General features: G+C 46.3%; 5 protein-coding genes and 1 long non-coding RNA gene across 8 annotated transcripts in view; 2 read left to right on the forward strand and 4 right to left on the reverse strand.

Moving 5' to 3' along the window:
* Window positions 1-1,554: 1,554 nt before the first annotated feature.
* Window positions 1,555-25,528, reverse strand: RPA1 (replication protein A1). Its single transcript, XM_062592342.1, has 17 exons — window positions 25,430-25,528; window positions 24,957-25,004; window positions 24,585-24,663; window positions 23,951-24,059; window positions 23,072-23,160; window positions 18,236-18,322; window positions 16,853-16,985; window positions 15,930-16,032; window positions 14,777-14,845; window positions 14,441-14,633; window positions 13,212-13,351; window positions 11,182-11,330; window positions 9,047-9,179; window positions 7,826-8,002; window positions 6,402-6,509; window positions 2,942-3,028; window positions 1,555-2,566 (listed from the first exon to the last, which is right to left on the reverse strand). The coding sequence occupies exons 1-17, from the start codon at window positions 25,460-25,462 to the stop codon at window positions 2,459-2,461; spliced, it is 1,845 nt and encodes a 614-aa protein (XP_062448326.1). The 5' UTR covers window positions 25,463-25,528; the 3' UTR covers window positions 1,555-2,458.
* Window positions 25,529-25,690: 162 nt separating this feature from the next.
* On the forward strand, window positions 25,691-32,475 carry SMYD4 (SET and MYND domain containing 4). Its single transcript, XM_062592471.1, is given in 10 exon segments — window positions 25,691-25,827; window positions 25,890-26,034; window positions 26,825-26,914; window positions 27,423-28,590; window positions 28,915-29,097; window positions 29,409-29,575; window positions 30,269-30,401; window positions 30,849-30,965; window positions 31,333-31,456; window positions 32,158-32,475. Coding segments are annotated over 10 exon segments (2,415 nt in total). The 3' UTR covers window positions 32,309-32,475.
* Window positions 32,476-33,004: 529 nt separating this feature from the next.
* SERPINF1 (serpin family F member 1) lies at window positions 33,005-40,077 on the reverse strand. Its single transcript, XM_062592470.1, has 8 exons — window positions 39,974-40,077; window positions 37,376-37,461; window positions 36,759-36,960; window positions 36,524-36,679; window positions 35,528-35,731; window positions 34,570-34,712; window positions 33,753-33,963; window positions 33,005-33,409 (listed from the first exon to the last, which is right to left on the reverse strand). The coding sequence occupies exons 1-8, from the start codon at window positions 40,050-40,052 to the stop codon at window positions 33,150-33,152; spliced, it is 1,341 nt and encodes a 446-aa protein (XP_062448454.1). The 5' UTR covers window positions 40,053-40,077; the 3' UTR covers window positions 33,005-33,149.
* Window positions 40,078-43,658: 3,581 nt separating this feature from the next.
* SERPINF2 (serpin family F member 2) lies at window positions 43,659-52,947 on the reverse strand. 3 transcript variants are annotated; one of them, XM_062592328.1, is made up of 9 exons: window positions 52,852-52,947; window positions 50,611-50,748; window positions 50,066-50,128; window positions 48,185-48,581; window positions 47,731-47,874; window positions 47,355-47,558; window positions 46,353-46,495; window positions 45,589-45,793; window positions 43,659-44,705 (listed from the first exon to the last, which is right to left on the reverse strand). In XM_062592328.1, the coding sequence occupies exons 2-9, from the start codon at window positions 50,668-50,670 to the stop codon at window positions 44,380-44,382; spliced, it is 1,542 nt and encodes a 513-aa protein (XP_062448312.1). In that variant the 5' UTR covers window positions 50,671-50,748; window positions 52,852-52,947; the 3' UTR covers window positions 43,659-44,379. The 3 variants fall into 3 exon arrangements, with proteins under 3 accessions (XP_062448312.1, XP_062448311.1, XP_062448310.1); XM_062592327.1 differs by lacking the exon at window positions 52,852-52,947 and adding an exon at window positions 51,784-52,182 and having other exon boundaries at window positions 50,611-50,674; XM_062592326.1 differs by lacking the exons at window positions 47,355-47,558; window positions 52,852-52,947 and having other exon boundaries at window positions 50,611-51,491.
* Window positions 52,948-53,040: 93 nt separating this feature from the next.
* On the reverse strand, window positions 53,041-65,499 carry WDR81 (WD repeat domain 81). The gene is made up of 11 exons (XM_062592250.1): window positions 65,451-65,499; window positions 61,332-64,924; window positions 60,862-60,969; window positions 60,516-60,706; window positions 58,372-58,562; window positions 57,907-58,072; window positions 57,567-57,732; window positions 56,534-57,232; window positions 56,215-56,360; window positions 55,834-56,013; window positions 53,041-54,858 (listed from the first exon to the last, which is right to left on the reverse strand). Exons 2-11 carry the CDS (start codon window positions 64,900-64,902, stop codon window positions 54,532-54,534), a joined length of 5,745 nt encoding a protein of 1,914 aa, XP_062448234.1. The 5' UTR covers window positions 64,903-64,924; window positions 65,451-65,499; the 3' UTR covers window positions 53,041-54,531.
* Window positions 65,500-68,737: 3,238 nt separating this feature from the next.
* Window positions 68,738-69,002, forward strand: part of LOC134149503 (uncharacterized) — a 2,593-nt gene continuing 2,328 nt past the window's right edge. The window contains exon 1 of the long non-coding RNA XR_009960451.1: window positions 68,738-68,824. This is a non-coding gene — a long non-coding RNA (uncharacterized LOC134149503). The remainder of the gene's footprint in view (window positions 68,825-69,002) is intronic.

Genomic DNA, 69,002 nt, shown 5'->3' on the forward strand with positions numbered 1-69,002 from the left:
TTCAATCTCCTACTCAGCTTTGAGTCCTCCTCTCTACTTACCCCAGCTGAGATTTTTTGCCTCTATATGGAGCAGACCAGAATTGTACATAGCATTCAAGATGAGATCTCACCAGTCTTATATAATGCTATCATACTTGTATAGCTATACTAGAAATACCTTGCCTTACATAGCTTGATGTCTTATCACATACTGACTGATTAAAGCATGCTTAAAACCCCTCTATTTTTCAATCAGTAATAAGCATCCACTTTACAGCAGTCTTTCTTTTTTTCTTTTTTTTTTTTTTTTTAGTTCTCAAGTAAAGGACTTTTTGCATCAACCGTTTCATTTAAGTTAATTTTTTTTTCGGTTTTGCTCTAGTCCTCAAGGTCATTCAGTTCTTCCTGTAGAATACCTTAATCCTCTCGAGTATTGATACCTTCCATCTCTAGTGCTCTGGATGATGGCAGAGCAAACCCAGCAATACGCATGCACAGCGATTCCCTCTGGGAGAATGAACCGCCTCGGTAGAGCGCCAGGTGTGCTACTTAGCCTCATAAAGCTGCAATGCCAGCAAATACACGCTAGCAGAAATGCCCATAAAACTTTCTAGCACGGACACGGCCTGAGCCTTACGAAAAAGCCTCCAGGAACATGTTGCATTACCACTTGCTATCAGTCCCCTCAAACTGGGAAGGAGGGACAGAAGGGAGGAGCAGAGCTAAAAAACTGGTTAGCTGAGTGGAAAGATAGATTATCACTGCTAACCTACCATTTGTCAATCCAGAACCATGCTGAAGACTGTAATTTTCTAGTCAATGCTTTATAAGCAAGGTCAGAGGGAACAAATACTTCAATAAAAAATTCAAGGTATCAGCAGAAGAACCCAGTCATGATCCTCAGAATCCAAAAAGAGGAAGGGGTTGTTTGTGCAGCTAATGGGCCTAGGATAATGTCTTTCATGTCCATCAAGGGAAATGGCATTTACAGTTCTTCAGCATAAAGCCTTAAGATGACATACACAAAACCACAGGAAAAAGGGCAGCAACGAATACACGAAGAAACACAGCTCTACAGCGCAAAATAAGCAAACAAACAAACTTCAGTTTTGCTACCAGAGACCAACTGCAGTACTGCCTGGATGCTTGGAGCTGTGCAGCAAATGCCAAGCTGTGAGCTGCAGCCAGGGAACACATAATTAATGTGATTAGGAGCACACAGAGCTAGCATGCTCTGCTGACTGAAAAGCCCAGTAGCATAATTACTGTTTTCTGTACTAGCTCTATGTCTGAACAAATCTCAAAGCCTGGTTAGTATTAGACTGCTGTGTAAACGTCAATAAAAATCCCAGAAGTGCCAGCTCATCAGCATTCTCAGGCACAGAAATGGTGAAAATATCACTGCATTTCCATGCTGTTAACATGAGGCAAAGAAGTCTCCGTTCTTCAGTCTAACCTTAGAGTTTGTAATAAGGTAACGTCTTCCCCAAGTGAATGCTTATTATGAAAGCTAATTAATTGCTTTCCAGTAATGAGAAGTCTTTGGTGTTCAAAGAAAGCAAAATTCAGTATATAGGAGTTAAACACTGTTTATTGAAACAAAGCTCCCCCCACTTAAAGAACTGTTTCTGATTAACATCACTACAAATAAAACCAAAGAAATTGAACATACAAACATACAAAGTATGTATAGGCAGGAAATATGTGCTAAAATCAGTCAAAAACATAGTATTAATTGAAGTGAAAACTAAAGCAATGCTTTGTAGTTGCCTAGATTTCCCTGGGGGATGGAGAGTCAATGCTTATCTGCCTTTCTCAGAAGAGACAATTTTGATTAATATCAGACCCATCTGACTCAGTCTATTAAAGCCTGAAGGAAGGATATTCTTCAGATATAAGAGATATGTCTTTGATTAATAATTCTACCATATTGCCATTCCAAGCATTAACAACTGCATGGCACCTATGGAAAGAGAAAGCCTTTGAATTCTAGAGAAGAGAACTAACTTGCACTAATAGATCTGTTCTCTTTAGTCCGTATCAGAAAGCTGTATGACAGTCGTCTTCCTACCCTTTGCTGAACAAGTCAAAGTGCCAAGATTGTCACTACTTTCTTGCAATGGTTATAGAATTTAGCTTTACCTATACCAAGAAAGCAATGTTACTTCAGACATTCTGAATGCTTTGTCTAAAGATACTGGCAATCTGTCTAGAAGAGTTCTCTTTAGCACTATCATAGTTTAATAGACCACAATAGTCTACAATATCATGGCCATTTGAGTGCAATCTTACCTACCAGTAGCATATGTTCAGAGAAATGCATTAAATCACTCAGTCCACTACACTGGACTACCATGCACGGTGTAACTAATGCCAAATCGTCTCACATGGGGTGGAGAGAAATCAATTTAACATTATCTCTTGAGTTTTTCCTGGAAGTGGAAGCTTTGGCTTCAGATCAATCAGCACCAGCCCTCTCATCCAAGCTGAGCATTTTTCCTGATGCTTGTGATCAACCTCTTGCTGTATTCTCTGTAGTTCACAGGTTTGACATCCAGTGCTGTAGCCTTAATGCGAGATTCATCCTTTGAAAGAGAAAAATGGCATGTAAAAGAAGAAAGCCTGTGCTCCAGGCATTTGGTTCTAACCTTCTTTTGCCTCAGTATCTCATTGCTCTTGATATCAGGGTTATTGGGCAGTGCAAGTTTTGACTCCTAGAGCAGCTACATTGTTTTCATTTGAAACACACCAGGTTTAATGAACCTGAGAGGCAGCAGCGTTATGGAAGGACAGTGGATCCCTCCTTCAGTGCTCCAGCGCTGAAGATGGAAAGCACTTGCTGTGAGCACATATCTTCGGAAACTTCTCTCCGCGCACTAGAGAAAGAAGCTATTTCTTATGGAAACAAGTTTAACCATGCAAGCCACAGACTGTGCCATTTGCTTTTTGGGGATACTTACATTGTAAGTCTCCAGTTTGACTCGGATCCTGAACTCATAAGTGTTGAAGTTTGCATTTTGGAACACTTCCTCAAATGCCTGTTCATTCTGTGAAAAGGACAAAGACAGACGTGAGCCACTGACACTTCGAGCTTCTCGTAACACCACAAACTTTCAGAAAAATTAGTCTTTTACAGATGTTGACAAAACATTGTGACTAACTGAATCACATTGGCAGAACTGAACCTTCCATCAAGTTTTAGATGGAACTACATCTACTGTAACTTACAGTTGAAAAGAAAGTTTAGTTCAAGTTTAGAAAAAAAGGGAAGACTGACTGTTTTAGTTGGCCAAAAGAAATGGCCCACAGTTGTACTGACTCTGCAACCAAATAAACAGAATGAAAATAGTACAAGTCTGCATGAGATTCTCTCATACTGCTTAACTGGTTATTTCTGATGTTGTGACCACAAACACCAACAGAGTTAACCTTTTCCCTATTAATACTCTGTCAGACATTCAGCCTCTGTGCCTGTCCATCAAGACTGTATGCATCCTTCACATCCCAATACAGACCTATTTATGAGGATGCTTTGTAAGAAAGTGGCTGTATGTTTTGAACATGCTTTTATATCCATTAGAAGAGACCATATTAAATTGATATGGTAAATTATTTCTAATTAGCATATGAATACTAAACATTACCCTATATTTACTATTTGCATCGCTTTACCACAAGCCATTTCTCAAGAACAGTATTAAAAAGAAAAAAGAAAAGAAAAAAAATTAGAAAAGTTGTGGAGATCAGGAAAAAGTAGCCTATTTCTGCATAAATTAGTTGTAAAATCATTTTCTGACATTCCACAAAAATTCCACAGCCTCACGATGATATAAACAAATAAGTATTAATGCATATATCTACCAAATGCACTTGACTTTGGATCAGTCAGTCCAGAAGCAGATAGAGTATCTGATCCGGAGCTGAACCCATCTCAAATTCCCTTATATTCCAAGTGTTACACCTGCCATTTTTAATGTATGCAGCACTATTTTACACTATATAGTGATTCTTCTAAGACCTAGAAAGGCATGACATATGAAGATGAACAGGAGTTGCTCGTTCTCAGACTGCAAAATTTAGGCATATCCTTTCTGAATATTAAAAACCCTTTCTTCTGATCATTGCATGGATTAGAGGATAAGAAACTTACTTTGCAAAGTATTTGGCTTCTCTTCTCAGCTCTGTTACAAACTATGCTAACCTTTACTGAGCGGAAAATGTTGTTAAGTATACCAGCCACTGCTACCCTACATTTCCTACAAGTCTGGGTAATAGGTACGATAGAGAAGTAGATGAAAAACCTTGCATATGCATTTACATTTAGTAAGGTCATTAACTGTACATGGATCCAATACACACATAAGTAGTGGAAAGATTTCTGCCAGCTTCACAGGACACAGCATCAGGTCTTTAGAGAAAAGACACTAAAGACAAGTTTACTAAAAATGCATCAAGTATTATTTTTAAAAGCTCATAAAAGTATCAAAGCAAAACCAATTTCTTCTGGAGTACAAAGCATTCCTGCTCAAGGGCTCATTCCATGTTGCGTTTCGTTTACTACACCTAGCCACTTCCACTACTCAGCTCTTCAAAAGACACTGCAAGTTTGTATTCTTATATAGGAACTGCTGTCTCTCCTTCCCCACCCAGTTCCCTTCAGCTTTAAAAATGACTAAGAAATTTTGCTTGAACTCTAGCAGAGACTAAGCATGTCTGAAAAAAGAAAATATTGACAAATTAAGAATGTCTGAAAATGGAAATTTAATTTAAAAGCGCAAGTACATCTAATTAGACTGCCCTAGCAATACATCTTCCAACAGAGCAGAGGTATCCAGCCTTCGTGACATCACACAAACTTTTAGCAGCCAAGAACCACAAGCTTTATATCATTTACTTCAGAGAGCCAAAGTAGAGGAAATTTCCAAAGTCACTCTTGCCTGCAAATTATAGAAAAACTAACCCTGCTTTGCAGGAGTGGATGAGATCTACAACCATGCCTCAAGGCAGCCAGGATTACAGACTCAGCAATCCCTCCTGGATCATTTCCTCCCACAGCCAAGGAACAGGATTACCAACAACTGGTATATCCACAGAGCCCTGGTATCAGCCATACTACAGCCTTGGCCTGGAAACACAGCAAGTGCTCTAGACCAACGTTCATACACCATTCAAGAACTTACGCCTTCCATATAATTAAAAAACATATACTTTATGTAGCTGACAAGTAGAAAGGGGAAAAAGATTATTTTGGTGGGAGGAAAGGAAAATGCAGTAGACAAGTCTACAGACACAGAACAAAATACTGTCGGTTACTGTTTAATGGCTTACAACTACCTTAAAAACCCTTCTAATCTGTCAGAAGAAAAGATTATTTAAGAAACTCCACAAATGACCTATTTTAAAAGTCATAATTTTTGGCCACAAAGTTTCTGACGATATTTAGTGAAATAAAAAAAGGGGGGGGGGAGTCTAAGAAGTGGGCTAAAGCACATTAGTTCAAAAAGCTTCCTGCCTACTTAAAAAGATATATACAAAGTGTTCTGGAATTTTTTGGTTTTGTAAACAAGTTTTTGGAACGTATTAGAAATAATATTGTTAGCATTCATGAGTAAAACATTTTTTGTAGATTTGATCGGTCTAGGTAAAATGATTAAACAGCCTATCCTTTCTATTGTACTCAACATGTATTAAAGTCGTCAGCCCTCTTAAGGGCTGTAGCACTAGCCACAAGTAATCACCTGTCTCTCAAGGTCCAGGTGATAAGGACAGGCTGATCTTCAGCTTTTAACAGGCAAAAGAGCTCAGAGGTAAACAGACTGACTGTGGGAGCAAACTACGGGGGAAATCTCTCTGTTCTCCAGGCAGATGGCCTGTGGAAAATAATCCTGAGGAGAGTAAACAAGTCCCTGCCAAGAACTTCAGAGTAGGGAAAAGCAATGATCTGTGCTCTTGTAAGAGATACTGAAGTCCAACATCTGGAGGAAAATCTTTAACTGAAAGGCCTGAATTCACCCATTAGCTCAGAGCACAGGCAAGATCAAATTCTTGCCAAATGCAACAGAACATCCCTTTCACGTGCCCTTTTTGTATTGTTTTAACAAGGCGGTTAACTTCCACTACAACTAGATGGACATAATCCAATGCCTTTGCCACCTTTGTTGACTTAAGGGAGCTACACATGCACACAGGGATGAGATCGTGCTCCCTGCAGCATCAGCACTAATGTACTACACACCTCCTATCTTTCTCCAAGTTGCCCTCCAAATTAACTCTACAAGAACACCTTCTTAATAGTGGGATCAGAAAAAAAAGCAAAAAAAATGAGAGCAGCCATACAACAAAATGGGTGAAGTACAGTTCAAATTCCAAACATTTGCTTAAAAAAAAAAAAAAAAAAAAAGCGATAAGCTGATGGACTACCTTTTCCTTCAGCTCTCCAAGGAAAGCAGCACTTTGCCCAAGAATGAATTCTGCTGATTCTTGGAAGCAAGTCACCCACTGATACTCCTGACAGTCTGCAATGGTCACCTGAAAGAAAAACAAATAAACAAACAAACAAATAAATAGTGATTTCATCCAGCTGTGTATTATTCAAAGAAGGTAGCGCAAAAGACAAACACATTTTACAGCTGAACAGAGTTTTACATTTCAAGTAACTCTCATAGCCCAAATGCTCCATAGGTACTTTCTTCACCAAGGCTGGAAGGCAACAGCTCTTTTTATAGCTGCATAGAATGTCATAGTAATTTAAAGCAAGTTAATATTGACAGTACATTATAAATTGAGTCACAGAGAAAGGCCAACAAGATGATATTGGTACACACTGTGATGGAGGTTTAGCTCTGTTCTGCTGTCACCGATGAGCTGTGAGCAAGAAAAAGCAAGCCAGAATGGCAATAACCAAGGGTAACACCAGCAAAACTGTACTCTGCGTTTACTTAGTACGTACATGGGAACTTGAACATAATACTACACGCTTTCTATGATATGAGGAGACTATCAAAACATTCAAGGGCACGAAAGAGCAGTTAAAAGATGAAGTACTGGCCTCATGCATTCCCTGGCTGCTTTGACAATTAGGAACAGGAAAATAGGAGCAAAGCTGTTCCAACAATTGTACCCTCAGTATCCCTTTATATTCCATGAGACTGATTCTGTTATGTAAAGTAGTTCATGTATTCCTCGAAGTTATATGTTAGAAATTATTCAGAAGCATTGTGTGTTCTAGTGAGACTGCAGGGATAGCTCCCTTCTCTCTGCATGCCCACCTGGCACAGCATTTCTGAGAAGCAGATACAACTTTAATTTATAATGTAAAACAGATAAAGGTTCAATGCTCATGGTGTAAGCAAGCATCACAATAACAATCTTCAGACAGTTTTCTGAAGCAGCTCCATTAATGCATGAGACAGAACAATACCTACAAAAGAATGTACTAAATATAGGTAGCAGCTGTAAAAGTGCAATTACTGCTCTCCAGAAATGCCATTTTACTTCAGTTTATCTTCACTACTGAAGAGGCGTAGGCCATCTGTACTCTGCACTGCATAGTACACTTGGAAACTAGAATCAACTGAGCTAGCATCAACTTTTTGGCAAAGAGAAAAGCTTTTAATTGGAGCACTAGGAAAACAAACTCCTAATCAGCTCAATGAAACATTCCTCACTCAGGTACAGCATACAAGCCACTTAAATATCCTCTAATCCACAGGCACCATAGATGGATGAAAAGCACTAACACCCCACTCTCTCAAAAGGGTTTTTTTTTTCTTTTTCTTTTTTTTTGAACTGTACAAGGAAAGCGGTCAGCGAGAAACATTCTCTCTTCTAATCCATTTACTTACCAGAAGCATCATGCGGTACTTGAAGTTGGGGAATTCACGATCACACTTTTCACAACGGTACAGTCCATTTTGTTGGTCTATCACTTTCTTATTGCAATCCTGAGAGGGACATGCCTGGTACATGCAGTTCTCTTTGCGCAGATGTACCACTGTGCCCACACAGCTAAAATAATCCGCCTAGGAGGGTGAGTGTGCAACATTAGCCTCAAAATACTCAATGTTTTCTAATTCTGAATTAACTACAAAGCATGGTATCCATATTTGGATGTTTAGGATTAAAAGGCTTAACAGATATGGATTATTGGGAAACTGTAAATCAACCCTTCTGTTGCAATCATTTCCAGGCTTCTATTATGTTAAATAAAGCCCTTATAGCAAGGTTATTTTGTGTTTCCATTGAGGGAAATTCCAATTGCCAGGTTTTCTACAGATAAAGTATATTTGCTTCTCCATTGTGTCTGTTCAAATCTCCACTTTTTTTTTCCCCTTACAGGATTAAGATTCTGCACTTTCTTATATGTTTTTTTTTTTTGTACTGATTCCCAAAAGAAGAAAAGAAAACTACTGTGTAGTATTAGAGATAAGCATTTGGTTAAACTATACCCACAGAACAAAATACCCATTCACCATACAAAAAGTAATCATCCTAATGGTTTAAGACCACAATCAAGTCTTTCAACAGATAAACAGAGGTTGCTTAAGCAGCATATGCAAGAAACATCATGTAAAATAGCTGAATTACAGGTGAGGTTTCTTCTTTAAATAGAAGTTCTTAAGTACCCTGAATGGCTTAGCACTTAAATTTGAAATAAATAAATAAATCAAGAAGCAGTATAAGCCTAGACAGGACACTGGACTGGAATGCCAGAGATCTGTGTCTTATTCCTAGCTTTTCTATTGACCAGCTGTGGACCCCTGAAAACCACTTCCTCTTAATGCACCTCTTTCTCCTATAATACTTTGTGCTATTTATATAAACAGCTTTGGGATGGACTTTATTTACACAAGGTTCAGAATTCTCCTGTAAACTTTAGTATCACCTTGCAATATCTGCAATGAACAGGAATTTATTTCTTTAATTGCATAAATTCTGAAAGAATAAGCACGTATTGCTCAACAACTGGACTACTCTAATGAGCAGAACACATGCACAAAATCTAGCTTCCCCCTATGCCCCCAACTATACAGAACATGGACTCATATTCAGTTGCCCTGCTTTACCTTATCGCCTTGTCCCAAGTTCTCAGATTTGGCTTCAAAGAGAGTTTTCCAGTTGGTATTTCCCCCAGTTGCAGGTCCACCCCTCACATCAGAGATTGAGGCACATTCCAAAAGCTGCCCCTCAGAGTCAAACCTGGAAGCATAAAGATGTACTTCTGTTTTTGGATAGCAGACCACAAGGAGCTAAATGTAAGATTTTGATAAGTCTATGTACTTAATACAAGAGGGATTTTTTTTTTAAATCAATGATTTGAAATGAAATAGTTACAGTACAAACAAAAATAGCATTTCAGAATAAGTTAATACTCTGGCTTAATTAGCATAGTATATTATAAACTCACAAAAGGAGGACAGCTTTGTTCTATATAACTGCAATTTGTTTGCCAGCTAGTGGTCAAACCATGCACTGCATGCTTCTTAAAGGCAGTCAGATAACAAGATTTAAGGGCATCAAGATATTTCCGTAATTAAAATTAAATTACATGGTATCATTATCTTTGTAGCAGCTTTGAAAGAAAACCAAATAGCATTGAATAGATTATGTTTCCCATGCTAAAATAAGAAAGCACTGCTTTTCAGCAAAGGTTGTACTAGCATCCCATTCAGGTGCATTTGTGTTTTTTAGAAAACAGGGCTTTTTATCCAAACTTTACAGACACAACTGCCTTTAAAAGAATTGTTTCCATCCGGGTATAGCAACACGACTAGCAGTTGAACCACATCTTGTCCATTTTTGAGCAGAAGCTCTGTAGAAAGACTGTTAGTTTTAACCTGCACCGTATTATTACATATTTTGCATATAGCATTACATTGTTTTCCAGTAAGACACTGTTTCAGCCTTCATGGCTCAAATATACATCTTCTCGTGTCAGTCCTACCTCTCACAAAGATCTCTAGGAGTATTAAAAGAAAGCAGAAGAACCAGAGGCTGAATTATCATGCTCTTTATCCTGCTTACAAGTCAGATTATGTTAGGAGAAGGATGATGAAAAACTCGGTTCACTGACATGTCAAGACTGCTGAACAAGTGGCACCGATAGGCTTCAGAAGTGGCTATGCTCAGCCATCTTCTGGTGGAGAATTATCAGGTATTTGTTCAGATTTGATGCCCTTTCAGAACAGAGCCAGAAAGCCAGAATCTTACATTACAGATATTTTCCCTGCAGTCTTACAGAAAACCACAGGGCACTTGAACTCCTTTTTCTTTTTCCTTTCTTCTCTTTTGCTTCTCATCAAGTAGTTTTTCAGTTCTTTGGGAGGACATACCATTTTGTATGGGCACTGCAACATGTGCCCATATTGCTAACCCACAGACTGTGGGCACCAACAGGACTCAAAACCTGAACTTAATGAAAATGTCACGGTACTATCTGAGACCCACAGTCAATTTCATCTCCAACAACCCTCTTCAGCATGGAAGAACCAATTAGCTGACAAATGGAGAATGCTAACTCAGGTATTTTAGCCATGTTTGGGGGATTTAGGCAGAACCTAAACACAGGATTCATGAAACTTAATGCTTTAGGCACTGCATCCTATTACTACATATCACATGCCACCATATCCATACTCAGAGCAGACAGTTCAGCAACTTTCTACACTAGAAGCAACAACAAACCACTATGAAGTTACTTTGCTCTGCTGACATAGATAAAAGTGTTATTCGCTATCTGAAGAATATCAGATAAGGAACAGCAACTAAGACGTCAACGTAGTCCTCCTATACCAACAGAATACATATCAGATTCTCAGATTCCACATAACAGAAAAAGTCTATGAAAAAACATGATACTCTCAGCTAACACCTCAGAAAATAGAGTTAGTCAAAAACCTGATTTTACACTGCCTTCCAAGGTCTGGGTCAGCATACACTAGTCCTACTCCAACACTTTAAGATCTGTCATGGAATTACAAGTTTGTGAATTGAACAGCTTAAAAAAAGACGGCCTTTCAGTCCCTAGTGATTTTGAGAAAGAAAAATTTCTATAACCCTAGTACCCATATCCTCTGCTCCCTTTTTTCAGTACTCTACAGACTGCTCAAGTACAGAAAAATAGAGTACAGAGTAGAGAATAGTAGAGAAGCAAAGAGAGATTCCACAGCAGGCTGAAATGAATTGACACAAACAGTCATACCATCCTCGGAGCTTAAAAGCCTCTGGGCTATCAGGATTGATGACAACTGTGCTCGAGGACAGGACAGACAGGCTTCTACCACCGAAATCAGAGACTCTGGCTCCTTTGATGGCTATCACAGGTTGTCTAGAACCATCAAATTTTTCAGCCTGCATGTGTGAAAAGACAGAAAATATTAGTGACACACCACAGTAAAAGGTATTGAACTTGTGGTCATGATTCACAGAACATGACAAGCGAACAAATCTAAACCAAACTATTTTACTTCACTTTATTTAGGAGGTATGGTTTTAAACTATATCATTAGGAGTTTAAGAGGAGATCATGGGGGGAAAAAAAAGCAAAATAAAATCAGAATCCTTAAATCACAGAATGGTTGAGGTTGGAAGGGACCTCTGGACATCATTGAGTCCAACCCCCCTGCTCAAGCAGGGTCGCCCAGAGCATGTTAGACAGGGTTGCACCCAGGCAGGCTTTGAATATCTCCAGAGAAGGATTCCACAACCTCTCTGGGCAAACAGTTCCAGTGCTAAATAAATCTTGATATAGAGAATAATAAATCTTGCTAATAAATCTTGATACAGAGAAGCTGCAGACCACTGGTTTGGAAAGAAAGGATTGGTCCCATCCATCAGGGGTTTTACACTAGTATTTTAGAAAGAAGGTGGGGTCTAGACAGTGGAGATTTCTCCAAATAGGAGAAATTTAGATAGAAAAGACTTTTCAGAAGATGAAATCACTCACTCACTTGGCTTGACTGAGCCAAGCATGTCTCTTGTACTGCTGTTTACAGAGTAAGAAGTCTAGACATGCTGACAAAAAGTTTTGTTGTCATTTCATTTCCTATTTCTAATCTCATAAAGCCACTTCAAAGCTGTTCAGTTGCCATCAGTTTATTACCTGAGTAAAGTCACACAGAATCTGCCAAACAAAGAACCTCTTGGTACTAGAAAGGTTTCAAACGGTATAGTTTTCCTGGATCCCACACCACTTAAGAAGCAAGGAGAGGATCATGCACAAATGAATGGGGGTTAGCAATACTGTTTGCTGCATGCACGAGATGTAAAGAACTCACGACTTATCTGGGCAGTTAAGGCAATGACTTCAATTGAGGAGATATGGATTCTAACCTCAGCTGTGCCAGTTGCAAGTAACATGGCCCTAAATGGATCACTTTCCCTCAATGTTTGTAATTACCTCTATTCTACAAGTAAGGAAATAGATTTAACTCTGTAAAATGCAAATCCCTGATCTCTCCTTGGAGGATTACACCAGAAATCACTACCCAGTAACCTCTCCTATAGCAAGGTGAATCAGCCTCAAAACTTTGTAATACTAAAGTTTAGTTCACCCCATTTATATCAGCAGAGAGTTAACAGTGTTTAGCTGCCTCCAATATCTGTGTACTTGATGTCTCACTTAGCCACAAAGCATCACTGTCAAACTGGCAGGATCACTCCCGTTTTATAGACTGGAACATAAATACCTAAGCATCTACAATATAGATGGAAAATAAAGTAGTTTGTTAAAAGAATAAAGAAGCAGTTTACTGCAACTGTTCAACCTCTCAACTCCAAGTCTCTGATGTTTACACTTCTCTGAGTTTTGAAATATGGCCTTTCAGCCCCCCAGGTAAGCAGCAGTTTATGCATGGCAACAAATACCCCATGCTATGAATAAAATTAAGCTAAAACAAGACAGCTGTTGCCATCGGGCTTTTCCATAATCAAACTACAAGTCATATCCTCTTCTAAATCAGAATCCTGTTATCTTTGGTCTTTGGGCTTGAGACAATGCCTGCAGTTGTTCAGAACACATTCGTCAGACCTCGTCAGCAGTTTGTCAGAGAAAGGTTAAGAATATCACACCTGAATGAAACCAGACAGTCTTTCACCTTCTCCTCTCTGCCCCGATTTCTCAAACACCTAGGACTCTGTCTCAGTGCTATGCCCATCTCAGATCACACAGCACATTCAATTCTTCACCCTACACAAGGGAATTTTTGCTTAAAAACAGGTAAGAGTACATACCTCAACTCCCCATAACGTAGCTGTCACCAGCTTCCCAGATGTATCCATCAGGTGCACATTCCTCTTCGACACCTCCCTATTGTTAGATTTCACTGTAATTTTAGTGACATCTTCATAGCTCTTACAAATTCCAATTACATCTGGAAAAAATAGTTACAATTTAGTTAGAATTACTCAATGGTCACAATAGGGGAATATGAGCAGAGACCAAAGAGAAGAATTCATTTAGTGTCACATTTTTACCTTGTAAGATCCTATCTCCCTATTCATAATCAAAAATGATGTGGAAACTGAATATATTATGATAGGAATGCTTTTGGTGGAAGAAGGTTCTATTACAGAACTCTTTTTTGCTTTAATTTCATTGATGAACTCATGAAGATATTCATGAATGCAAATCTCACCATATTACAAAAATCAAGGCATTGTACTACTTTTTCCCATCCCATTCTGCCAAAGGGCTCCAGCCCTGAGCCTGCCAACATCCCCTTGCTGTTCAAGCACAAGTTTCAGGTAAGGAGTTTCAAAGTCTTAACAACACAAAGAAACAACCAACTAATGCCCTCATCAGTCCGCACATCTGGGAAACAGGAGCTAATGCAGTCCACCTTGTACTCCCTAACAATAAACCACTTTCAACAATATAGATCTACCTTTAAAATCCCTAGCTGAATGCCTCTGAATCACATGCATCTTGTGCCTGTGAAACCTGAGAACTCCCGCCCCCACTCAAGCCTCTGATTTTTCCGGAATACTCTGTCCAACAAATTACAGAAAAACAAACCCCCAATACTTCACAAAGCAAGCCAAAACAGTCATGCAACTTGGACTTGGATGTAATGAATTATGCCAAAATCACTACAGAGATAATTAGATAGTAAAAGAAAGCAAGACTGCGGAAGGTATGAAACGCACACGTGCTGAGCAAGGACATTTTTTCCTTCAGTCCTTTTCTGTGGAAAACAATGAACACAGTACAATAAGCAAGTATCATTTGCTGTCTTTAGCTTGAAGCAAAAAATTGCAGATAAGTCAGTATATATATTGTTAGCAGAAAAGGACAAAGACATCTTAAGAGTAAAATTACCCAAGGCATTTTTAATGGCAACTAGCACCGGATAACCTCATTCAAGAGACCATAAAGCATTGTACACTCACTGCCTCCCCAGTGATCATGACAAAATAGAATTTCAAGCCTTACAGCTTCTCGTTTTGGTATTTATACTGACCGACAATTGAGTCCTTGGGTGTGTTCTCCAAGTCAGAGATGGATACAAACTCAAACTGAACAGATGGAAGATGCTGGGCATCATCACAGGGCACAACTGAAGTCTCATTAGTGAATGTAATTTCATAGTCATTCTTAACAGCTGTATATTGCTTGTTAGCAGTCTTCAAATTGCCTTTGGTAAAATAATATACCTACAGGAGAAAACAAGGAAACAGAGGATATTATCAGAAGTCAGACAGAGAAAACAGATTGTGTTCACCTTTAAAAATCCTTGCTATGCTTAAGCTCTTCTTTTTAGCTCATGTCAGTCTATGAAGGTACAATGCTACCATACCTTGTTCAATTCAATGAGTGGAAAGAACTTGTCTGCTTGATCATTGAATGCAGTAGCTCTAATCTCACCCTGCAGAAAAATAAGAGAGCTGGTCAGAACTGAAATTCATCAGGCAAAAAAAAAATCTTTGCGATGTTAAAGTGGCACTCGTTCTACAGACAGAGTGGTCTGCCAGGCCAGCTCCAGGCATGTGAGGAAAAAAAAATTCCCTTTGCATTTGTAATTATTGCAAATTATTGCACATTTAATTTTCATGAATATACCTAGAGCTCCAAAATTAAAGGCAAAATTATGCATCATATATACACCTCTGAACAGATACTGTTAATGCCAGTTTGAAGTGTATTCCATTATAGGCAAAAAAAAAAAAAAAAAAGAAAAGAAATTTCAAATAGATCACTTGGCTCTACAAGTGAACACACAGATGTATTGTGATAGCTCCTGCTTACGCAAGATGTCAAGTCCTTAAGTAACAATTAATAACAATTATTAATTCACTAGATATAAATACTATTTTTTTAAAAATGTGCATACTGACAGTATGCAGAGAAAATATATGGCTGATGATAATATGTTGTATTATTAACCTCACATTTTATACTAAACATAATTTTGCAGAATCTTATTTGTTTTTGCAACTGAAGGCTGTAATTTGATAAGAGGGTTGTGTGACAAACTGCAAGTTTAGTTAGATAAACCAGATACTATTCCCCAAACAAACCACAGGTGAAATTTCCTAGTATTACAATAATTCATACTCTGATTTCCTCATAAAAAGTGAAAGCTTATATTTGGGAAGTGATGCTCCTCTTATGTCCTGTTTCATAACATGATATTGAAGCAAAGATGAGACCTCTTTCTTAACCTAAAGGGAGCTACAAACTTAATTAGGTTGTCAATTGCCATAAACAACTATATTTTGAAGCTGCAAAAATTTTTAGTCACACACTTTGACGAAAAGTAATGACATATATTTAAGACTTCTTTCTTTCTGGATAAGAGTCACTGATGCTCAAGTTCATGAATATAGAAGTACGAATTTCAGCCACAATATAATACCATTATTTACAACCCACTATTTCCTCTGTTCTGTCTTTATGAAGGGTTCGTCAGTATCTGGCATACATTATCTTTTTCTCAATGTAACACTTACACTTTCATCAACTAGCTCTATAGAGAAGAGCTTTCCTTCACCACGGGAGTTGCTCCACGTGCGGATCTGGCCCTTTTGCGTAACACGGGCACAAATGGTCCACCTGCAAATGTGCAAGAAATCACTGTTCTATGTCCTCTTTTTAGAGGAGATTAAATTTACAAACTTTTGAAACTTGAACGTTACAAATTAAAAGCCAGAATTTTTCCACTGCACCTTAGCAATGCTACCTGCCTTTTTACAGTTTTCTATTTTAATGGCCTAGACCATTAAAAATGAGAAGGTCATATAGAAAGCAGCAACAAAGCCAGCCATAAAATATCTAATAGATATAACAGCGAACAATCCCTCTGCACAGAAGCAGGCCTCAAATATTTTACTCTTCTCAGGCGCATTTCCCTATATAGCAGTTTGCCTGTTCTAAGAAGCCATATTAGAACTCAAGAGCCCAATTATAGGTTTTATATTCAACATGGGTAAGCAAATTGGCTTGCATAACTTAAAAATATTATTCACAAAAAAATTACATCCTCATGCTTTTAAATAGAACAGTAGCTGAAGTCAATAGCTTGCTTAGTTGTTTTAGCATTAAGCTGCCAAAAAAGTTTGCTTTAGGGAAAAAGAAAAAAGCCAATTGATTTTCAAGTAAAAAATTAAAACCCATCAAGTTCAACAGGATAACTTTACCAAAACAATACAAAGGCCAATCTCAGATTGTCAAAGTGTTGACAAAGAAAACCCCATCACCCTGTATAGCTGTTGTGTTTTGTTTGTTTAGCAGTTTAACTGATGAAATAATAATAATAAAACAAAACTTAATAAAGAATGATTTGCCAGAGGTTCATACACAAGAAAGTAAAAATAAGCTATTGTTCCTTTACACTTGTTACACTTCAAATATCCGTAAAAAAAAAAAAACTCACTTAGATTGGTACGGGTTCAAGCTGGCAATCGGCACTACTTTGGACTGTGATCCACCTGGTGTCTTCACTGAGCTGGGACCACTCGCTTTACCAAATTGCTTTGAGGGAGCATGGTACTTCGGAGCAGTAGGACCTTTCAAAAACGCAGCAAAGCACGCACAATTTCAGGGGGGAAGAAAAAACCCCACACATACAAAAGCCAGGTTAAAACCTAATACGAGGTCAGGCACAGTAATTCAGCTGTAGAAGTTTTCCTGCTATACTGTGGGAAGCTGCATATAAGCTAAGGTTATACTTAAATGTAGGTAGGCACTTGAAGCTCCATTCACCGTGCTATATGGGTACCACGTCAAGTTTCTGTAAACTATTTGGAGAAGCACTTCTACTCTGGGTCACAGGTTTGCAGCCTAGAAAACACTTTCGCAGAAGAGAAAATACTCAAGATTTTTGAGCTCTTACACTGGAAATGGAGACATCTCCAGGATCAATCAGTTAAGCATGATCCAAGTGGCCAACAGTTGGGTAGCTGTGAACTGATCTAAAACACTGTATGTACATTAAGCTTTGGATCTACACCTTTTGGGGAAAGGATTAAGGAATGACACCATTTCTTAATTCCTCCAAAATCAACCCATTTCCTAACATACGCTACTACTGCTAATTCTAAACATCAACCTTATTCGTGTATAAATGTGGAACTTCCATAAGCAAATTTAAGAAACGCTGGTTTCCTGTTGTAGTACATTTATATAAAAGTTTTATTTCAAAATATTTCTTAAATGGTTTGAGAAAAATACTGGCAGGTTAAAGCCTCATTGAGAGTTAGGACTGGGATAGCTTTTTTGCTTTAAAAATAAGCCTATACACTGACATTTAAATTGATGTCTTTTTCAGTATCTCACCATTGAAAAACTTTATCAAAAATTGTATTTATAGATGTACTCTCAAATTAATTTCTGTCCTGTAACACCTAAACTGTTTGGCCCCAATATCTCAACATTGATAATGCACCTTTTGGTCAGCTCCAAACTGTAGCCTACTTGGGTGTCCAAAGAGCAGTATTTCAAGAATGCAAAATTGCATCGGGCTAGATGTTCAGCTCACATAGCTTTGCAAATGAGTCTTTTTACCAAAGAGCCTTCCTATTTCCCTCCTACTTGGCGAGGGCAAAGGAACAGTTTGGGGTTTGTCTGTTTTTTTATTATTTTTATTTATTTTTAATCCTAAAATAGCCTCTTAACACAATTTACTTTTTCAAGCTATGAGCTAGTCTTTAATGTATTGTTACTCTTCCAGCACCGTTACAGAAAGGAACTATTTTAAACTGTAGGTTTTTCACTGCACAAAGCAGATTCCAAAAGTCCTGCCCAGAATTACTCTTACCTGCTACTGACAAATTACCATTCTGCTGCTGTGGTTTGCTGGGTGCAGGGTTTGCTGCTGGAGCTGAAGAACGTTGCTGCCCCTGCCCTGATAATGGAAAAAGACCATTTAGTACAGTAGAGAGCACAGTAATTAAAATTGTCCTTAAGTCTTTCTTAGGAAATACAGCTAACGTAAAAACAAAATTTTAACCCTGGGGACACGCTAGAATTCGGGTGTTACAGACACAGCAGTAGTAAGCTATCCAGCGAATAACATTAACATGGAGGAATTTCAGTCAGATCCTTCCTCAAACAATTGCTTTCTACCTTGGAAAAATTCAGGTTTGATAGCTATTTAAAAGGACAGCATTGAATAATCTTGACAATTTCTCCGTTTTTAAAGGCTTCTATTGCTCTGACAAGTAGTTTTGACTACTGCTACCATCTAAAAGCTAAGATAAAAACTGTAGCAGAAGTACATCTTAAAATTCAGAGAGGACCAAAAAAAGCATTGGATGAAGTCAAATATGAAGTTAACACAGGACAAAGTGTTTGTAATATTTTATTTCCGATATATGAAGATAGTTTATGTGGGAACGGTGGGCTCACCGCAGCATTCGCCACAGTCCCTCTCAGCACATGACAGTAAGTAGCGCAGGGAGTGAGATATCGCCACAGTAGGCACATATCTGCATATTTTTGTAGACACCAAGACTTTCGATCACCTTATATTGATGACGAGTTACGTGAGAAAGAGCTGCGTGACATCTTTAGAGAAATACTACATTGAAGGATTGATCTACAATCCAAATACTTGGATTATTTTACAGAAGTAATTATTTCCCTTTCATATTTTGCCTCCAGCTCAGAAAGCATCCAACATTTTGTCTTTCTAGACATAGTTAGCTATGAATTTGCATGAAGTCCTAGGCCTGAGCAGGCAAAGCCCCACTGATTTGGCATGAGGGAAGGAAGACAGTGAGAGGGAAGGGAAGAAAAGAACATCAAACCAAACCCCTAAACATCACCGGGAACAAAACCACCAAATCCTAGAACAGAATTGCAAGAGAGGATGGCACACAAGTACAGCAAGAAAACTTAAACAATGCAAGGTGCTTAGGCAATGCAAGGCAGTAGACTGAGGAGGTAACAGCGACCATCTAGTTATTTTTAATCCTAAACAAGGTCTTCACACAAAACCAATATGCTTCTCTAACTTGCCGCAGTAAAGTCACAACAGTGAACTGATGACAGCAGTCTCCCTGGCAACGGCGTGACGTCAAACAGTAATGTGTATTTACTGGAGAATCCACTAGATGGAGAACTCAGATTTCACCCTTGCTCATCTGCCTCAGATGTTCACAAGACCCAGCCAGTGTCACTCCTCAACACCCCTCTTTTTTTTCCCCCTTCTTAGACAAAAGAGATTGTTAAGAGAAAATGTCTGGAAAGGGAAAGAATTTAGAAGAATAAAAGAATAGGAATGTACATATGAGACAGTAATAATTTCCTCGCTCCTTTTATCCCAAATATTTTTTCCACTAGGATTTTTAAATAGGATAATACACACTTGTGTGTTATGAAACACAAGATCATGTTTTAGTGGTTGTCTACCCGAAGTCTGGCATTTTTTAACATATTAAGAATATATTAACACATCTGCGCATGTGTTTGAGTACAAAAGTAGCGGAAACTCTCTCCAATTTTCTTCCTTGGAGAGTTTAGATGCTCCTAAATTATGTTTTTTGGTGGCTGGTGGCCCACAGATCACTTATGGTCCTCAAAGTTGACTTCTCTGCCTAGTTTTTAGCTGTTAGTTATTTATTGAGCTGAAAAAGCACTTGAAATATTTAATAATATTTGTTTTGTGTGTGCTGAGTTACTCAATTCCAAGCCTTTGGCCAAAGCCAGCCACATAACACACACTAACCTAATAGCAGTATAACAGTAGTCCCGTGGTTCCAACAGTTTATTATCAACAGGTTCTGCTTCCTTGCTATGGTGACAGAAGATCTGTCCCAGCATGAGAGGAAGAAGAGGAGAGAAGATGCACTTCGAGAGAATGGACACCAAAAGGTGTCAGCAGGAAGAGTGGAAAGGAAAAGTTCAAGTTCAAGTGAAAGAATACCAAACATTTCAACATTGAAAGATTAATGACAAAAACTAAACATGAACAACAAGTAATTGTTACAGTAAGAATAAATTCTAACATCAGAGTAATGTGAATGAGATTAATAACAGTAATAACATTATCATCATATTTTCTACTAAGAACTAAACTGCTCAATCTTAATTTTCAAGATTGTTGTGAAATGCCGCCTGGAAAGTGTTTATGGTGTGTATTAAGAAGATCGCATCTCTGGCTTCCTTGTTAGGCAGATTAACCACCCACTGCTCGATTGTGAAGTGGACAAAAGCGAACTTCTCACTCCTTGGGTCTTACTGGGGTATTACAGTCTAAAAAAGAATACTCTATATTCCTGGGTTTAGCAATTTGAGATCTGAACTTAAAATAAAACTAAAAGTAGAACTAATCATTTAAATAAAACTGAAGTTCCTTCAAGAAAATGGCAAAATGATTTTACGACATTCATTCAGCATTAGCTAAGTTTTCCTCAGAATACTACCTGTCAATATATAGAAGAAGATTTTGTAACTTTAAACAACTCTTTGTCATTTATATAAAGACCTTTATGACAAATGAAGCAGCCTTGCAGAGCAGAAAGGCTAGTTTGAGAGTACCCAATCTAAACTACTACCATCTTTTACAACTGAGAACCTTACTTAATACCAGATCAAAGGCTACAAAGTCTGCAGAATAACATTAGTGTTAAAATGCAGTATACAGCACATCAAATTCAAAATCTCTTATTCATCTAATTCAATAGTGCACTCATTGTGATCATGCACCTGTAAACAATGCCATCCTCAAATAACATAAATTCAAAAACTTCAGTGCTAGGTTTTTTTTTTTTTTTTTTTTTTTTTTTTTTTTTTTGAGTCTAAATGAAGAACTCTGGTAGACAATTCTGGTTAAATATGTAAAAATTATGACCATTTAAGGCTTATATAGTTTCCTTATCATCTATTAAAGCTATATGCTGAAAAAGTAAGATCTATCCAGAGAATAAAATCAATAATTTACAAAGATATTTTATGAAAATCATGGTAATTTTTATTAAAAAGTTATATTCTTTAAGATATATTTTCAGATCAGTTTTGTAAGATCCCAGATTCTCAGTTGTTTCTAAGCAACAATATAACAACTGAAAGACACTATAGGTCACAAGAAACTTGCTATTGTATCACATAAGCAAAGGAAGTGTGAGAAAAGACACAAAATTATCTGCTCAATAGCTGAAAATCTTGGTCTCTACAGCAACTGTGAGATTAAACCATAAAGTCAGAGATGTCAACACATTTTTTAAACAGCAGTTAGCTAAGTAACTATCACAGGAACAATAGATTCTTCAGGCTTGTTTAACAAAAGCCCCTCTAATTTCCCAGGAAAAAGAAAAGTTAATGAAAGATGTCCTCATCTTTGCAATTGTGAAATTTCTACTTCAGTTAATAAAGTAGATTTCTAACCAGAATGGCAGTGCATCTATTGTCACTGTTTGTCCAAAACATCTTACAGAAAACTGTTGACACCATATGGTTCCCTTAGTAATGAAAATATATTTACTCACTTTGACCAAAACCAGCCATTCCTCCATAAAGAGCTATTTTGCTAATTAGTTTCAGCTATTACTTGTGTACCTGTCAATAATGGATCTGTTCAAATATCTAAGTGCTACTTATCCTCTTTTCTCCCCCCCTCCTTTTTTTTTTTTTTTTTAGGAGTAGAACTAGAAGAACAGAACATATTCCAAAATTTGGCTCAACTTTTGAACACATCTCTGAGGTAAAAATATATACTCATCCGGAAAATGATTGGCCTGGGAATAAGTTCAGCAAATGAAAATAAAGAACATAACTATTTATACAACATAATAAAAACAAAAGACGCATGGTAGGTTTAGTCAGCACCAATCCAGCTCAGCATCTTTTTTCAGATGGCAGAGTAGTAACAGGTGCTTAGGAAAATCTATATACTGGCCGTGTTTTCATACCAGTATCTCATCCATATCCTTTGAGCAATCTAGTTTTAGTGCTTCCTGAGCCCAACATTCACACAGAGGATGTACTGTTATGTTTAACAGCCTTTGGTGGATTTTTCCTTCATGTCTAATTGCTTTTTGAACCTGTGCCAATTTTTGGCACCCACATCATGTAGCACCAAGTTCCATAATTTAACTATGCACTGTTTGGGGGCATGGTACAGCCTTTGTTTTAAAACCACTGCCTGATAATGTAAGAACTAAAGAGCATCAAATGAACACAGAAGAGAAGGAGAGATTTATCATTCTTTACTCATCCCCTATATACCATCTTACAGTTTCACAGATCATTATTACATCCTCCTTCTGTTGTTTTCTTTCCAGAGTAAAAATCTTAGTCTCTTTGGTTACTCATTACAAAAAGACACAGACCAGCTCCTGCATACTTACTGGAAGCCTAGGTAGAGACCACTAACGCACAATAAAAAGCTCTCAAAATATCACAAAATATAGACACTTCCCAATATCACATAGAGATTGAAACTCAACCATGGTGAAGATTTTACAAAAATACGAACAAAGTCTATTTCATGCAAAACAAATAGAAAGGATGTTCAAGATCTAGACATCATTGTTGCAGGCACAAGAAAGCTGAACATGTCTGCCTGGCTGTTGTTAAATGAAAAAAATAGGCAACTGAAAGATCATTATAACAATTTCTCCAGACGAGGTATTTTTCTACAGTAATTACTTACCTTCGTTGTATGGCACTGGGTTGCCAATATTCCCACCAACCATATCAGCAGTTTTCAGAACATCCAAATCCATCAGAATAACCACTCTCCTACAAACACAAAGCAGACAGTAAGATTTTCATTTCCTCTGCACATCTAACAGACTTTGAATATCCTTTGAATATCCTTTGCATACAGGTAAGAGAAACAGCCAGTAGGGGTAGATTCTTTGGACAAGAGATTCAGATATAAAAGCTCTCCACTGTAACCCACTCACAAGGTACAGACAGGCTTAAGAACAGTATCACATTTCATTAAAGACAGCAGCTAACATGCTGAATGGGCACACAGAAATGGCTTGAAAGAATATAGCCAGATTTTACAGATAAGATATATTCCCTGACTCAAGAAAAGTTATACTCCCTCCACAGAAACATTGAATAAAAAAAGACGCAGAACCTCAGTTACCATTCTCCAAGACTTTGCAGTTTTTAAATTGTCACTTTACCCAAATCACTTGTTAGTTTTTAGTATTCTACGTCCTTCTTCTCTCAAAGTTTCATAAAAGAAAGACCAAAGACTTCCAAGTAACAGGAAAATTTCATCATTTCTTTTCTACAACAAGTGATTTTAAGTGGATTTTAACAAACCTCAGTATAACTGTGTATTGCAGCTGGTTACCTTCAACTAAACTACTGTATTAGATACATCCACATTCACTGTAATCACATTCAGTATTTTTTACTTCTGCTATTGCTTGCATTGTGTATTCTCCCTCCTGCACACTCAAGACCAATTATTCATGGACAATCCCAATCAAAAGCACTTGGCCTTTGCTTTGCTTAGTCACATAGGATGGAGTACCCGTTAGCATTACTGCAATTAAAACAACCTGGATACCTTCCATCTTTCAGACTGTTGACAATGAATCTGTTAACCTGGCAGATACAGTGAGCTGCTAAGCGCTCCTCTTCCACAAGAGAGTTCAGCTGTGTTGCCAACATGAAGGCTGCAAAAAGTAGAAGAAAAATATTGAAACAATTACCACATGCCAGCCTTAAGAGGGGCTACCATGCATGGCCACAACTTTTCCAGTCAGTCTACTGGTGTTACATTAGATCCACAGCTTGCCCCATTAATTATGGGGCAGGAAATAGTGTAACAGCTAACAATTCACCAGCACTCAGAACATAAAATAAGGATTTGTTTCCCAAACTTAGGGGACTTAATCAGGCAATGATAGCCAGAATACATTAAAGAAGTTAGATGATTAAACTACTTCAAAGCCACTGTTATGAAAACATCAGCTACAGATTTCTATGTCTTTGTTATACCCTGTAGTGAATTAATTTCTTGTAGTTCACAAAGGAGCACTGAAATGCAGTTGCGCAGTTTGGAATATGAGTGGTCCCTATTTATGTCACTCGCTCTTTCAATACTCATTTCATCACTACAAACCTAGATGTTAGATTGGAAACTATGGCAACATTAACATCTCCACACTTGCAAAAATCTCAAAGCTTGTCATACTTACAGGAAAGTGTGTTAACACCATCACTCATCAACACTCGGTAACGCGGTGGCCCATTTCCTGTAGCAATAGCCCGTGTATTCTGAAGAAAAATACCAGATTGTTAGTCCTCACTAGCTCATTCAGAAACACTTCAGAAGCGAAGACACATCTTCAGTGAATGACTCAGTCTATTTAGCTTTCTTCACAAGCACTGATACCAACAGCAGAGCTGTAGTCGTACAAAACCTACTTTTCTCAACTGCATTAGAGCTAAGTCAGCCATGCTCTGCTCCTCTGCAGAGCAAGCTCGGCTGCAGCCTGGCCCTGCTCGCGACCCTGCAAGGAAGCACACGCAGTCGCTGCTGACAGTACAAAGTAATGAGGAGTACTCACTATGACTTGGAGTACAGGCTTGGAGATGCCCTCCCCCTGCATTATGGCCTAGAGAAGAGAAAGGGAAAAAAACAAAAGACAAACAAACAAAAAAAAACACTCAGAGAGGTGCCACCTCCTCGCTCAGGAGACCCACAGCAGAGGGGGAACCGTGAGGAAACAGCCGTGGCAACGTGACCAGCCAACACTGCTGGGCCCAGCCGCGGCCCTCCTCTCAGGACCGGCCCGGGGCACCATGCCTGGCCTCCCCCTTCTCCCCAGGGTCAGGCCCGACCCTGGGCCTTGCTCCCCACCGCCACTCCCAGCCCCTTCCCAAAACCCGGTGCCCCCCCCCCCATCTCGGACTGGGCCCGTCCCTGGCCTCGTCCCCCCACAGCCCTCTCCCGAGCAGGGCCGACCCAACACCCGAGACCTTGTCCCCCCCGCCCCCGTCTCCTCCGGGCCGGGCGCGGCCCCGCGCGCGGAGGCCTCACCGCGATGGCGCCCTCGCTCAGCCGCACGCTCATGCTGCCGCACTTGCCGCCGCGCTTCGCCGCTGCCGCCAAATCCTCCCGCCGCCCCGAGCCTGGCCCCGCTCCTTCCGGCGCGCTCTCCTTGCGTCACCGCTGCGCGCGGGCCGGCCCGAAGGCAGGCGGAGCGCGCCTATTGGCTGGGCGGCGCCGTACGGCGGAAGTGCTCGGCGGCGCGCCGCGGTGGGTGCCGCCGGGCGGCGCCATTAGCGGCAGCGCGGGCCCATGGCGCTGCCGGCGGAGGAGTGGCGGGCGGTGGCCGCCCGGTGCTGGGCCGCGCTGCCGCCGGCACTGCGGGAGCGGCTGGCGGCGGCGCCGCTGCACGACGCGGTGCGCCTGGGCTGCGGCCTCCTCAGGTGAGCGCCGGGGGCGGCGCGGCGGGGCGGGCGCGGCGCGGCGCGGCGCTGACTCGCGTGTCCTGCAGGCCCGAGGCGGAGGCGGCGCTGCGGCGGCTGTGCCGGCGGGCGCGCGCGGGCAAGGAGGCGGCGGCCGCGCGCCGCTACCGGGAGGAGGGCAACCGGCGCTTCGGGCGCCGCCAGTACGGCGCCGCCGCGCGCCTCTACTCGCAGGTAGGTGCGCGCCGGACGCCCCGGTGAGGGGGGGCCCGGTCGTGGGGGGGTGGAGGCCCCTGGTGAGGGGGGTCCAGGGACGCCCCCCTATGGGGGCGCTGGGTCAGGCTGTGGTGAGCGGGGCCTGGTTGTGTGTGGGGGGGGGGGGCTGGTGAGGTGCCTCCGTCCTGCCCCCTCGGTGAGGGGTCCCCGGTGAGGCAGTGTGTGTGGGGGGGGTCCCCGGTGAGGCAGTGTGTGTGTGGGGGGGTCCCTGGTGAGCGGGGCCCAGTTTGGGGGGGGGCTGGTGAGGTGCCTCCCTCCTGCCCCCTCGGTGAGGGGTCCCCGGTGAGGCAGTGTGTGTGTGGGGGGGTCCCTGGTGAGCGGGGCCCAGTTTGGGGGGGGCTGGTGAGGTGCCTCCCTCCTGCCCCCTCGGTGAGGGGTCCCCGGTGAGGCAGTGTGTGTGGGGGGGGGTCCCTGGTGAGTGGGGCCCAGTTTGGGGGGGGCTGGTGAGGTGCCTCCGTCCTGCCCCCTCGGTGAGGGGTCCCCGGTGGGGCAGTGTGTGTGGGGGGGGTCCCTGATGAGGCAGTGTGTGTGTGGGGGGGGGAAGGCCCCTGGTGAGTGGGGCCCGGTTGTGTGTGTGTGGGGGGGGGGCTGGTGAGGTGCCTCCCTCCTGCCCCCCCCCCCCCCCGGTGAGGGGTCCGTGGTGGGGCAGTGGGGGGGGGGGGTCCCTGGTGAGGCAGTGTGTGCGGGGGGGGGGTCCCTGGTGATGGGGAGGGTCCCCAGTAAGACAGCGTCTCTCTGGTCTGCGCAGGCAGCGTCCCACGAGCGTCCTGGTAGCCCCGAGGTATCCGTGTGCTTCGCCAACCGCTCTGCGGCCCTCTTCCACCTGGGGCACTTTGAGGTAAGCGGCTGCAGGCGAGTGGAGGTGCTGAGTCCCGTGGCTGCCAGGCTCCTCGGCTCTTGGGTTGGCTCTTGGGGCACAAGCCTGCGCTCCCAGCACGTGACCTGGGGCCTCCTGCCTAGCTGGAGGGGAGGGTTGGCCAAAGGCGATGCCAAGCCGTGAGCTAGAGCATTGCCATGTAATATTTGCATATAAGACTTCAGGTGAGTGCTTCTAGGAACCCCATAGTAATAACTCTTTAGATACTAGCACTGCAGAATATAGACCAGATGTGGTTTTCTAGCTGTACCTAAAACTTCCATCATTATGGAGCTATTTCTGAAGAGTTCCTATTTTTTCCTTGTTCTGTGTTGTGAATTTTTATTTGCCCAACAGATTGGCTCTGGACAAGGGAATCTGCTGAACAACATGATCTTGAGTAAAATATGTTGAATCTTTGATGCGATAGAAGAGCACAAGTCTCAACTGGTTTTCAAGTACATTTAAAAGGTCTCATCTCTGTTTCTAGGTTTGTTTGGAAGACATTGCGAGGGCTCAAAGTCATGGCTATCCAGATAGCCTTCTACCCAAGGTCTTGCTGCGGAAAGCTGAATGTTTGCTGCGTTTGGGGAGGTTACAGGATGCAGCAGAGGCCCTGAGTGCAGTGGAGAATAAAATTGCTGTGGATCAGACTATGACTAGTGCTACGCACCAAGCACTGCTAAAAAAGATAAGTCAACTGAAGAATAAAGTACGTGAGAAAGAGAGCTGTCTAGAGCCTGCACCAGAAGCACATGGTGCCATTCAAAGAGAGCTGGAGATCTGGGAAGAGAGTGACAGTATTTCAGGTGCATCTTCATCTCTGAGCTTGAATTTTGATTTAGAGAGAGGACGTCATTTGGTAGCCTCTCAGGACATTATACCGGGACAGAATCTGCTGAAAGAGGAGGCCTTTGTAAGTGTTCTCTGCCCAGGGAAGAGTCTTCTGTTGCCTGACAGCAATGAAACTGTGTGGGACACTCAGGTCACTAATGCAGATCTTTATTGTCACCGTTGTCTGAAGCAGCTCTTAGCCTCTGTGCCCTGCAGTGGCTGTAGTTATGCAAAGTACTGTAGCCAAAACTGTGCAGATCTGGCGTGGGAACAATACCACAGGACAGAGTGTTTCTTGGAAGCACTGCTTCTCACATTAGGGGTCTTCTGCCAAGTTGCCTTAAGGACTGTTCTGCTGGCAGGATTTGCAGAGGTTAGAAGGCTGGTGGAGCAGTCCCATGATGATGACAAGGACCTTCATAGCCCTGAGGCAAGATGTAAGCATTTCAGTGAAGCGCCGAGTACCAGAGCTGGTATCCCAGGGAAGGCAGAGCCTGCGATTCCTGGCTGTAATGACAATGGTCAATACCAGAGTTCTTACCAAGCTGTGTTCAACCTTTTGCCACATACTGAGAAGCATAGCCCTGAACATAAGTTCCTTTGCATGCTAAGTGTAGTCGCTATATGCAAAAAACTACAAGAAGTTGGTCTAGAAGCTGCTGTCTTGAATCAGGAATCATCTGAGGAGTGGTCCAAACCAAAAGCATGTGAAAATAGGTCTGACGAACTGTCTCCAGAGTTGAAGATTATGGCGGAAGCAATGCTGAGGCACGTGTTGCAGTTGCAATGTAATGCACAAGCGATCACTGTAATGCAAGAGTTGGGTAAGATTAAACACTTTAAGCCCTTTCTTCTTATCCTTGCTCATCTAGTTTGTGTGAAGCAGAGAGACTGAACTAGCAGTTGTAGAAAGTTTTTATTGCAGATGGGAATGACTACTTGTTTTTCTTAAAATTTGATGGCTTGTTCACACCTGCCTCTCCTTATTTTTGGGACACACTTAGATGGTATTCAGCTATTTTTCATTATAGCAATATGCCAGGAACTTTCCTCCTGATGCTTGTAATTGGATCCAGTGTCCATTGCATTAAGTTTGGTGGGTCACTGAGCCTTCCTTCCCAACATACTTGTTTTTCCTTTGTCTTTAGGGTCTGGAGATGGTGCTGTTGTAAATAAGAAGCCCATACGCCTGGCAACAGCCTTCTTTCCTGTCCTCAGCCTTCTGAACCATTCATGCAGTCCCAATACCAGTGTGTTGTTTAGTGGGACAGCTGCCACTGTCAGGGCATCACAGCCAATCCTAAGGGGCCAAGAGATTTTTCATTGCTATGGTGAGTTTTAATTCTGTATTTGTCTCAGCATACAGACATCCTTTCACTTCTATTTGTCATGCGGACTGATTGCTAATAGGATAGTAATTTCAAGTGTAATGTTGCTCGAGTTTGTGTGTATGTATAAGTCTTGATCTAAGATATCAGAACAAGCCCTTATCTCCAGAGCCTACTGTTCTGCTTCACAGTCTCCAGTTTAATCTTCTTGAAAAGATAGTGTGCTTAGTCTCAGTTACAACAAGGGCGGATTTTAGTCTGTTGTAGGGAACTGTATCTGTTCAGCGCTTTATATCCTTGTCCTGCGTTTGCAGGGCCTCATCGATGTAGAATGAGAGTTGCTGAGAGACAACAGCTTCTCAGACAGTATTTCTTCGAGTGTCGCTGTCAGGCATGCCTAGAGGAGATAGAGTCTGATGTCAAGAGTGTGGTGTCCACAAGAAACTCATTCTGCTGCCCTAGCTGCCAGGCTTCAATGCAGGTAATTATTCCATAATTATAACTGTATAACCATATCAGGGTATGTAACATTTGGGTCTCTGGGAAAGTCACAGTTAAAAGATCTCTGCAGAATCAAGGCACTATCTCATTGCTGTCTAGCAGCTTCCCTGGAATGTTCTTGTATGTAAATCTTCCAGCATTATAGGGAAAACATAGCCTTTAACAAGGAGTTAAAACTGTTTTGAACTTGATGAAAGAAACCTTGAGTGTCGGGGCTGTGGACTGAGGTAGCGGGGATGTTTAGGAAACAAAAATGGATGCCCAGAATCTAGAACATGGTATGTACCTATGGGGAGCTGTATGTAATGGGAGCTGTGTTATCCGTCATTCACAGGATGTAAATGAAAGCAGCATCTAGCATAAGTTAAATGGAGAAAGTCATTTTTTTTTTTTTTGAAGAAAGAAAGCAAAAGTATGTATTTTGTATGAATGGTAGTTGTGTACCTCATTAACCCCTTTTTGGCCTAGTCTTAAATGGACTCACACTGGCACATGTTATCATAACTTCCTAAAATCTGAACAATCTAATAGCAACTTATGAACAAGTTTCTTTATTTAACAAATATATCTAAGGAACTATGTAGTAGCTCTGTAATACAATACAGATATGGCAATGGAAAATAAGCTTTGAGTTGAACTTCAGCAGGAATGATGGCATGGATGCCTTCCACAGGGAGAAGACACACTTTGTTGTTCAAATGGAGCTTGTGCACTCTCAGTCAGCAGAGAGAGCCTGTCACAGCGCTTATGGGACCTTCAGCAGCAAATTAAGAAAGCATTAAAACTGCTAAGCGACAACAAGAGTGGTAAGGCTCAATTTTCTGCTTTAATGTCAGCAGCTAATGAGGACAGATTGGGAGACCTGGTCCAAGCCATGAGATGGCACTGTTGTCTATGAAATTAGGGTCTTCTGGCATGAAGCCTGCAGTCCCCTGGGAGCTGAGCTTTAGGTTTTTATATATATATATATATATATACACATATATACCACTGATCTGGATGTTAATCTAGGTCACACGCTGTTCTGTAGTGACTAAAAGAACTCAAGGTAATGTTAGAATAACATATTCCCAGACCTTGTTTTTCTGGACCATATCCATCTGACAGTGTTTTAGAATAAGCAAGGCTGCATAGGAAGTAGATGTAAAATCTTAACCAAGTCCCAATCTAATTTTGTAAGATGCAGCGATTAGATTGGATCATGGTAAGCTGGATAATGGCCAGTAAGATGAATTTTATACCTTGTTTTGTAGATCAGGCTATCAAAATGCTGCTGAAGTGTCAGATAAATGCTGGAAGTTTCTTGTCTCCAGAACATTTGCTGATGGGAGAGATGGAAGATCATCTGGCACAGGTCTATGCTACTCTTGGTATGGTATTATCTTCTCCCTTAAGATTGTCTTTAGTTTTCTGGCCTGTGAATTTAACATTAGGGCTAGCTTTTTGGCTAGCTTTTTCACTTCTACTGCATTTCTCCAGTTTTGACAGCAGGGCTCTCAGGAGGACTGCTTTAGTCAAAACTGCCTTCCCAGCAGCCAAGGAATAATGGTGTGATCTCATGTCCTTCTAGTTTCTCTGTACTTGGTCTTAGGATAGCAGCCTCCTAATAATGCTGTGGATATAGTTCATCATGTTTTGAATAGTAGTGTCAAATTCTTTTGGTGGCAATAGTTCCTGAATGTATTTGTTTATTGCACTCTCTTCTTGTGTTTTTGGGTTGTTTTGTTATTCCATCAGGGAAGTGGCAGGAAGCAGCCAAACACCTGCAGAGCAGTATTCGGATAGTGGAAATGCATCATGGGCCATCAAGTGTAGAAATGGGTCATGAACTCTTCAAGCTGGCACAAATTCTCTTCAATGGGTAAATTTGCCTTCATTCTCCATCTCTTCCCTGCACCCTTCCTGAGTGTCTGACACAGTATCGTGGCTCATGGTCCTTGACACTTTCCGGGGTGTGTCCCAAGCCTTCTGAGCAGTCTGGCACAGCTACAAAAGTTGTCCCTTTCTCAAATGTAAGTTCATTGAGTGGGCCAGTGAGGTTCACTTCTATCTTATGAGCTCTCTCTTTGGACCCATTTGTGCCTGTCTGTCCTGTCTACTCTCTGGCTCTGTTTATTCCCTGTCCTATTGTTTTATTCTGGCAGTGAGTTATCCTTGAGCATTTATATCTGAGTTGTACATATATCGCTGACATATTTTCAAAAAAGGAATCAAAAACACTTTGCTCTTCTTTGGTCCCTTTCTGGGCAAGAGAATCTACCAAGTATTTCTGCAAATCTTCTAACATCATCTATGTCTTAACTGTCTGAATTTTCAGTGGGAGCTGCAGAGAGGCAGCAGTGACTTAGTGTCTCAAGTTTTGTCCATTTGATTACCTTTTTTCCCTATTCTCTCTTTGCAGCTAAAGTGCATGGTATTTGGCTGGTGCTGAAAGGCAGTGGAGGGTAGGATCTGTAACCATGAACAAGTTTAGTGCTTTGTTCGGGAGCGGTTGCAGGTTAGGGAAGTTAAGGGAGCTGAATTCCGTATCTCATATATTCTGTTTTTACTTTTCTACTTCAGATTTGCTGTTTCTGAAGCTCTGAGCACAATTCAAAGAGCAGAGGAGATTTTGTCAGTGCACTGTGGTCCTCAGAGTACTCAGATCCAGGAACTAAAAGAGATGAAGACCTGTCTGTTAGAGCTTCCCAGAAGCATCCTTCAGAGGACTTAAATTTCCCTATCAAAGGAAGCTACAATGCTGATCTTTCATCAGAGCTAAGCTTCATGTGGTAAGGCAGTCATATAGTACAAGCTGGAAAATTGTGCATTAAGAACAACTTGAGTGAACTCTGAAATGCTCTTTAGTGAGGCTGTTGTAAATAAAATGACCAGTCCTAATATGAGGAGTCTGTGTGTGGTATAGTGGAAGTTGATGCTATTGTAGAATTTCTGTGTGTATATTAGAAGGAAACATTTGAGATGGCTGTGTGTGTTTCTAGAGATGTAAATCTTCCATGTGTGGTAGCCTGCTGGTCTTGAACAAGAAGTTATTCAGACTATGCTGCCTTTTATTTCTAATGCTGTGAAGCATTTGCCTACTAGTCAGCACTTTCATTCTTGCCAGCACAAATGTTGGAATGGATGAGAGTGCAGGTTGGGAAGTACAAACTTACAAGCTGTTTGAAGGAGACACTTCAGAACTTGGAGAGCTGCCAGAGCAGACCTGTAAGTGATGAGGAACTCAGTATGGACAGAACTGGCTTCAGCTTGGAAGACAGGAGAGGGGAAAATACAGTATACACCCGACTGAGGTTTGTATGTAGGACATCAAACCATGCTTTGGCTCAGTCTGGGGAAAATGGGTGTGTGAAGACACATAATATAGGTAGGACAGTGTTTCAAGGGAGAATACTGGGACTCACTGAAATTAACGGCAAAAGCTCTTTTATTGCAGCATGTAGGCATAAGATTTGCAAGTTGTGTCTTTGTGCAGCGGAGCAGGGAGCCAGTCATCCCTCCCGATACCACCCTTTTCATTTGGGACCCACCATTGCAGACTATGGTGAAGGAATCTAAATGCTCCTGGGGTCCAGAATCTTTCCAATAAAGAGCAGGGTTCCAGTGGTATCATCTCGCAGCACAAGAAGAAAAGGTCTGTCCACATGATACTCTATGGGGAAGGTCAGACGAGCAGCATTCACCCCAGAATTTGGTGTGGCTCTTTCCCCATCTTCGCTAAGCTCCAGAATTGCCTTGTGTTGCACGTGAGATAGCTTAATCGGCTTGGCAGAAATCTTGGTAAAATCAGGTGATGTGAAAAGTGACTGGAGCCCTGGAGGGAAGAAAAGGAATGCCATTAGCTAAAAACAGATGTGGGTTGAGGGAGTGGTACTGCCAATGCTGTGATCCAGGAGGGCACATAGCTGCTCAGGCAGAGCTTATTGCTGGTAGCAGGGAGAAGAAGCTTACATCTGTTTGTAGTGAGCTTCTCTCTCTTAACCTCAGAGAGGTTGTGTAAACTTTGTCGGGTCTTGGATGAAGGAGGTTTAGTTGCCAGTGAGGTCTATGCATACTGACAGCAGAACCTAACTAATAACCCACCAACCTAGAGCAGGAAGCAACTTGCTTGCTGCTTTGAGCCCTTGGCAGTCTGTAGAGGGAGTTGATGTACATACTTGTCTCCTTTAGTGTGTTGCCAAGTGCCTCTTCATAGTTCAGCCTTAGTTTGGGCAGGCTTAGCACAGCATGGACTGTCTTCAGCTCCTTGTCTACATCATGGACAAATTCAGAAGTGAGACTCTCCTCAATCAGAGTCATATTCTGAGTCACCTTCGTAGGCAGGAAGAACATGGCACTGACTCCCCCTGTCAGTGGCAGCTGGGCAATCTGGAAGGCCAGTCATAAATAAGAAAGGATCATACCCATAGTAAAGTTTTTACCCTCCCAGTACCAGGCACAGGCCTGAATCTTGACTGCCTGGTCAGCCGTTCCAGCTGTATATCTTGTCTTCTCCCCATTTGCTTTTATTATACATTGTTTCCTGACTCCTGTGGTGGCCAGGCTTTCATCAACCATTGCTGTACCCTCTCTTCTATTACATGGCAAATGCTATCTCTCACCTGTTGAATCCTGTAGTGAGCTGCAGTATTGCTTTGGGGGATTCTCAGCTGGAACACCTTCTTCTGAGCTCGTGCTCCAGTGAAAATTTGTTGAAAGAGGTAGAGATTGAAAAGTTTTGGGGAGTGTGCCCTGCCCTTCTTGCCCGGCTTTGGGCAGATCATTGCAGGTGAGTAGGAGTCTGCTTGTCAAATGGTCATTGAAAAAGTACAACATTCTAAGAAGAATTAAGACACTGCCTTTCAAAGTCAAGGATCACAAAGCTAGTCTGATGGGAAAAGCAGGGCTGTCTTCTGGAATGGGTTAACAGGTAAGTGTAGCTAAGCCTGCTCCCCAGTAGGGTTAGGAGATCTTGTGCAATATTTGCTCTCTGACCTTGCAGTTGAGTTCTGAATCAAAACCATACCGCAGTATGGCTTTGGGGTCTGACATCATGGACACCTTCACAATTCTGTCCTCATCCAGATGGAAGTCCTTCAAGGCAGTCTTCTTGGTGTCAAACTTGGTTCCCCATGTCCCTATTTAAAAAAAAATAAAACAGAGGATTTTCTGGAATGACAGCATACGAAACCAGGGATGTGCCTGTGATTGAGTAATCTTGTGCTTTATGTATGCAGTATTTGTGCTTTAAGAGGCATAACTGAATGATGATAGAGATGGAAATAGACTGATTGGACCTATTGATCTATTGCCACTCTTAGGCCCCTCCTTTCCATCTGAGAATTGGCTAAATGGGAAATGAAAAACCAAGCCAGTGTATGGGTGGAGTAGCAGTTGGGAAGCTGATGTCTGCTTATGTAATTACAAAACTATTTTAAAGGGTAACAATTGTGTCAATGCACACCAAGTGCTTCTCTCCCCACCCTTTGTGTTTTGCTTGCTGTCTCTAAGTGATAATTCTCCAGGACGCTCACTTGTGTAGATATTACATTGCAGCATGTTCTAGAACAGCTCTCTAGTATCTCCCTCCATTCCCTCTGCAGTGGAACTAAGGCTCAGTACAGTCTTTACAGCTGCGCCTTCCCTAAGTGGCAATATTCTCTCTCTTGCCATTGAGTTTTACAAGCTTGATTTTTTTTTCTCTCGTCTTTTACTGCAAACAACTCAAGACTCAGCTTTCTAACAGTAGTAATTCCTTCTTCAGGAACCATTGCATGTTCAGGTAGCATGCATTTCCTGTAGTTTATTAAGCAAATTTTTCATACTGTGTATTCAAAGACATTCTTCTGATACTTTCTCTTTGGCACTGTTTGCTCTGTTGGCAGCAAAATCACATCCCTTCTAACACATGCTTAATAGACCCTGTCTGTAACAAAGTACACAAGGTTCTTACCCTTGAAGTAAGCCGCCCCAGCAAGGAGAATACTGACATCTGTGGGCATATCCTTCATAAATCGCAGAATCCTTCCTCTGGTCTGTTGCCGTACCCAGTTGTTGATCTCTTGAAGGTCTAATTGGGAATTGCCACTGAGTGTCCTAAGGCGCATTTTGTAGGACTTCTCCAGCTGGCTGTGAAAGCCAGTCTTCACCCTCAGTCCTGAGGAACAAAGATCAATATTGCAACCAGCTCTCATATCAAGAGATATTTGAAGGCAGTGGCTTGCAATCACAGGCCTAGCAGCAGTTCTCTCATAAAACAGATCTGTGACTGTCTATATAGACGTTTGGTTTGAAGAAAAATGACTGAAAGTGCATGAAGGAAATGGATCCAAATCCTATAGCCAGTGATGCTGGAGTATGGGGAAACCCTCTCATGAAAAGTAAAGATGGGAGATAAGAGCAGAAGGTTTGGACACAGCTATTTCTACATTGATCTTCCTCCTTCTTTGGCTCTCTGAGGGCAGCTTGCTCAATTTACTGAATTCTCGGAACCAGCAAGTTAACTAGCCAAAATACAGCTCTTAGCTTTCTCAGATATTCAGTGCATACTGAAAACAGACATTTTGAACAGTTCTGCAAGAATTTAAACAAAAGGATACAGCTGAAGACTATAACAAGTAGAAAATGCAGTTTGTGACTCCTGAGAGTTAGCAACATCTGCCAGGAAACCTACAACACAGGTAAAATCCTCACAGCAGGCTTTTTTGAGGCCTTCTGCATGCTAGTTACTCTGTCTCCAGTGTCTTTTGGCATGTAAGTCTGATTATTTCATTTATTTATATGCACATAAACTTATCTGGAGCAGCAACAGCATTCCATGTGCTGCCTGGTTCTAGGCTCAGCAGGGTGTCAGAGCCCAGCCTGTTACTGTGGTGTTACCTGCTGACTGTATTCTATCTGCTGCTAGTTATTTAGGTAGATTTTGATAGAGGAGAGGAAAGACTTTTACTTTTTTCCAAGATGATACGAGAGGCACTTTTCAGGCTCTTCTCTGGTGCAGTGACACTGGTCAGTAGGTCCTTGTAGGTGTTGTGGACTTCATCTTTGTTAAGCAGATCGTAGAAGAGAGCACGGGAAATCACATCTTCTGTTCGCTCTCCAGCACCTGCCAACAACCAGAACAACAGTATGAGGGAAGACCTTTCAGGCCAAACAGCATGCAAGGAGAAGGGGTAGGAACTTACCTAGTGAGAGACCAGAAAGTGCGGTAGCCAGGCTGAATGGAGACAGTAGCACATTGGCCGTGGCTGTTCTGCTAGATTGCTGCCGATACAGGTCGTAGCCAAAGTTAGAGACTGCAGCTGCCAGCTTGTTCACGGGGCTCTTATAGAATGGATCTTCCTCTTCCACTTCACCTGCGTTGCTTCCATCAGCAGTGGCAGAGTTCTGGCAGGTACAGGGAAGCGCTTTGTTTAGACTGGCTATTTACAAAGGCAGACACAGGTGTAATAAACATCTCGAAGGCAAGCAATCTACGGATGCTCCCTTACGATCCACAGAAATACTCCCTTAATCTTACTGATAGGGAGACAGAGTAGGAACAGCAACTTCACTTTAAAGTGTCCCACTAAAGTTGAAGGCAGTATTTGGATTGGAATCCACTGTTTCTGCCTCACGGTCATCTGTTCATGTAACTACTGTGGTTTTATCTAGATGAAGCAGGAGTTATTCTTGTTATGTTGCTAAATAAAAGCCTGGTAACTTAAGGAGGGCAGTGTTTAATGTTTCCTTAATAGTTATAAAATTAATATACCTGCTCCAATGATCTCTCCTTCACTCTCTGCTATTATATCCTACTCACCTGCCCAGCAGCCGAGTTCTGGGATCTACTTGGGACAATTAAGAGACCCAGGAAGAGGAGAACCACTGGAATCTGCATGCCTGAACCTAAAGAGCAACATGACAGAGTGAGTTTGAATAACTGAAATATATCTCTGCCACTACTGCTCGCTCTTACTAGTTTTGACAGGAACTGCAATGACACACACTGCTTTTTGCCCTTCCTGACTATGGCAATGATCTGAAACATGCACCTGGTCTGAGCTGCGTTTTCTTCTTCTATAGCTTGATGTATTCGGGCAGCCTGGCCCCAATGACTTTGAGAATGGAGCAAGTACACATACCTGGGTGTGCCGGAGCACAAAAGCAGATGTGTAGTCCAGTCTACACTGGTGCTGGCAAGTGCTGAGTGCCAAGGTCCAGAAAAGCCCTACTTCATATCTTTTGAGTTTTACACCTTAAAATTCAAAATTTCAGCATTTATAGAAGGTAGCAAATTCATAGTATTGAATGGGGCAGAAGACACAGCTAGCTGGCTGCTACTCTGCTGTATCAGTTACCTGCTTCAGGCTGTGTTTTGCCATGTTTATTGTGTCTGCATATATATGGAAGGCCATACAACCGGTATTACCCTCTTCTTATGTAGCAAACAGTTGGATAAAGTAACAGTAGAAGAGTTCTCTTAAAGGAGAGTGAGGAAAGGGGCTGGAGGTAAATACCTAACATTGGGCCAGATCTAGAGAAGAGGTGAAAGGCAGAGCTTGGCTTGGTCAACATTTCTATGGGAGGCAAGCGAGAAAAGCACCAAGTTTCTCAAAGCTAATAAGCCTGTTCTTCCATGAAATCCAGTTTTAATCACTCTTGTTTTGGCATATGTGGCTCTTCAGACAGATCTGTCTGGTGCAAAGGGCAGTGTGTAATCCAGAATTTCACCCTGGGTAAATGAAAGCTACTGCAGAAGTGTCATGCCCCTGAGAACAGACGCCACTGAGGCTGGGCTGAAGCAATGTTTAGATTCCCAGAAATTAAAGGAAGAGGTTTGTATTTGGCTAACCCCTGTGATTCAGGCATCCAGTAAAGCAGGAGAGAGAACATATGTTTCAGATTAACTGCAGCTATAAAGAAAACATGCCTGTTGGTAGAAATACAACTTAAAGCCACGTGGCCAGAACAGCCATAGCTCTGGAACCAGCCTGTTCAGGCAGAGGTTTTACTTCAGTGAAAGGGAGTTCACTGTTTACTTTTCTGCTGAGACCCTTACCTTCTGAAGGTAGTCCTGCTTTAGAGGAAAAGGTGTCACATGGAGATTTTAGCAACCTCCTGCTACCCTAGCTGCTGAATAGATGAGCTATTCTTGTAGAGAAGATGCATATCAAGAGGTTTTTACTATACTGGAACAAACCAACATGTTTGGTATGGTAGTGGATGTGATGTAGAGACTGATTGCATCTCATTGCATAGTTTTAAAATAAATAGCCAGCATGCTAAAACAGAGATGACAGAAACCCTACAAGAGCCTAAGTTAAGCAGATCATTGGTAGGGCTTTGTGAGGATGCCTGCACCAAGCAGTATTCTTGCATGATGAGTGGAAGAAGTTTGGCCCAGTCTAGTTTGAAGATGAAAGTTTTCCATGGAGTGTAGCCTTTTCTCTGAAAAAAAGGCTGAACACAACCTCCACTTCCAACTACACTGAGCTCCTGGGAGCATCTGAGCGGAGATTGGATTTCCAGATTTGTATTGTTTTTGCCAGTACTGTCACCAGCTTCATATTTCTCAGACTTTGCCAAGAAGCAATTTCCATTTTAGAAAGACAAAGCCTTTTGCATTTGAATGGGCTTGAGCATCTGGATTCTATTTGCGCCTCTGTGAGCATACAGCCAAAACTGCAGAGAGAAAAGAATTTGGTTGGAGTAGAGGTGGGATGGTTTCAGGCATATTAAAATCTCCAGCTGCCTTAAAAAAAAAAAAAAAAAAAAAAAAGAGGGAAGGAGCAGTAGCATACAGCCTGTGGTGTTACAGTCAGGAAGATAATTTAGAGAAATGAGCTGAGAAGAAACTTTCTGCCTGGGAGTGTCTATTTGAAAAGCCCTGCAGGTACATGGTGAAATATTTTGCTTTCCATCTGTAGTGGTAAAAGTCTCAAAACATTTATAAATGTTTTCTATTCTAGAGGTCCTATAAAACATCACCCATGAGTTTAGACTTGCTGTCTATGACTGCTCCATCCCATAACACTAACTACTTCTGAAGCACCTTGGAGCCACTAGATCTAAGGGATTCAACTCAGTCTTGACCAAAATTGTTACCATTGGAGGAAAAAAAAAAAGAAAATAAAGAAAGAAACCCTACCTCCCAACTAGGAGGGCAAAACACTGCCCCAACTCCCAAGCATGCTTCTGCCCCGCAGGCAACAAGGGGCTCTCGGATGCTGGTGGCTCCCAGCCCTCGGTCGAGTTCCTTCATTTGGTTGCAGTCTCACCCAACACCTGCAGAAGACCCGTTCCTCCCCTTTCCCAGGTCCTCTGTCAGGCCCCCAGTCTCATCCCTGTGCCCTCCTGGTGCTCCCTTTGCCGCGGGCTCTGAGAAAGGTCAGTGGAAGCAGCCTGGGCTGCCTCTTACCTCGGGCTCCTCTTGGCCACTGCCACACAGGTTCCCACCGGGGAGAATCAAGGACAGTGCAGCTTTGGTGCAGCCACATCTGCTTTTTGCTGCCTGCCTCAGCCCAGCCTTCGGCAGGCTTCAGGTTACAGCTTCCCAGGGCTCTCTTAAAGTGCTCTGCTCCCATTTTCAGGACTGCAATCCTGACACTGAATTGCTACTAACTTTTTAACCCTAGTTTGCAAAACAAATGTGCTTGGTGTGACCAGGGCAGTCTAGTGGTTAAAACACAGGACTGAGAGCCAAACGATCAGTCTGCTGCTCCCTGCTGTGTTCGAGCAAGGCTTGTATCCCCTCAGTTTTGCCATGTGTCCCACAAGGGAACATCTTCTGTCCCAGAGGTATTGTTAACAGTACTATTTATGCAGCAGCATTTTAAGATTTAACTGAGGGACTTCTAAAGTGAAAACAGGATTCAGTTGTAGTTAAGGGAAAGCTTAAAAGTGGTTCTAGCCAGTGACAAAGAAGTGCTTAGCATAAATGGCCTAAATTTCTCAGTGAAGAAAGAAAGACTGAAAAGACTAGGACTCTTAGTAAAAGAGATGAAGGAAGCAAATGATATAGGAGTTTATAGAACTATAAATCACCTGGAGAAGGGAAATGGGCTGTGCTTATTCACTGTTTCTTACAGCAGCAGAGTCTAGGGGAGCACCCATCAGCATCAGCAAATTTAAAACAAAAATGTATTTTTCACAAGTATTAACTTAAAACTCATTGCAACAAGATATTGCAGAAGAAGGATAAATGGATTAGAAAAAAAAATTGTGGAAGACAGGTCCACTGAAGTCTAACATAATGGTCAGATGCGATCTCTGACTCTAGAGCTAGGAGACGTGGCTGGAGAACAGGTCTTTCTCCCTGTTTCTTGTATTCTTTGCCTAGTCATTGCTCCTGGCTTCTAATGGAGATACTGGACTAAAGGAACCTGTAGCTGGCCTGATCGAGGACATCTGTCTAAGTTTGTCTGCTTGGAAACGCTGAAAGTGAATTGTAGTCAGTAGTGCTGGTGCCCTCAGTCTAGGCTTGTTCTGAGACATCTCCTTTCTGGGTTGTCAGCCTTGCTGCCAACAGGTTAGGAGGAGGAACTCCTGCATGCTTCCACTTAGCTTATACAGTTCCTCAGCTAAGAGGAAGAGATGGCTTTGGAGAATCATAAGCTGCTGCTTTTGCAAATAGGAAAAGCAAATCAGTGAGTCTGCTTTCTGATCAGTCAGTGCTTCAGAGGTCAGCACTTTCTGAACAAGAAGAGTAACAGCTCTACTCTCGAGTATTTCTCAGCTTGCTTTGTGAGAAGTCATCTGCAGAAAGATGTTTGTACTTGTTAGTCTTCCACCATGTGCCCGGGAGTGGGAGTGCTAGCTGTGATGATATGCTCTTCTGATGTTTTTCTTCTTTTTAATACATTATTTTTGGAATCAATGTACCCTCTATGGAAGGAGAGACTTTTACATCTTCTCTGTCTTCAAACGAAACCGGATCATTTTAAATAAGGGTTTGGTTTTAAGCCATTTAAGTCTTAGTGAAAGTTGTATAGAATGTTGTTATAGTATAAAGCAAGCTTTAATCCTGTAAGGAGAGCGCATCCCTCAAACAGCGTGCTATGTATTCTAAATAGATGTAAGAGTTTAAGTCACTTCTTTTAAATCAATACCAACATTTTATGGGAACTGTTGTTTTGGTTTAGCTTCAAGATAGTAGGCCATACGTTGTCTGAACAGTGCTTGGCTTTTTGCTATGGAAGTTCAGTATGACATTCATATGAATTTACTTTAGTAAGAAGAAGTACTTCTAATACTAAACATATTGAGAAATATTTGATATTTTCACCTAGTGATGCAGATTAAGTTACAGAGCAAGGGGCCCTGTCATGTCTTTTCAGACTAGAGCTGAATCGAAATGAAGGCTTTGCTCAGGCGTTTTCACTTTGCCTTGCTGTGATGCTAATATTACTTTGCATTTTACAAACTGCCTCTTTTGGAGAGTTGGTGGAGTTAAGAGTCCTAAGGTTGGAGTAACTGATGATTTGTTGAGCAAAGCATAGTGACGGAGGGCTGCTGTTCTGTCAAATAAGATGAAATTAATAGTTTGACAAAAATAACTTGGAGGAGGAGAGGAAGAGGGATAGCAGAAAAAAAAAGGAAAATAAGAAATAAGAACCAAGCTCTTCAGGGAATTAAGAATTGAGAATGAGGGGGAAAAAATTCATAGAAGAGGGGGAGCTGGAGGACAGAGGCAGAAAAGGAAGATTTTTGTTTCAAATTTGGGACAGGATGCAGTGCCACAAAGTGGAATTCAAGAAGATCAGAACTGAGGTTGCAGTAGCCAAAGCATGACTTACCTAAAGCGTGGGATGGTATTTCTGAATGTTAGGAATGAATCTGTATAAATAAAGGAACTAAAACGTCCCCTGTGGGCTAGAGCTTTGCCCTCGTAGTAGGGCTGCATTCTTGTGGGTTTACTTGTTAAATTACATGGCCCTATAGTTACACCCTCTTTTTGAAGGGTACATGTCATTGCACTGGTCACAGGGGTAGGTATTATCTTTAGCCATTTTCCCCTTTTAGACTGCAAAAAATGTGTAATTGCAGGTTTCAGCCAGGACTTTTTCTTCCCCAAAGTCTCCTTTGCTCCCGAAATTCATGGTTAGTGAGTCAGTCCTCCTCTTATTCCAGCAGATGGTGCAGACTATTCAGGGACGGAGGCTCCCAGAAGCATTCTGCGCCTTCCTTTGAGGGAAGGCAGACTTCCCGAATGAGGAAAACACTGCCAGAAGGACGGCCCTAGGGCTCTGTAACTGTTATTTCACAAAAACAGACACCATGTTTTTTTTTTCCTCAGAGTCTGAGTGAGTTCTGAAGCAGAGTCTCCTATGGACAGCAGTTTTATACAGAAATAGCTACAGCATGGCAGGCTATGGTGAGTTAGGCTACACTTGGTGGGATGGAGGGTTCCCCAGAGTTATTCACAGTAGCTCGTTCCAGATGTGCACATCAGAACAAGGATCCAAGGGTTGTGCCCATCTCATACAAAACTGAAGTTGTTACCAGACATTGCTATTTTGCCAGAACATGGCAAAAACAGTGACATTCAGCTACAGGCAGCACAATCTGGAAGCTGTCACAATTGTCTGCAGTGTTGTGCTGCACACCCAGAGTATCCCAGTAGGAGGAGAGCCCACAGAGAGCAGATGCCAGATCAGCACCTTTGAAGCACCTAATGCATGTCAGTAAGGGTCACAGTTTTTGCCTCACAGAAAGATTGAGGCCTGTCATATTCCTGTATACCAGTGCCTTGATGTTCATAGGCTAAATACCCTCCTAATCCCTATTCTGTGGAGCTCATGTCCTAATTCAAAGAAGTCTGCCCTTTTCCCAAAGCCAGCCCATTCTTCAGCTGAGATGGCCAAAGCTGACTGGACTCCATCTTTAGAGAGTCTTTACTGGTTAGTCCTCTCACTTCACATCCTCTGTTGTCCTCTGTGATCAACAGAGCTGATCCTTCTCAAGAGCCCCTCCTATCTTTATATCTTCCAGGACCAGGCTTCCCCCCCCCTAATCTTTGCAACCAGACAAGCTGGTTGCTTGTTTCCTTTCTCTGCTGTGTCTTTCAGTATAATACCTAGAACAAATGTGCTGTGCTTCACTCTTTATTATTCTGCCAACATAAAAATTACTTTAAAAAACTTTATAAAATATACCTTGAAAAATCTAACATTTTCCAGGTCCCTACCGCTTCCCAGGAAAAGGGCTGGAGATAAAGATCCAAAGGGATTCCTCTTACTGCAGACCTTCCCATAACAGATCCCAATAGCCAAGGAGTGGGAGAAAGGAATATTTGGAAAGAGCCTGTGCCTGAAAGTGGCTGTGACTCATCCCAGGGAAGACAACTGGTTACTAGTTCAGTTCATTCAGAGATCATTTTCTATGTAGGTACAAAGAGACGCAGTTTTCAGAGGAACACTTTGAGAAAGGCATGTTTGCAGGAACTGTGGAGGGAAGGGCAATATTAATATCTATGGCTGTTGTCCAAGCTGCCAGATGCTAAAGAAGATTCCAGTCTATGGGGGACACTAATAAAGACTCTAATAAGAGTCTGGGGACAAGGAAGCCTCCCTTCAGGACTAGGAGTCCTGGAAGGGAAATCCACGCATGCTTTTCAGGGTCAGCAGAGGGAACCCAACCAGGAGAAGCTTGTCAAAGCTGGCACGGGATATCCCAGGATTGGTCTTTAGAGATCTGTAAAGGAAACAGCAAAGAATTGCCTCCTATGGTCTTAGAGGGGGGTCTCCAGCAACAGGACACCTTTCTTAGCCGGTCCAAAGGGTCAGGTGGGTAGCAGTCCCAGAACTCCTAGGCTCTGCTTCTCTCTTATTTGGGCACAGGATACTCAGTGACATCTGTTGCATCAGGTAAGTCCTGTGTCTCTTTTATCTGGGGAGCAGCACTGGGGTTAGGATTCTGGATGCTGCCTATAAAAAGTGGGATGCCTGTTTCTTCCTCAAAGATAATGAAGAGAAAGGGTCGGTCGAGGCTGAAGGCAGAGAGTGACCGTGACACCATGACGCTGGTAGCAGCAGATGCTTCCACCCCATCTTCTTTAAGCTCCAGTGTAGACTGGTGTTGTATACTGGATACAAAGAGAGGTTCATCTGTAATCTTCTGGAGATCTGGGTTTGTGAACAGCTCTTGGAGGCCTATGGAGAAACCAGGCAAAATTAACCTTTTCCATTTGATGCCACGGTGTGCCACCAGCTCTGATTTTCCTCAAAGCTATCTGGAGGAAGCAATTCCCTAACCTTTGCTACATGTGTTGCTCAACACAGAGGGTTAGAGAACATGCAGGTAGCAGAAGCAAAGACTGCAGTCTAGCCAGATTCTTCAGCTCTTCACTGCATGAAAAGCTCAGAATGCCATAAACAGAACAGTTTTTACATGTCTTGTCCACCTTCTTTAGAGCAGGAGTATAAGTACTTGAGTGCTTCCTTAAAAAAACAATAAGTGTGAAATCCCTTTCTTGCTAGGCTAGAAACACTTTTAGAAGAGAGACTGTTTTTCGGGATTTCTTTAAAATAAGTATACTGTTAATTTATTTTCATCTGGAAATGCAGAGTACAGTCAGATCTCAGCAGAGTGTTTTTCAGTAAACTCTCTCTTAATTTTAGCTTTTGTGATCTGCATTCTCTCTTTTGACAATTTATACATCCCAGACACTAAGTTAAATGACAAAGAAAGAGATTAAAGCTTGACAGACAGGAGGAAGTTGGTCTTGGCTAGAAATAAAACAGAGTTAAGGAAATAGGGCAATAGAAAGAACTCAAAGATCACAAGGAACGGTGAATGCTGCCTTCAATGATGATGTGCCATCGTCTTGTTGGAGCAAAACATTTGGTGCTAGGCAAGCAAAGAGTAAAAAGGAGGAGGAGAGGAATGCGAGTTGAAAGGTTCTGGATGTTATCTGGAACAAGCTGTGAGGCACAGCTTTAAAAACAAGGATAGCAGTTTTGAGTATTAGTGAAGAGATGCTCTATAGATTGATCAGATACTCTTATACTGTGCAAGTCCAGTGAGAGGTCTTACCTATTTGACTGAGAACCTTGTTGAGTTCCAGCTGATAGTCTACTTTTAATTTGGGTATCTTCACTGTGGTGGGTACCTCTTTGGGGAAAAGGCTGCGTAGTTGTTCATAAGGGAAGTTCTCCAGCACATGAGAGACGTTCCAGCTAAACTGGTTTGGTACAATGGCCAGGAAACTCATGTTGCCCTTAAAGGGAAACTTGGCCACCTGAAAAAAAAAACAGTCAGAATAATTTACAGACAAGGGAGGACGGAGTCCAGAAACTGATGCTTTAATTTTTTTTTTTTTCTAATTTTATTACAGAGCCAGTCTAGCCATAGGAGGAAAACAGTCTAGTGGGAAGGAGGTGTCTGATTTCTCCAGGGAAAGAAAGTTCTGTTGGAATAGCAGCATCCAATTTGGGTATTTAGTATCAAAAAGATTAAATACATAGGAAAAAAGTGTGCACAAACATTGTACCTGCTCTTTCAGTAGTCACATTCTGAAGGAATTCAACTGTGCAATGCTTGGAGGAATTAATTTTCCATATTCCTCACTTCTCTAACTTGGAGCTTAAAAACTCCATTATTACCCCACTTAGTTCATATCCCTTCATGGTTTTACCAAAACTGAGAGCAAAAATTCATCATTCTTGCTAGAAAGAAGTACAAAGAATGCTTATTAACTTTTTGTCTGTACTATCCCTGTGAAAAGTCATTTGGTTTAGGGAGAGAATAGTTGCACTGTGAAATGCAATGCAAGAGGAGCACTCCTAATAGAGCCTTACCTGAACATCCTGGGACTCCAGTGTAAACCAACTCAGGGAGTACTTCTGGGCTTTCATCATCTCAACTGGGACCATGAAATCATTGTCAAGGTGGAATATGTCTGGCCCAGTGAGGCTAGCATCAAACTTATTCCTCCAAAACCCTATCAACATAAAAGTTGAAAATTCAACAGAGTTAAATTCAGGCAGGAAAACAGAAACTGCTTAGACAACACTCCTCCTATCATGAGTTCTCAGAGAAGACAGATAGTGATGAGACAACTAGAAATTACAGCAGAGAGAAGTTAGTACCAAGGCTGGAAAAACCCAAACAGCAGGAAGCCCTTATCTTCCAGAGAGGGACTATGGAATAACAAAGCGAACCAGAATTAATCCTCATGCCTTAGCGTGGGAGATTACTGAAGGCTATGAAGATAAAGTAATGGATGTTTGTGAAGTGCTTTGAAAAATGAAGAGTTGCCTTTGTGCTAAGTACTGTGAAACAGTGCTCCAAGAGCAAGCAAAACATTTGCAGATTTACCCAGGAAGTAAGTTTCTCTGGGTGTTTGGTCTATGTTTCCATGCATGACCCTCAGGGAATTAAAAGAGGAAAACATTCTAGACCACTGGGCTCTAGTCAGAAAGAAACCCACAGAAGCTGCCTCTGGGCTCTGTGGTTGGCGTGCAGTGAGGTGTGTGCGACCTGGTTAAGAGGAGCAGTGATGTACTGCTGCCTGGGAGCCTGAACCAGGAGGCAAAAATACTTCCGGACCCACCTGCTACATTCTGGCTCTGGTGTCAAGCAACATTTTTAGCACATTTCAAACTGTTGAGAATCATTACTATATAGAAATCTAAGCAAGAGGAACAGCAGATGTGGGAAAAAAAAAAGAATAAGCAGGTTGACTAGCAGGAAGCAAGGAAAGAAGATGCCATTCAACTTCAGTGTCTGTGCAAAGCTAGTAGTTTTCTAACTATTCCTCAGGAAGGTCAGGCTTGAAAAGTAAGACCAGTGGAGCTCACCATGGAAATGGATAGCACTAAGCAAAAGCATCACTGTGTTTCCAGGAAGCTGATGTAGAAAGGTGGGTATTTGCCCATTAGTTGCCTCCTCTACCCACTTGTTTATGGCCATAAGGTCATCCTCACTGTTCCCAGAAAGGGTCACAAGCTTTGCCCCATAGAATTTCTCTGAATCTTCCAGGAACTTCTCCTTAACCTCAAATCCTGGTAAGGGGGAAGAATAGCACATGAAGTTAGCAATCCTTGAAAAAAATGGCTCAGTCAGCCAATGCATGGCAGATGCTGCCCAGAAGAAGCACTTAGGGAAAAAAATCTGCATCTCCCTGGCGAGAGTTTGATTTTGGTGTGAGGAGGCTGCCTCTTTGCCAGCTCTCACCTTTCTGCAGGTACACACGTGAAGCAGCGCTGAGCAAGGATTCTGCAAGCCTTCTGCGCACGTTGCTTAATGTGTAATGGAGACAGGGCACTGACGTTAGATGCATCACCTCCAGCAAACGCTTCTCTGTCAGATTTGCTGCTCCTAAAAAAGTGGAGTCAAGTTCCTGTTAGTTCATAGCTCTGTACTGGAAGGCAGGGACAGTATTCTGGCTGTCTCCTTTAAGAAACACAGTGTGCCTTACGAAGAGGCTGTAGAAATCTGAGAACAGGAGCCTCAACACAGGATGCTGAGGGCAGCTCCAATTGTAATAGAACTTAATTAAAGCTACAGGAATAAAATTTAGGGAAAGGTGCTGCATTTAATCTCCGCATTTTGCACTTTAGCTCTTAGTAGCTCCAAGACAGGGTGCTGGGAAGGGCAGGAGCTGGTGCTTTTGTAACTAATATGTTACCTAGTGCCAGGTGAGACAAGGCAAGGGTGATGCTGAGGGGAGACAGGATCACGTTGGCTCTGTTGGTTTCCAGCTGGACCTCTCTGAGGAGATCAATGCTGAATTTTATCAACCCTTTTGTTAGCCTCTGGCTTTTCTTCCAAGTCACGTCACAGTTTTTATCTTCCCCCTCATCTTCCTCTTCAGAAGAGTGAACTTCCTCTGGGCTCCAGTCATTTCTACTGCCTCTGGTGGTTGTGGTGGTGAATGGTAGCGTGGGTCGGTAAATCTCCTCCCAGGCGTCTGAGGTAGAATCCAATGCCTCAGCGTTCAGCAGGGTTGGAGCAGCTTCTGGCAGAGCACAGGGGGTATCTACAGTGTGCATGTCCAGTTGCACAGCGCCAGCCCCTTCCAGATCCTGGGAAGAAACAAGAAGAATAGCACAGAGAAAGCAGGAGTATGACACTGCCTTTCTTAATGCTTTTACTGAAGTCACAGGCAGCTTGCACAGGAAGAGGATGGATGGGCCTCATTCATGCTGCTGCAAAGGCAGCAGCACAACTCCCTGGCTCTGTCTTTAAATGCTGGGAGGAACCTGGGTCAGCAACCAGCAACAGCCCTCCCTTGGGCCTAAGTGGTGGCTGCTCTATGGGCTGCTGAGAGAAGCATTCATGCCCTGTTCTTTGATAGCAATGGCTCCTAGGTAAGATTTGTGCTTCAGAGGAGGCTAATAAGCAGCCTGTAGCATCCAGTCTGTCTCCAAACCTTGTACGCACGTGAATGTGCCTGAATACATCTGTGAAGCGTTAGTGCAGAGAGAGCATCCAGGCTTGCATCGTATGCCAGCGCATGTTACACTGAACACATAACTGTGTTGGGATTTTCTCAGTTAACATCTCTGTTCTTTCTGTCATGTAACAGAAATTAGCATACACCAACTGACTTGACAAAACTCTCTAGCTTCTCCACTCTGGTGGTGTATTTGCCTGTTTGCCTTTTAACCCAGAGGTTAAAAATGGCAAGTTTGGAAAACAGAAGGTCTTTTATCCCAAGGAAATGGACTGAGTCAGGATCTCGCAGTGGTCCCTCTGCAAGATGGTTCCTGGCCTAGGCAAGTAAACCCAAGGGGGGCAAGAACCACCTCCTGGGCCCCAAATCCCTTCTTAGCACATGTCCTATCCCTTAGCTGCTTATGGGTCCATGACCCTCAGCCTTGATTTCACCTCCTCCTATCATATATTTTAAGACTCTAGCTCCACCTCAAGATTGGTCTCTCTAGTGCTGCCACAGCCTTGATCTGCTTCTGCTCAAATCCTCAGCTGTCTTCTCTTTCCATGTGGTTTCATTCTGCCCCTTTTCTCTCCATATTCATTTTCTAGGCTGCAGCCTATAAGCAATTCCTTATGGAATCATCTGTTATTCTCACACATGCATGGTCTCAAACACATCCATTTTTCCTCAGACCTCTCTGTTCCCGCCAGCATCTGGATGCTGTTCCTCTGAGTGCTGCATGGTCAGAGCCAAGCTCTATGGGTAGCCTCAGACACAAGTCTTTCTTCCTCTTTCTCTCATAGCTTGTTGTTTTCTTCATCTTCCCTTTTCTAGTCAGGAATGAAATAATTCACCTGACAGGCCCTATACACATTTGCTGCTGACATTTACTCCATGTGCTGCCCAGTTACTGCAGGTTGGAGCTTCCAAAACAGAGCAAGGAGCACAGTGTCGGCAGCAGTGGAGGATGAGGCAGGGACCAACAGCTGTACAAAGATGAATTTTCTCATTCCCCTGGCACTGCTAGATTGCACTGCCTGGGCTCGTTCTAGCTCAGGATGAACTGGAAAACCATTACTAATCCCACAGCATAACTTCAGTCCCCTTGAATGGGAACCAGTCATCACTTACCTCTGACTCCACAGCTTTGTCTAAGGAGAGATGCTTCTGCTCAAAGGCATGTGTCAAAGGCAACTGGAAGGAAAAAGTCCCGGATAGTTTCCTCTGAATTACCGTGAGTTGGTCTGTTTTCCCCGACTCCTAACACGTTTCTATGGGACTGGGTCAGACACTGGCACCACCCCAGCTCTAGTAGTCTCAAGGTGTTTGCATAGCAATAGCGTGGGCAGGCTTTAGGACACAGTAACAGAGGCAGTGGGGTCCGCGGAGGGGAGGCAGAAATGAATAGCAGCCCGGAGAGACTGCATACACTGTACTTATTTAAAAAGGGGGCAGGTCAGAAGTGTACAAAATAATATATCCTCTAGGGGCTAACCCCATAGCAGAGAAGCGATGTCAGCCACTGTGCTGCCTTCCAGGGCTTCTCCTGCAGAAGTCGCTCACAGAGGCTGAATGTGGCCTGGCACCGCATCACCACTTCGCTCTCCTTGCCCTTTGCAGTACTCTTATGTGCACCAGAGATGCCCCCAAGATAGCCACAGAGCGATGTGACTTACCTGTAGATGGCTGTGCAGAGCAGGCAGGCAGAGCAGCAACAGACCCCAAAGCAGCACCATGTTTCTGGAACAGAATGACCAGCCGAGAGAGAAGTGACTCCCAGCTGTCTGGCAGCAGCAAGCTGAGCCTATTCAGGGCTACGGGGAGAAAATGATCAGGCTGGCCAAACAGGTTGGCGCAGGAGCTTGCAGAAAGCAGGAGGAAGACGAACAATGATGCAAAGAAACAACACAAGACACCTGGGTCCAACGCCAAGGCAACGAAACCAGAGAGGAACAGAGACCAGCGCCGAGGCAGAGCTGTGTCCACAGCCTGGCTCCTACATGAAGCTCTCTTGGATTTACTCTGCTTGGAAACCCACATCACTGACCCCATCATCTCCATTCATCTGGATTGCCAATGGTATTTCCCTAATTGATCCTAAACATCCTATATCTCTGGGAGAAGGCAAGAGCTCCTTTCCCATGCAAACCCCTAAGGTATAGGCAGAGTCCTGTTAGAGGTGGGAGAAGCAGCACCCAGTCTCAGCTGTGCCCCTGCCTTGCGGGAGAAGGGATACAAACCTGCCTCCGAGGGCTGGGAGGGAATTTGCAGGTGGAAATGCAATACTAGAGCAGAGTTCCTCAGCAATTAGTCCAGGAATATAGAGAGTCCTCCCATTCCCAGCACTCCCCTTCCCCCCATGCTGGGAAACCCTGCGTCTCCCAGCCCCTTGCTCTGGTCGCAATAGCGGAAGGTGGGAGCAGGGTTTCCAGACGAAACCCCACCCATTCCCTGGCCACTGCTTCACCCAGCTACTTTTTCCTGTTTAAGCAGAAATAACCTATCTTCTTCTTAATACAAACATTTCATTCCAAATCTAAAGCCCGGGCCTCAGGATGGCTTCTGTAACACTTAATTCCTGGGGCTTGCTTGCTGCTCTCCAAGCAGTGCCTGCTTTGAGCTATAGCAGCTGGGCTGCAGCCCCTTGTGTTCCCCTTGCCAGGAGCAAATCTTGAAGCCACTTCATTCCCCCTCTTTCCTCACCCTAAATCCTGCAGCTATGTGTAACCCTGAATGCCCCTTTCCTCCCTGATCGTCCCCAGCCTTTAACTCTCTGCCAGATTCACCCCCTCCCTGCTCATTGGAAGAGCCCCCATTTACTGCCAAATTCCAGTTCGTTTGCCCCTTACCTAAGTTTGTTAGCGTCTGTGTTGGAGCTGGTACTTGCTTTAGCTCGGCTGATAGCTCTGCACGGGGCAGACAGTCTCCTGTCTAGCCCTCCCCTTACCGCCAGCGACGACCTTCAGCACCACCCCTTATTTGAGAATTTGCAAGCAAATATTGACTCAGAGCATCCGGTTAAACATTTGTGTGGGGGGGGTAAGAGTGAATTTGTGGTGTACTTGGAGATGGGGAGACAGTTTAGGCTGCTGCACCCCAAGGTTAAGGGTAACACTGAAATGACAAGCTCTGAAACTCCCAAGAGCAGAAATAACCTGTGAAGTCTGTTGTCTCTAAGTAGTGGCTCTGCTTTCTGTATGCTCCCTGTGCTAGGAATGCCCTCTTTTATTCGTAGCCTGCAATAAAAACATGCGGGTTGGCATTTATTGCCACAGGTCTGTTTTTAGAATTTTCTTTGCAGAAAACTCCAGATCTCCCAGCTGCTTCTACTGCAGTGAACGCAAGGCACTGATTTTTAACAGATGGCAGATGCCCGAGGCCCCGTTGCTGCGTACGCAGGCAGGAAGCCGTAATGTTCAGGCTGGGCTGAGCCAAGAGCAGCTGGTACCTCACCTGGGGCATCGCGAGCACCAGAGCCTTGCTGGGGAGGTTGGCCCTGTTGCTGGCCCCCCAACACACATACATCATTCCATTATAGAGGAAAAGTCTCAGGGAGGCACAGCCCTGGCAGGCAGTCCTCCAGCAGCTCTGCCCGGGCTCTGTTCAGTTTTGTGCCTCATGTAGAGGCAATAGTGATGCTTCCCAGTGTGGGATATGGCTTTACCCATATCCTCAGTACAACAGGAGCCACTAAGGAGCAGTGGAGAATGCTAAGTGGATTGTAAGCTTGTAGTCATCCAGGCTTCCTTGCAATAGCTTTCCCAAACTCACTGCAAGCACTGGGAAGGATTGGAGAAGAGACAGGGCTGAGGTCTTCAGCCATAAACTACTTAGGGATATGCCACTGCCACATGGGGAAGCTACTGCAAGTGGAAAAGAAAGCAAATCCATATCCCTGTTTAGGAGAGTCCTCCTACCTTCTAACATCCAGAGCATCTTCACAGCATCCCTCCTTCAGCTTTCCCAGGAACACAAGAGGCAGCTGAAGACAGAGCCAGGAAAGCCACAGCAAACACCCCCAACCCGCTGTGTTGCACTGCACCGTGTTTGGGCCCTTCCAGCACATTCAGCCTGGCGCAGAGCTTCCCCACACACACTTCTGTGCATCTCTTTCAAAGAGTTTATTAGAAGTAAATATTTACATCTATTGCAAATGGTTAATAGGCAGCATGGGACTGAGAGCTCCCTTAGAAAGGAAGGATAGCAAGGGCCAACTGCTCACCTCCCCACCCTCCCTGGAAGCAGAGGGCAGCCTTCCCCTCTGCAGGTGGCTCAGATGAAGTAACAGTTCCATGAAAGCCCTTTCCCCTCCCAGGACAACCCACAGCAAGCTCCTCCTCTGCCAGAGATAAAAGCTTCCCAGTCCCCTGACATTAGCTCTAACTAGGCTGAAGGATGGATGGGAAAAAGGCTGCAACAGAAGTGAGGCAACTGCTCCTATTGCTGGACCAAAGACAAGAGCAGGGAACAGACAAGTGCATCCCAGTAGGGAAGGTAAGGAGAGGGAGACCATGCTGGATTGTGCCTCCTTGGATTTCACTCTACAGGCAGGTGGAGGCAAAATTGAGCACCTTTTTGCTGTCCTATCCTCCTACTTCGCTACACGTTTGATCAGCACAAAGGGGAGTGGAGAGGATTAGAAAAAGGATTTATTAAGAGAAGCTGCCAGTGCAACCTTGTTCCACTGCACAAAGAGCACTTCTCACCCCATTGATAAACATGGGTTGTGGTGTTTCTGGGGCAAGAACCAACAAGAACAGTTCATCCCTATCTCACTACTCCAGGAGCCAAAATCTTTATGGAATCATCTAGTTCTGTCATCCCTAGAGAGTCATGTTCCCATCCCAAACTATCCCTCTGCAGCAGTTCATCCCTAAACAAACCAATGCAGCAGATGGGGCTCATGCCTTGGCTGGCTTCAATTCCTGTCTTTGCCCTAGAACCAGTTAAGGTGACAAAAGTGCTCTAGTTAACCTCTCCTCCTCCCATACAGGATCTACCTGGGACTGCAGAACCTAAAGTTAATACAGTACCTCCTCTTGGGCCTTGAACCCACAGACCACCCAAGGAGGATATGCCCAGCACCATGCAGCTCCAAAGGTGGCTACTAGGCCCATATTATGCTATTCTAATAAGACTGTTCAGTGGTTCAGGAGTAGGAGTGAAGGGTAAGTGCAGATGGTACTAGCTATACTGTTGTATTCTTGTCAAGGACTACCTCTTTCCCCTTCTGATGGAGGCGGAAGGATAGCCATGGTCCATATTTCTCCAGAGAGCAGCTCACAGTCCCCTGAGGAGTCAGGCACACATGGTATGGAAAGCTCCAGACCTCTCTGCAGGGGTCACAGTGACCTACAATGCCCAACATGTCTCCCAGCAGCAGTAGAGGTTCCTTAATTATGGCTTTTTTTTTTGTTTGTTTAAGATACAGAAAGAGGTTAGAGATGCTTTACTGAGTGCTCACTAACAAGTACATCTGCCTCCCGCATTCTGTGTTCAGCAGCATCTAACTCTGCCTTCTCCGTAAGCAAAGCTGCCAGCTTTCAACTCTACCGTCAGAGCTGTGGAACAGCCACAAGCTCCTGGGCCAGAGGTTGCTATGCTAGGAGGCGTATCACGCCGTTGTCAGAACCCAGCAGCAGATGGCATTTTGTGGGCAGCACAGCCAGGCTGGTCAGAGTACCCCGGAAGTTCTCCGAGCTCAGCTTGGTTGTGCTGATGGGCAGGGCTGACGACTCCAGCATGGAGTAGACACCAATCTTGTTGGCCACAGTGCCAGTCACCACTTCGTTGCCGTAGAGGTCAAATGCATGGATGGGCTCAGAGGCAGATTTGTAGTGGTGCAAAGGCTTCTGCTCCAGTTCTTTCCAGACAGTCAGGGAATGATCCGAAGAGGAGCTGATTAGCACATTGCCCTCTGCAGCCTGCAGGAGAAGAAGTGCCAGTGAACCAACATTGCTGCAATAAAAACTGCAAATGATATTAGCATGTAGCTGCCAACAGTCCAGTAGTCCCAGTGCTATCACTATGGACAGTCCAGCCACTTCCAAGCAGCTGGTGGTACTGGGCAGGATTAACAAGGCATCCAGGTGAACATTCTAAGCTACAGAGCTCTCTGGTAGCTCGAATCCTCCTCTACCGCTGTCCAAGTGTCGAAGAGAAGGGCTGTCTCTTCTCAACAACATCCTGATTTGCAACATCACTAATTTATCAGCTGCTACTACCACAATGAGTAAAGAAATTGTCACATGGTCTTCCTCTTCATTAAACCACCTGCCGAATTATCTTCCTTTTCATGGACATGGAATTGGGAGCCCTTTTCACAGTAGGAAATACTCTGCTGAGGGCAGCAGAAGGCTGGAGCTGCCAATTAGCAGAGCTAGTGAGAGGGTAAATAACTCACAGCAGTGAACTTTGTTTAACCTACACTGTGTCGAGGACACTGCAGTCCCAACGCTGCTCCCTAAGGGTGGGTAAATATGGACAAGAGTTATTCATTAGAGCAAGGCTCTCCAAGGGCGGCTGGCAGCCCTGGGGAGAAAGCAACACATTTGCCTCTTCACAGGACACTCCCTTGCCCCTGCTGCAGAGCATGCAGACCTGCTCAGCAGGGCCTGACACTTGAGAGGGCTGCTCAAGCTGGACCATGAACACCCATGCACAGCAGTAACCAAAAGGCTGGAGGGTCTAGGCAGCATCTTAGGGACACAGCAAGGGGTGGAGAAAAACCCAGAGGATGGCACAGATAAATCCTACCAAGCAGCAGGTTTCAGAAGGATGTACCACACCTCAGTGGCCCGTTGAGTCTCATGAAGCAGCCCCCCATTCTGATGCCTTGCATTCAATCTTTAACTGCTGTATTTTCAGCAGGGCACCCTGATCCCAGCTGAAACTCTTACCTTGATCTGCAGGATGTCTCCCTCATGGGCAGGCCACCCCCGCATGATGAGTCCTGTCCTGGTGTCTAGCAGCACAATGAACCCAGAGGAGAAGCCAGCCATAACGCTGCGCCCACTAGGACTGACAGCCAAGCAGCGGATGAGCCCAGCACTAACACCACTGGCCAGGCGAAATTCATGCTGCAAGAGAGAGAATCCAGATACTGGGAGACAAAACAACTAAGCAGTCCAGCATTGAGGGGACAAGAAACCCTGGGGCCCAGCTGGCATTCATGGAGCCATCACACCTGCCTTTGGACCAGCAGTGATTATGTCACTAATCACACAGATGCCATGGGGCAGCCTGGAGGATGGTGGTTCACAGAGCGACAGTCTCCTTACCTGTAGTCCTGGCTTCCTGTGATCAATGAAACGCAGCACAGAGTCTGCACTGGCCACAGAGATGCTGTGATAGGGAGGTGGCATAGTGGTCACGGCTGTGATGGGGACTTTGCTGTCTAACTCATCAAAAGTCCGGAGAAGTTTGCCTGTGAAAAATGGCAGAGAAGTTACAGCAGTAGATGTATGGAGAAGGCACACAACCAATTTCTAGTCTCTACTCTGTTTTTTAGCAGGAGCCACCAGGACTCACGATGGACCTTCTGCCTCTAAAGAGGACTGGGCTAGTACTCTAGTCAGCCATCACCCTTTCCCTTATTACCTGTGAACTGGTCCCAGATGTGCACAGTCCCATCACAGCTCACCACGTGCTGCGATGCCTCCAGCTGGCTCACATAGAAAACAGACTTCTTGTGCTCGGTGTACGTGAACCGTGGCGGCACTTCACTGGTACCATCCCCGTAATTGTACAAGGGCCAGAGGCGGACAGTTTTGTCCTTGCTGCCACTAAGAAAGAAGTCCTCACTGCTGAGTGGTGCCAAACACTTGATGGCCCCTGAATGCCCTGAGAAACTCTGTAGCTTGATCTGGTGGAAGTGGAAGCGGGGGTCATGTTGGCTCACCCCAATCTCATACTGCCAGTAGGCCAGCCAGTTCCCACACAACATGTGGGTGCTGCGAGGAAGGTCATGCTTCAGGGTATTTTCCTCGTTGGATGAGCTAGGAATAAAGCCATCAGTGACAGCACTGAGGCGAAGTAAGCCAAGACCCTCGCGCTGTGTGTCCACAGGAACCTGGATGCGATTCCCTACCAGCACGCTCCCAAAGGTGCCAGAATGACTGTCCTCGTGGTGGCTAGAGAATGGTTCGGCCCCTCGCATATCTTGCTCTGAGCATGCCATGCTCTGTGTTTGTTCTAGGCTAACCACCTGCAAGTTCTTCGGGTTCACGTTCTCCAGGTAGAGGCTGGCCAGCTTCTCAACCAGCGAGTGGTTGGGCACAACCATCCTGATAACATCGCCTGAAAAGAGACAACATGGCTCCAAAGGAAGGAATTTCTCCACCACCTTCATCCTCTACCATCAGCAACACACTAAGGGTCATCACAGGACTGTGATCACAACATCCCCCCAAGCTAACCACACGCAGTTCACAGTCAAACCAGTCTGAAGTCCTGGTGGGCTCCCTGACCCAGCAAGCTGGCTGAGCCACAGCGTGGAAGCTGCAGACTTCTGCCAGCAGCCCTCCAACTCACAGAGTAGTGCTGCCTGTGAGTTCATATCAAGCTCATGTACACAGAGCACACAGCAAGGAGCTCTTGGAAAGCTCAGGAAAAGGAATTAGCCAAGCCGTACCTAGCAAGCAAGAGAAGGGGATGTAGGTGATGTAGGCCATCTCAGGATTAAACACCTTCTGCAACTCTAACAGCACTGCTGGATCCAGGGCCAGCAGCTTCCCATTCGAGAGAGGCACCTCCATCATAGGCATCTCACAACTGCTCAGTGACTCTGACGTCAATCCCTAAACAAGAGAAAACAAGCAGATTCTCAAGATCAGACACTCTCACCATATCATGAGTTACACAAACACAGCCTGGGCTGGACATTGCCAACAGCAGTACTTGCAGGTATGCCCACCACATTCCTGCGGCTGTGTACTGGGGAATGGTGGGAGCATCTCTCACACATCACTGACCTGGTCTTCCAGCTCCTGCAGCAGTGAGAATGCCCCAAAGAAGTTTCTCACAGTGTCACTCAAATGCTGCTGTACCATCTCCTGCCCAATCCGCAGGCAGATCAAGGCAATTAGACTGATTGTCTTAACACACAGGACAATACGGGCCTGGGCACCACTGGGGAAACTGAAGAGGACATCCATTATCAGTTTGCCCCACACACAGCCCTTTTCCCCTCCTCTATTTGATGCTTCCTGCCCTCTCTGTATTTTCAGACAGAAGCCAGGGAGGTAGCATTTTCAGCAGGTCTTGGACAACACAAGCTCTACCTACGTACTATGTCCCAGTGCAAGGAGGTGCCCACTGGGGTAGGAACAGCTCCACAATCCCAGGATGTTCCCTCACAGAACTATTCCCAACCCCCAGATTTTGAGTTGTGCCAATTTTGGCTGAAGGCACAGAACACAGTAAACTGCAGCACTTACCCAACAACAGGCGAAGTGAGGGAGCCCAGCACTGGAAGCAGCACCTCCTGGGTGATCTTGGGGAGAATGTCCATGAGCGTGGTGTCCGAGAGACACACTACAATCTTCTGAGTCAGTGTCACAGCAGCCAGGAGCCCTGCTTCTTTTCGACTGTTCAGTCGGCCACCACCAGACCCGCCACCAGGAGCAACCTGCAGAAGAAGTCCTCCAGTGCCAGAGCGCTCTCTGTGCTCAGGCCACAATCTCCCCAGCAGGACACATCAAGGGTGATCCCAGGATCACTGGAACTCAACCTCAAAACCAGGCACAGCTGTGCTGCCTCACCTTGCAGGAGGGGAACCTCTGCAGAGAGTCTCAGTAGCAACTCTGTCCTAAGGGGTGAGCCTAAACACAAGGTCTGCTGAGCAGATTTTGATATAAGAGAGGAGCTTGGAGAAAATGGGACACAACATCCCCAAACTCACACGTGTCCTCCAGAGAGCATCTCCCTGCAGGATGCTCCTACATTTGGGAATTTCAGAGGGAGGCAGATAATCTTGAAATGACCCAAAGGATCACCTGCTTGTACTAGGACACCACAGAACATCATTTGCCAGCACAGGAAAGAGGGGAAAGCTGATACATCCGAGCAACATACACCAAGAATCAGTGTTTTCATCTCATGTCTTGTTCAACCTGGATGCACAGACTGTGGAAGAACCATCCTTGCATGGAATATCCAAGGCAAGCAGCAAACTTGCTGCTGACTTCTAGAAATCCAATTGCTGATAACATCACAAGGGAGAAGAGTACATCCTTTTTTTGCTGACAGTGTACCAATACTGGTTACAGCAACACCAAACAGCTAACAATGCCAGCAGCAATACTAAAAGATATCTTTCTAGATTGTCCTCTTTCTTAACTAATGCTCAAAGGCAAGTCAAACACCAAAGAAAAGAGAGCCAATAACAAAAATAGCAAACAATTCCCAGTTTCCGCTATATTTCTTGTACACCTGCCATCTTCCAGCTCATCGCAGAGGCTCACAAAATATCCGCTCTGCCAAATCTTGCAAAAATGATTGACTTTTTGTCACCCTATTTGTGATCCCCAAGTTTCATTGCTTTAATAGCAGGTTGCCAAATGCTGCTCGCAGGAATATTAACGCCGCCCCCCATCGCCCCTGTGCAATAATTTTAGTGAAAGAAAAAGCAAAGCAGAACAGCTGGAGCTATGATTGCAACTGGGTGGAGGATGATTTTGCTGAAAAATGGGATTTTTTCCTCTGAAAAATCTCCCCTTCAACACTGGAAAAACTGACAATGTTTTTTTTTTCTTTAAATGAACAGCCTCTTTCCCTCTAAGTTTTAATTATCAAAAAGCTATTGAAATTTTCCATTTAAACAAGAATCAGTAACCAAAATGTTAATAACCACTGAAAAAAGTAATACAAAAAATGAGCCTGTTTAAAACATTCAAAATTTTGTTGATGAAAATTTGACTTTTCAACCAGCTGCATTACACATTTTCTTCCTGCTATTCAGCTAAGAATTTCAAGATGAAAAGTCTGCAAGTCTTGCCAGCATTTTTTTTAAATTTCAGTTGAAAAACCTCCTTTAACCTCTCCCCAACCTATCCCCTATCTACCCATACAGACCTCTAAAAACACTGGCTCCAGCAATCTCACTGCAGTCTAAGCCGCTCTAACTGCTGATTATCACAATCCCACCCTTGTGCCAGCTCTAGGTTGGCATGCTCACCCAGCAGAGCAAAAGAAAAGAATATTTTTCCCTGGCTTAGTACACGCCAGCAAAGGGTCTCACAAGGAAAGCCCATTGCTGAAAGAGGGAAGGAGGGCACGTGGCAACCAGTGAAAAGATGCAGATCCATGGTGGCCTAGGTTTGCTAAACACCACAGCCCACATATACAGCCATATGCTTTGCTGGAAGCAGTCGGGAGCTTGTGGCTGGAGGTGAAAGTGCCTCTTCTGGCTGCCTCAGCGCAGTTCTTCTCAGGCAGTGCTCCAGCACGATCGAATACAGCAAGAGCTGCTCAGCCCACACTGGCCCAGAGAGAGTTCAACCGAGCACAAACTTTAATGAAGGAGGCTCCTGAAGAGGCTCACGCCAACATGCATAAGAAGAGGTGAAAAAGTAATACTAACCAGGTAGCTGATGTAAGGCAGGTACTGGTAGGTGAGGACAGGCTCTCCATACAGGTAAGCCACATGCACAAGACAGGCCAGCACTGGCTTGGACACCTGATCTCCCAGCACTGGCCGTTTTTGGTAGATATTTCCTGCGCTCAGGGGCCCATTCTCATCATTGCTTGACACAAACTGCTGCCTGGTGGGGCCTGCCGAAAGACAACATCATGAGTTGAAGCTGCAGGCTACACTCAGCCTGGGCACTGCACGCTCTCCACAGCCGCAGCAGAGAGCAGGGCACACAGCAGATGACTTTGCAGCACAGCCCATCCCAGGATGCTGCGGTCAGAGGAGCAGACATTACCGATGTAGCAGGATGTGAGCAGACGGAGCAGGTTCCTGGCGATGAACCGTGATGTTACAGTAGGGCCCAACTTGGCTGAGAGCCACCTCACCATCTTACATGTTGTATCTGCAAAACAAAAACAGTCACAAGCACAGAGCCTGGCACGCTGCAGATTAGCTATCGCCTGGCTGCTTCTCAGACCCTGCCTGCCCAGCAGTTAGCTCCCTGGGCCAGTTTATCAGCAAACCGTGCAGAACTGTGCTTTCACCTGACACCTCCTACTGCAACAGCCTTGCAGCCATGTCAGGGTGCCCCATGCTTCAGTTTGGATCTGACCTTTTCCACTGGTTTTATTACTGTTCCCAAGCTGGGACTGCAGACACCCCTAAATCTGGATCCTCTTTTACTAGACAGGTCTGTCTCTCCCTTTATGTCACACACTGCTTTGCTAGGTACAACAGAAAGGCTACAAGCAAACAGGGCCTTACCCAGGAGTATTGTCTGCTCCTTGTCATCAGAGTGGTCTGGCAGCTCCTCTCCCTCTCCATCCTCTGGTTCACTGCTGTCATCACCCAGAGTGACATCCACAGAGGCACCAGCATCCACAGCCAGAGTCAACTCTATATCAACTGCAGTGTCATCATGCTCCTCTTCTTCACGCTCATCCCCCTCCCCCTCCTCCGAGTCCTCACTCTGTTTCAGATCCTGGCTGCTGTCCATTGACTTCAAGCTGCTCTTGTCCTTCTGGGAATCCCCATCCACAGGTCTGTCTTCCCCCAGTGACACTTCACTGGCGCTGCTCTTGTCACTCAGCCGCCCAAGACTGAGTGATTCCTGCTCTTGGGGCTGCAGGGACTCCCCAACATAGAGGCCGCTCTGGAAGTCCTCACTCTCAGGCAGGTAGGCTTGGTCATGGAAGCTGACACCAGAGGTATAGTCGAGGAGGTCGAGTGCAGCAGAGCTGTGGTCCACCTCCATTTTGATCTCCTCCCCAAACACACATGACACTGGGCTGTCCCCTCCACTTTCATCATCTTCAACTGTGCCAAGAAGAGATTTGTTCTCCTCCCGTGAGCTCTCAATGCCAATGAGAATCTGCAAGATGTGTGGCAGGAGGTTCAAGAGGAAGGATTGCAGCCCCAAGCGCACTATTAACTGGGCTACGAAACAGTCAGTGTACAGGTAGAACCTGCCATGGCGATAGCACGGGGTTTCGTATGCTCCAATCAATGGCTTGAGCAGATATTTATTGGCATTCTTGGGACCCAGGGATTTAGCTATAGGTTCAAAGAGATACCACGCTGCGTAGACAGCGGTATTCTCCTCGGACATCAGAGATAATATAAAAGGCAGAAGAATCTCCAAGCCCTCAGGAGTGATTTCAGAAAGGATACCCTCTAGCTGCTGCCAGAGCTGGAAAACAAGTTCCCGGCCCTGACCTTCATCCTCTACCTTCTTTGCCTGGTAGGTGAAAATGAATTTGTGCAGAGTTGGGAAGTATGTGGGGAAGGGAACAATGGAGCTGAAGGGGCTGAGGAGCTGTGTGGGACAAGGTGGGGGGAGACCCTGGGAAATAGGTTCGTATTCAAATAACCACACCGTGCCCTTGCCCATCCTGGTTTTTAGAAGCTTCTCCACAGGCACACTCAGCTGCAGCAGGACATGCAGCACATGCTGGAGTGGGGCTGGGATCTCCTTGGGATGGTAGCGGCACAGATTACGCACCATCAGGAACCGCTCCAACAGGGATGCATCAGGCTTCAAAGCACGAATCTTTGGTGCAAATATTATCTCAGCTACCAGGATGCCCAAAGCTTGCATATCCCTTTGGAAGAAGTCCGAGAGACCCAAAGGTTGCTCTTTGCATGGCTGCTCCATCAATTGCATTTCACTGCTTAAGCCTTTAACCAAGAAATTGTCCAATTTCTCCAGTTCTTCCAAGGCCTGGAGGGGATTGAAGCCTTCAGGAAGTGTGATCTTCATGCCATCCCTATCAGCCTGATCCCCAGCACCTGCTTTGCTCCGACGAAGAGGTCGGACACCTGACATTTTGCCTTCTGTGGCATACACAGGAAGGTTGGAGGGCTGTGCTGAAGGCATAGTGGTACCAGGCTGATCAGCAGCTCTACTAGGAGCAGAAATCGAATCCAGAGCTTCTGTGCCTTGCTCTAAATCATCCTCTCCAGTGATAGGTTTCTCCCCAGACCAGCTGGTTTCACTAGGAATAGCCTCCATGACCAGCCCATTAACTGCATCAGTCACCAGGCCCTGGACATCCTCCAAAAACATAGTCTCCCTGATATTCTGGAGAAGAGGCCTAGCAATGGTAGGAGCTTCAGCAGGTGTGTAGGCAGGTCCCACCATGCGCCTGGGGTGCGGCTGGTCGAAGAGCTGCACAACCCCATAGGTCGTCAAATGTGTGTGGTTGTCCACCAGATGTAAGCAAACATTCTTCTCCTTGACAGCATCCTTTCCCAGCAGCTTGTATCCAAAAGTGAGATCAATCCAGTGGTGGAGATCCTGAGAAACTTCCCGACTCTCAAGCAGCATGCGGTGGACTTCAATGAACTCCTCATAGGAGCCGCACCAGGATGGCACATCCAGGTCAGGCATGTCGGGATGGATGGATCGGAAGATTGAGGGGTCTGTATAAAACTCAGGGATACACTCATCTGGAGTCCAGCTCTGCATGCGCTCCATGCTGGCTGGATACTCATTGGGCTCCCACTGGGACCTCACATGGCAGCACAGGACTGCCTTGGGTGTTCTCCGAGCTGTGTACACATAGTAGGTGATATCTGAAAGGACATCAGAGATGTGATGGGGGACATGAAGCTGCTCCCCACTTGTTCCACCAGCAACAAACGCCTGCTTGGTCATCTCATAGGTGAAGTCCAGTTGCTTGTCTCCCTTGTTGAGACGGAACTTGGATTTCCTTAGGTCCCTGAACTTGCCATTTCTTGTGGTGAAGTCCACCACCCATGGAAGAACTGGGTGGTAATTTGGGTCTCCCATTCTCCTCCCTGCCAAACTGTTTAAACGCATAAGGTAGTCAAAGTTGCTAACTTGCCCATGTACCCACTGTAATACCAGGTCCCGGAGGTCCTTCTGGCAGGCTGTGCAGCCAGCATCCTTCACTTGTGCACCAGAGCTGCTTTCCTCACTTGTTCGTTTCAAACCAGTTTCCAGATGCTCTTTTTCTTTCTTTGGTCTCTCATACTCACTGAAGTTCACTCTAAGCTGGCTGCACAGCTTCTCATCAACAACCACATCACGAAGGGAGAAGGCACCACAAGCCAGACCTGCCTCGTGACAGGCCCTCATGGCCTGCAGCACATGGAAGAGGAGGAAGAGGATTTTGGCATGGCTGTTGGTCAGCTTGGCTGGGCTGAAAGTCACAACGTCATGCAAACAGTACTGCACATAAGGGAAGATGACATACAGCATGTCGGCTGACTCCAGGAGGGCTTCTGCTTGAAGCACATTGGGGCAGGAGGGCATTCCCTTCACAGCTGCAACACTGTCTTTGGCAGGGGATGCACTGGGCCCGCTCTTGCCCACCTGAAGGACAGGGCAGCTATAAACTCTCTGGAGGGCGGCCCTGAGCGCATCCAGCGCCTGCACGGTGGGCGGCGCGTGAGCGTGGCAGTAGGGCCGCACGTACAGGCAGTGAGCTCGGCCCCACAGGTTCCGGTAGTTCTGGGAGGCAACGTTCTGCATGAACCCGTGCAGCGTCTCCCAGCTGCCGTTACGCTGGTCCGTGGGACCATGCTGCGTGCTGATGGGGTAGCTCAGCCTGTCCTTCCGCAGCCCGTGGATCTCCACCCGGGTCCAGCCGGTGGGCAGCTTCTGCACGGAGTGCCGGAGGAACGTCCTCACCTCCACGTCGCTCAGCCCCTCGGGCCGCGGGCAGAGGCTGGGCAGCACGCGGCGCTCTTTGAGGCTCGCCAGCCATTTCACGGGGACGAAGGCGGTGACGTGGGTCCCCTCCACGGCGGCAGCCAGCTGCCGGCGGTCGATGTTCAGGTCCTTCTCCGCTCTCTGAAGGAAGCCCTCCATCCTGGCTTGGCCCCCGGCCTCCCTGCAGGAGAGACGCAGCCCAGTACAGCTATGGGTAAGCCGGCAAGCGTGGGGTGGCCCTGCCCTCCTCACCGACCCCCGTCACGCGCAGAAACCCGGATTCCCCTGCTGAGCAGACACCACGGAGCAAAATCTCACTTCCCTCTTACAACCGGGGGGGGGGGGGGGCGAGGGGGGGAGAAAAGTAAAGGAAAAAAAGAGAAAAGCAGTTAGGAGCCTGGTCCAAGGACCTTCCATCCGGCTGCGGGGGACGTGACGCTGGCTCCGCCGGAGCCCAGGCCCGGTGGGGTGAGACGGGGCGGGGGGGGGCGGGCAGGGACGGCGGCGGAGCCCCACGGCGGTGCCCCGCACCCGCGACCCCCCCCCCCCGCCACCACCACGCGGGGACCCCCGCAGAGCCCGGCCGGGGGGGGGGGGGAACCTCCCTGCCCCCGGCACCCCACGGAGCCTGCCCGGGGCCCCGCGGGTCCCGCTCCCCCCACCCCCCGAGCTGCGGCGGGGCGCGGCCGGGCCGGGCCGGGCGTTACCTGGCGGCGGCGGCGGCGGGCCGGGCCCGGCGGGCCCTCAGCCGCGGCGGGCGGCGGCGGCGGCCCCGGCCATGTTGATCAGGTGACGGCGGTCACATGCGGCGGCGCCATGTGGCCGCGCCGGCGCCGGCGCCGGAGCCGGGACCGGGGCGGGCAGCGCCGAGGCCCCCGGGCGGCGCTGCCCGCCCGGCGCCTCGAGGCCTCCGCGGGGCCACCCCGGCCCTCCCCGCGGGCCCCTCCGGCTCGCAGGACCCGCTCGGGCCGCGGCCCCGGGCGCGGGGCCGCCGCGTCGCGGAGGACCCGCCGGGCGCCCAGCCGGGCCCGGCCTCGCGGGGCGGGCGGGAGGCCGAGACGCGCGGTAGAGGGGCCGGGAGGGGGGGCGCGAAATGCCGCGGGCAGCTCGCCCCGCTGCGGCGGCTGCATTTCCCCCGTCTTCACCCCTCGCCGGCGGCCGCCCCCGGCGCTGACGGCCGCCCCCGCTCCTCCGCCAGAAGGTTGGGCCCGGCCGGTGAGTGGCCGGCCAGCGCGCCGCTCGCCCGGGGGCGCACGGGGGCATCGCGCCTCGGCTGCGGGCCCCGCTGCTGGTGGCGACAGGCAGAGCCCGGGCGAGGGAAAAGGCTTCGCTCACGGAGCCGTCTGTCCTCGCCCTGCCCGGCCTCGCCGCCGCCTCGGGGCAGGGCGCTGCCCCTGGCGAGTCTCGTGGGCAGCTGGAGGCCGGGGGAGGCGCGGCCCCGCCAGGCGCGGAGCCGGGACCCTCCTGGGAGAGGACCAGCGGGCGGCGCCCGTTCTCCGCACCTGCAGCCGGGCCGCCGCCGCAGCCCCCCGGGCACCGAGGGGGCTTCCCGGCCGGGGAGGGGGGGGGGCCCAGGCCCCGCACCCGGGTGCCGGGCTCCCCCCAGCGGCCGCAGCCCGCCGGCGGAGCGGGGGGAGTTGGGACGCAGCGGGGCCCCGGGCGGCCGGGCCGGGCCGGGCCGGGGGTGGGGGCGGGGGGGGCGTTACGCAACGCCGGGGCGCGGTGCCTATACATGGGCAGGCGGCGGCGCTGGGGGCCCCCGCGCGGGCATGACGCGGCGCCGCAACCAGCCGGCTGAGGTCACAGTGACGTCAAAGGCGCTCCGGGCTGTCAGCTGGAATCCGGCGAGCCGCGCTGACGAGGCAGCCGGCCTTAAAGGGGTCGCCGCGGCGGGCGCAGGGCAGGTGGACCCCACAGGGGGCAGGTGAGTGCCCGGCTCGCCCCGCCCCGCCGGGGGCTGCTGACCCATAGCGGGGTTGCAGAGCCCCAGCCCCGCGGGGAGAAGGGGGGCTGAGAACCCCCATCCCCCCCCGGGTGGCCCCCAGCCCTGGGGGGGCCTTCCCTCGGATGGGCCCGGGCTTGCTGGCACTGGGGACGCTGTCCCCGATCCCGGTCCCTGCAGCCGCAGGAGGGGCCCGGCCACCCCGCCGGCTGCGGGTGTCGGAGCCCCGAGGCCCTCTAAGTGCTGAGCCTGGTGGCCGGAGCTGGGGGTGCTGGAGGCCGGGGGCTCGGAGGGCCGCTCCCTGTGGCGCGCCGCGGCCCCGCCGCACGGAGGCGAGCAGCACGCCCAGGGGGGGCCCGCCTCAGCCGGGAAGGCCTCAAACCGCTTTCCGAGCTTTCCCGCTCGGAGGCGGGCGAGTCTCCGTCTTGCCTGAGCAGGAGCCCTTCCCGGGGCTCATCCAGCAGCGGAGCCGGGGTCGGGCTCGGACGGGGCCTGGAGAGCGGGCCGGGCGTGGAGGCCGCAGGCCAGGCCGCCCTGCCGCGGCGAGGGCAGCTCCCACTCGGCAGGCCCTCGCCCAGGCGAGCGCGGCGGCGGGTCCCGCCTCGGCGCTGCGAAGGCCTCCGGGTGCAGGCCGGGCCGCCGCGAGGGCGAGCCCCAGAGCCGCAGCGGGGACCAGGCTCGGCCCCTGCGGAGGGGACAGGCCGCAGCCCCCGGCTGGGGGCATCCCCACAGCGATGGCGGCCCCAGGGCCAGGGGCGACCCCTCGGCCTGGGCGCTCCCACCAGGCCCTGGGGGCGCCAGGGCTGCCCTCAGGGGAAGAGGCCGCGGGGCCTGGCGTGTCGGGGCGCACCCGCTCCCCGCGGCGCGGCGCCGCGGCCCCTTTAAGAGGGCGCCGGGGGCTCTAGGCGGGCAGCGCCGCATGCGGTGGCGGCGGCGGCGCGTGGGAGTCACGTGGGCGGGATGTGGAGCCAGCCCATTGGCCCCCCCCGCCCCCTCTCCGCGCTGCAATCAGCTGTTACTGGGGCGAAGGGCAGGAAACGTCCTTAAAGAGGCACCGGCGCGCCCTCTCCCCCCCGCTCCCCTGCTGCCGCCCCGCGAGAATCGCCCCCGCCGGAGCGGCGGACCCCGAGCTGTGCCCGGGCCAGCTCAGCGCCGCGGCTCCGCTCGCCGTTCTGCGCCGCCCCCTCCTCCCCCCGCCCCGACGGCCGGCGCGGGCCGGGCGCGGCCCCTTTAAAGAAGTTGTCCAGTCATCGCGCGGCCGGCCGGCATTGCCAAGTCATTGGGTTCAGCTGAGTTCCTCCGGCCCCGCCCCCGCCGCGCGCCGATTGGTGCCCAGTGAGGAAGCTCACTTCTGATTGGCCACCAACTTGGAGCAACTTCTCGGAATCGGTCTGTGTCACTAGCATAAGGTCTTAAAGGCGCAGGCGGCGCCTGCCGGAGGTCAAGAGGTGGCGGCCGACGCGGCCCGCCGTCAGCGCCGCGCCCAGCGCGTGGCATGCCCGGCTCGGGGAAGCGGGGGCGGCCGCAGGCAGGTGCCGACGGGCCATGCCCGACCCCGGGCGGCTAGCAGCGAGTGGGCTGCGGCCGGGTCTGCGGGGACTGGCCCTTTAAGAGCCGCCCCCGCATAAATCCGCTCCCTCGTTTCACCCTCTTGAAAATGCCAACTCACAGCACGCGGGGCATGCCGGGAGCGCTCGTGCGGCGCCGAACTACAGCTCCCGGCATGCCCCGCGGCGGACACCGCCCAGCCGTTTCCTAGGCAACCGCCGGTGGCTGGTTGGACAGGGCCCCGGCCAGTGCCCCGCCGCGGGGATGGGCGGGGCGGGCCGCTAGCTCTCTCCTCCCATTGGCTAGGCGGCGGGCCGTGCTGGGCCGCCACTGGCGGCGCCGAGCGGCAATCAAGGCGGGGGTGGGCGAGGCGCGGGGACGCCGTGCCGCGGGGGGGGCGGGGCGCGCGCCGTCCGTGCCGGGAGGCGATTGGCCGAGGGCGGAGCCGGTGGGTGGCTGCGTCATGACTCCACCAGCTGATCCGAGACGGGAGCCGGCGAGCGCGAGGCGCGGGGGGAGGCGGCGGCGCCGCTGCAGCGGGGCGACGCGACGCGACGGCGAGGCCGCAGCGAGATGTCGGCGGGCGCTCAGGTGGGTCCGGTAAGACCGCGCCGCCAGGGGGCCGAGGTGGGGGCGGGCGGGCCCCGCGCGGCGCCGCCGGTGCCCCGGGCCGGGCAGGGCGGGGGGTCGAGCGCCGCCGCCGCGCTCGGGAGCCCCGCCGGCGAAGGTCACCTTCCCCCGGGCGGCGAGGCGGCGGCGGGCCGGGCTC

The sequence above is a fragment of the Rhea pennata genome, chromosome 20, assembly GCF_028389875.1.
Source record: "Rhea pennata isolate bPtePen1 chromosome 20, bPtePen1.pri, whole genome shotgun sequence".
Lineage (NCBI taxonomy): Eukaryota > Metazoa > Chordata > Aves > Rheiformes > Rheidae > Rhea > Rhea pennata.

Bases quoted from the DNA above. Each gene is read 5' to 3' on its own strand.
- RPA1 (XM_062592342.1), bottom strand. From the start codon at position 25,462: ATGAGCGTGCGGCTGAGCGAGGGCGCCATCGCG. The intron at 23,161-23,950 runs GTATCCAGGTTG...TTGTGTTTGTAG, and splicing joins AACAGTCTGAAAGATGGAAG to GAGAGTGGTTATTCTGATGG. The intron at 14,846-15,929 runs GTAAGTGTTACA...ATTTTTCTGCAG, and splicing joins TAGAGCTAGTTGATGAAAGT to GGTGAGATTAGAGCTACTGC.
- SERPINF1 (XM_062592470.1), bottom strand. From the start codon at position 40,052: ATGTGGCTGCACCAAAGCTGCACTGTCCTTGATTCTCCCCGGTGGGAA. The intron at 33,964-34,569 runs GTCAGAGAGCAA...CTGGCCTTCCAG, and splicing joins ATTCAGAACTCAACTGCAAG to ATTGCCCAGCTGCCACTGAC. The intron at 33,410-33,752 runs GTATGTACATCA...TCTTCCCTCCAG, and splicing joins CAACACACTAAAGGAGACAA to GGCTCCAGTCACTTTTCACA.
- SERPINF2 (XM_062592328.1), bottom strand. From the start codon at position 50,670: ATGGTGCTGCTTTGGGGTCTGTTGCTGCTCTGCCTGCCTGCTCTGCAC. The intron at 46,496-47,354 runs GTGAGCTCCACT...TTATGTTGATAG, and splicing joins TAGTGCTATCCATTTCCATG to GGTTTTGGAGGAATAAGTTT. The intron at 45,794-46,352 runs GTAAGGCTCTAT...TTTTTTTTTCAG, and splicing joins TGGAGTCCCAGGATGTTCAG to GTGGCCAAGTTTCCCTTTAA.
- WDR81 (XM_062592250.1), bottom strand. From the start codon at position 64,902: ATGGAGGGCTTCCTTCAGAGAGCGGAGAAGGACCTGAACATCGACCGC. The intron at 58,563-60,515 runs GTTAGTATTACT...CTTCTTCTGCAG, and splicing joins TGCCTTACATCAGCTACCTG to GTTGCTCCTGGTGGCGGGTC. The intron at 56,361-56,533 runs GTAATAAGGGAA...CATTTTTCACAG, and splicing joins CATCTGGGACCAGTTCACAG to GCAAACTTCTCCGGACTTTT.